The 72089-nt window shown below is 38.8% G+C and overlaps 1 long non-coding RNA gene across 3 annotated transcripts; it reads left to right on the forward strand.

The window, feature by feature from the left end:
- Window positions 1-4254: 4254 nt before the first annotated feature.
- Window positions 4255-33314, forward strand: LOC131382449 (uncharacterized). 3 transcript variants are annotated; one of them, XR_009211953.1, is made up of 5 exons: window positions 4255-4707; window positions 26200-26457; window positions 27236-27339; window positions 28920-29063; window positions 33167-33314. It is a non-coding gene; the product is annotated as an uncharacterized LOC131382449 (long non-coding RNA). The 3 variants fall into 3 exon arrangements; XR_009211951.1 differs by lacking the exon at window positions 28920-29063; XR_009211952.1 differs by lacking the exons at window positions 26200-26457; window positions 27236-27339; window positions 28920-29063; window positions 33167-33314 and adding an exon at window positions 7734-8281.
- Window positions 33315-72089: the final 38775 nt, after the last annotated feature.

Consider the following 72089-nt stretch of genomic DNA (forward strand, 5'->3'; position numbering starts at 1 on the left):
CGGGTGTATGTATATAGTAAACATTATATGACATATAGACTATATATTACATACATAGTATTATGTATTATAAAACAGAATTATATATAGAATTAGCTATATATGAAAAAGAAATAATAAAATAATTATAAGATCATAAGTTAATTTACATGTAAAACAAGAGAATTTACGTACAAATTATTAGAATTATTATTTTTTGGAAGCTCAGAAAGAGTCAAGTCAGCAAAATGGCAGAGGAGTCAGCTTCAAACTCGTGTTTCTCCAAAGAAGCACCAGAAAATGAGCAGAAACTGCGTGAACCAACTGTGTCAGAACTCTGGACAACAAGGAAGGTTTACAGAAGCAAGTGAAGGCTGAATCAAGAATAGGCAAGTCAGAAACTGTAGGACAGCACTGTGGTGTGTTACCCGCCTTTGTCCCACCCTCCCCACTGCTAGGTGCTGACCTTGAAGACTAAAACCAACATTCTCAGTGTAGGCCTAGGACCTTGCTTCCAGAGTGAGCAGAGTGGAGCTTATTCTCATCTGCTGTTTGTGTGCTCTGACCTGTCTGGGGGCTACCTGAGGACTAGCACGAGGAGCTTGTCTCTGTGTCACTCAGGATAACTTTAAATTCCATAACTCCTGACACTTCTTGGAATGGAAGAATTAACTTTCTCACATGCAACTTAATCAGTGGCCATCGTCTCTAAAGCCAGGAATAGGCTGAAGCCTATGGCAGGGCGGGAGGACCCTCAGTCTCAGACATGCTTATAAGAGATTAGTTTTGTTTAAAATAAATGAAACAAGACATTGCATCTTCATTCTAGAAACAGCCATTGATATTCATATTTGATTCAGGCTTGTTATGAATAGCCAGAGCTTTGCTTTTCCCATCCTGAGCAGCAGTGCCCTTACTGCAGATCCAAAAAGAAGAGACTCTATCAACATATTCCCATCAATACTCAAAGGAGTCACTTCAGCCCTTGTGGTGGCAACAATTAGCTGAGAATAACGAGGAGGAAATTTACAGAATAAGACTCCATCCACACACTGCCACTCTCCAGAGAGGGTGACGTGTACGCCAGAGAACTCTACTCATAACCAGGTTTTGTGTCCATTTTTACTTTCCCATCACCAGGGAACATCTCTCCGAGTGTCTGGTTTTTTACTGTGCTTCTCTTTAAGCACTGCACAAATGTTGCTGCTGCCTTTCTGTGTATCCTGCTTACTCTTGCTCCATATAATGTGATAAAAAGCTTAAATTTAATATAATGACATATCTGTGTTTAAAGTTACTTTACTACATGTTTTCTGTATTTGTTCTATATGTTCTATATGTTCTATAGAACATATTCCTTCTTTCTTATCTTCCTTTGAGTCAATCAAGAAATATTTTAATCATTCAATTTGCCTATTAGCTTATTGTAAATTATTTTATTCTTTTCTTTCTTTTTCTTTTTTTAAAACTTTAAGTTCTGGGATACCTGTGCAGAGTGTGCAGGTTTGTCATAGGTATACATGTGCCACGGTGGTTTGCTGCACCCATCAACCCACCATCTAGGTTTTAAGTCCCGCATGCATTAGGTATTTGTCCTAATGCTCTCCCTCCCCTTGCTCCCAAGCCCCCAACAGGCCATGGTGTGTGTTGTTCCCCTCGCTGTGTCCACGTGTTCTCATCGTACAGCTCCCACTTATGAATGAGAATATGCAGTGTTTGGTTTTCTGTTCCTGTGTTAGTTTGCTGAGAATGATTATTTTATTCTTTTTGGTGGTTACATGATTCTTTGACATATTAAAGCATAATATGAGTTCTTTGTACATGTTTTAGACAATGCAAATACCTTAAAACAATGTAACTCTTAAATCCCCTTCACACAAATGTGACAATATTATTTTGATGTGTTTTAATTTTCCATTGACATTAAAGCCTATGAGACTGATTTTTTATAGTCCATATAAATTTAGATTTACCTTTCTCATATACACTGTTCCAGTACTATTTATTCACTTCTGTGTTTCCATACTTCCATCTAAAGTTATTTTTCCTCTGCTCAAATAAATCCCTCTAAAATTTATTTTAATGAAGATCTCTGAGTTGTGAAATTGTTCCTTTTGTTTGTCTAAAGATGCACTTATTTTACCTTCATTTTTGGAAAATTTTTTAAATATAAAATTATATGTTGGCATTTATTTTATAATAATAGTTTTTAAATGGTGTTCCATGTCTCTGGATTCAATAATTTCTACTGAGAAGACTGTGGTTCTTTGGAAGCAATGTTTTATTTTATCTATCTCATTTAAAATCATCTCATTGACTTTGGTATGTGGCAGTTTTACTCTGATGTGCCTAGTTATATATCTAGTTGCATATTTCTCCTTGGGGCTTGTAAATCTTCCTGAACCTGTGATTTGATATTTTTAATTGGTTTTGGCAAGTTACTTGCCAGTATCTCCTCAAACACTGCTGTGCCCTAGTCTTACTCCCCTCTTCTCTTAGGACTTTAGTCACACACGTAAAGTCATTTTCACTCTTTCCCATGTGTCATTTATGTTCTTTTCTGTGTTTTTAATTTTTTCTCTCTATGCTTCAATTCAGATACATCTACTGACTATTTTATAGTTTTCATAACCTTTTTTTTTAATTTGCTGTTAAATCACGTATTGGACTTTTAATTTTATGTATTTTTCATTTCTATAATTGCTGCTTGTCTTATTTTTGGATTCCAAGTTTCTGTAAAAATTGTCCTACTTGTCACTTATTTTGTTGAAAATATTACTATTTTAAAGTCTGTTTCTGATAACTTTGATAACTAAGGATCCACATGGGCCCATTTTTATGGTCTTTTTCCCTTCCTTTTTAAATTTAATTTAATTTTTTTGAGACAGAGTCTCACTCTGTTGCCCAGGCTGTAGTGCAGTGGCACAGTCTCAGCTCACTACAACCTCTGCCTCCAGGTACAAGGATTTTCCTGCCTCAGCCTCCCAAGTAGCTGAGATTACAGGCGCCTGCCATCATGCCTGGCTAATTTTTGTATTTTTAGTAGAGATGGGGTTTCTCTGTGTTGGCCAGGCTGGTCTTGAACTCCTGACCTCAGGTGATCCCCCGGCCTTGGCCTCCCAAAGTGCTGGAATTACAGGCATAAGCTACTGTGCCTGGCCTTCCCCTTCTTTTTTAAAAAAAAAAAAAATTTAGAAATTTAGTCCAGACTCTTGGTATACCTAGTAGTTTGAACTGAATGCCACACAGTTTTGTATTAGAATTTACACAGATAACTTAAAGCTCTGTCTGATTCTATCTTCTTCCAAGAAAGCATTTATTTTGAGTAGACAGTCTTACTCTGGTTTGAGCTCAGAGTTTTCTGAGAGTGGATTTACATCCTTTCTCCTCCTATGAAGTTCATTCTTACTCCAACTAGTGGAAGTTGCAGTGTTTACCAAGCTCTTTTGGCAAGTTCAGAACTTCCCTCTGTCTTCTCAGCCAGGTGCAACTGCTGATATTTCTGCTCAACTCTCTATCCTCTTATTTACTGCTTTCCTCTTGCCTTCTGAACCCCTGTGCCTAAAGAGGAACAAATATCTTAAGAGGAAGGGTGAGACAGATGGCTGTGAATACCTAAAGGACTTCCTCCTCTCTGGCATCTTGGTCTATCCTCACCTGACTGCCTTGTAGTCTGGGAGTCCAGGTTCAATTTCCCTATCCCCATGAGCCTGCAGAAGGCTCTGCTTGGTTTCCCCAGTTTTAGTTACTGCTTTCTGCTTGGCTTCTGAGCTTCCAAACTCCATGCCACTTACGAACTGTCAAATGCCTCTATGGAGAAATCCTGGTGGAATACTGGCCCCATCTTAATATGCTTTCCTTTCTCTCAGATTCTGATCTTTTACGCTCTGGCTGGTTTAGTAGTCCTCAATGCCTTCAGAAAGATTTGGTTTTATATTTTGTTTCCACTTTGTAGTTGCTGTCAGTGGGAGCATCAGTCTATTAAAAGCAGGTTGCCCTTACCGAAGATGGGAATTCCAAAGGTCACTTATAGACTCTTATAATCAACATTCTGATACTAGTTGGATTCACTGAAAATATTCTCTGAAAAGTCAGTTGCCTGCCTTACTTAATATTTGGGAAAGACAAAAATACCTTTCTCCATCTCTTTCTGTTTGTTCTATTCCGTTCATCTCCTTGTCCATTTGCCCAAATGATCATTCCTCTGCCTTCTAGAATCTTCAGTCTGTGATGCAACAGAGGGTTATAATTTACACTTTCCTACAGGAAGAGCCATTATGTCTTTGGGATCTGGACTGGAAATTAAACACTCAACTTAAAGAAACACGGATATTATTACACCATTAATTCTTCCTTCATGACTGTAAAAGTTTAGCATAGGTGTTTAATCATTGTACTTCTAGTAGCATAAAGAGGACAGCTGTATACTCCCTAACCTTAAGCCTGCCTAACTTAGTTACAGCAATGGATTCTCCGGAGCTCCAACCAGATTCACTCTACAAAGCTAAATATGCATATTCCAGCTGGCCAGACTATTGGATGCTGACAGTACAAAGCTGAATCTATTTCTGGGCATTGCCCTCGGCTGTAGGAACTTCCAAGTTCAAGATTACACCTCCACAAAGGAAGCTAATACAGGGAAACAAAGGCCTTGTTCCTGTGAATGGCTGTCTCAGCTCAAGAGTGTATCGTGGATTGACTGGGGCCTCAGTTGAGACCACATTGCAGGTCAGCTTTCCCCTCCACCAAATTCCGACTTTTCATTTCTTTACAGGTTTTTCTTCTGTGATCACACCCCAAAAAGCCTTCTGCATGTCACTTCCCATCTTAGAGTTTATTTTCGGGGAACTTACTCAAAGGCATTCACCTAATGTTTGCTATAATTGTCCATTTCATTTCCTAGAGCCCACACTAGCTTAGCGTCCCTTGCTCTAATGTTAAATTCAACTTTAGGCAGATGGCATGCAACTGCAAGGGCAATTTGGGTCGAAGCAGGAAAAAAAGTTGGTAAGAAAATAATGACATGCCCACCTAAGCTAATTTTTAATCAGTTCAGCTCTGGAGTTTACAAGATAAACACAGTAGACTGAGCAACAGGGATTAATGGAAGCTAAATATCTATTTACCAGCTTTGATAATGAGCCTGTTATAAAAACAGGCACACAAGAGCATGTGGACTTAACAGATAGGTGTTGAGGATAGACTGGTGAAAGTTTCTATCTTGCTATTTCTAATGATTTCTAGGCTCGAAAGAGAACTAATTATACTTGGCTTGATTTACTCTTACCTTCTGTAGCTCACGAAGTCAAGGCACACCATTGGAGAAAAATACAGAGCAAGATTTTACTTCAGAGGAAATTTAAAATTAGGAAGTAACCAAAATACGAATAATTAACAAGTTGACTAAAGATAGCTATAACTCTCAGTTATTTTGGCATGTGTTATAATTCTGACAAAGAGCAATTGGTTTCCACTGAGTCTGTGCAAGTAATTTGAACAAAAGGAGAGTTAAATTCATTGCAAACTCCTTTGTGGAAATCTGTGGACATAATGATGGATGGTTGATTTAGGAAGCAGTCAATATTTCCATAGATACAGGATTTACCTTAAGCAGCTTGTAAAATTCCTTTTGGTGCTAAATCCCAAGTGGCCTGTAATACACAATCTGCTCCATTTTATTTCAGTGTTTCCTTGTTTTAAAAAAAAAGTCTTGCATTCAGTACAAACAATATGAAATCTATATTCTGATTCAAGCTTAGATTATGTTACCTCGAAGCCCCAACACATTCAATCTGTTTCTGAAAGCCACATTACACAGTCTTCAGCATTAGTAATAAAATATAACTAATCAAGAAAACCAGCATGCTATCAAATAAAACCCTCACAGATTAAAATTCAAAGAGAAAACAGTAAAATTGGAAGGTAGTAAAGGTGAGCAGTTTAAGAACTCTTACCATGGAGAGCTGCGAGAATTATGCAGGTTAATTTGAATCATCTCCATCTTTCTCTAGAATTAAGGTTCATGGAAATAAGGAGTTTCTGTCTACCACTTAGAACAGCACATAGTAAGAACTCAATAAATATTGAATAGATTAATAAAAAAGAAAGGCTGGATGAAAGCTATGTAACTAATTTTTCCAAGCAATTAAAGAGAAAAGATGCGCCAGATTTATTTAAAAAAAGAAGAAAATAAAACCTAAAAATTTTCATATGAAGAGCATAAAGCTCTTAAATGTTCCATTTTCTATCCGTGGCAGTGAAAGCCACTGCAGGAAAAAAGTTATAAGGATTCTGACACCTGGTAAAGCTCATGATAGTGTTGATAGCAAAAAATTATCTGCACAGTGACTCACGCCTGTAATCTCAGCACTTTGGGACACCAAGGCTGGCGGATTGCTTCAGGCCAGGAGTTCAAGACCAGCCTGGCCAATATGGCAAAACCCCATCTCTACTAAAGACACAAAAATTAGCCAGGCATGATGTCGCATGCCTGTAATCCCATATTCTTGGGAGGCTGAGGCACGAGAATTGCTTGAACCTGGGAAGCAGATGTTGCAGACAGCCAAGACTGCACCACTGCACTTCAGCCTGGGCACCTGGGTGACAGAGCAAGACACTGTCTCAAAAGACAAAAAAAAAAAAAAAAAAAAAAGATTATCTGTAAAACATACTCTCATTATCCTGATTTAAGATGGTAGACTAAAGATATCTTCTTAGAAATGAACTTGAGGGAAAAAAACACAATTAAAGATAATATCAAAAGAAAATAGAAAATACCTATATCCACAAAATACAATTTATGACAAAAACATGCTAAATACTATAAATATTGATCCAGGATGGTAAAGACTATCTAGTGAATATATTGGTCTCTGCAGGTTTATGAAAGAGTCAGAAGTCTTCAAAATAGATTTTATAACCCAAGGAACCACATAATAATTCCTTATTTCAATTGAAACAAAAAGATTAGGTTATCCAACAGTCTAGAAAGGTAGCCCTGAAACCTGTTGGACATTCGTGGAATGGTAAATAATATGGTGCTAGACAAAAAGGTACCAGAGATTTAAAGAGAAATTCACATTTTGCATGGAGTGATGAAGTGAAAATTGTGAATGCTAAAAGGCTCTGCAGCTATTGGAGGTGTAAGTAAAATTATAAACACACACACACACATGCACACAATCACACAGGCACACAATCACACAATCACTTTATTAAGGATTTTACAGTAATCCAGGAAGGCATTCTGTTAATCAACAGGATAGTCATGCCTGGGAGGTCAGTGAAATTTTATGAACAAGAAAGTGTCACTTATGTTGCTGAATTTCTATAATTTATACTTCTAGTATATTCTTAAGGATGTCATTTTTTGGTTACAGCAGTAAAGCTTACTCTTCACCTTTCCTCTATCCCCTTTTAGATATGAGTGAGAATTCAAAAGGAAATATTAGCATTCCAATTAAAAATATGCAAAGTAAAAACTGAGAAAGGGGAAAAAACACCTATACAATTGATAAATATGCACTAGACATATTACACAAACTACATGATGAAATTTTGATCAACATTTCAACTTGAAATTAAAGAAATAAAATATGGTCTTTATAAATAAAAATATATATACAAGATCTCAGATAAAAAATATAAACAAGAAAATAACATAAAAAGTGAGTCAGGAAAATATAATTATAAGGATTCCAGGAAGATATTGGGAATATAATAATAGTTTTTTAATTTTTCTCATTCCCCTAAAGCACACACAGATGGCAACTAGAATAAACTAAACAAAAACATGCAGACAACGAATATTATGATAATTGGTGAGCAAGTACCCTACAGACTCCAACATGGGAAAACAGAAATACCAACAACATGTATTAGATCTGCAGAGAAAAAGACAACAGGGCTTATCGTGGCAATGGAAACACACAAACACTAAAGTTAACAGCAAGTATTCACTGCAAAGTATGAATGGACAGCTAAGAAGAGCAATCAAAACTTGGAGGGAGCTCTAAAGTGTCCAATTCAGATCGCTACAGAGAACTTTATACTGGAGCAATACACGTTCTGTGGAATCCCAAAATTTACTAACGAAAACTTCATTCCAGGAGGAAGAGAAACTGAGGAGAAGCTTTTGGAAATAGAACTCACATTGAAAAAGAAGTAAATAAAAAGCAAGATCCAAATATAACCAAAAACGGAAGCAGAAAGAGCAGATGTCAGAAAACATGAAGCCATATTTTTATCTCTTTGGGAAAACAACAGAAATGAGATCTCCAGAGAAATAAAGCTGTAAAAGTTATCCTGAATGCAACTCTCTCTTTAAAGTCACAGAATACTTTCATATAATTAAAAAAAAAACCCAGAAAGGCAAGTTTTCAAAATGAAGCAAAAGAAATTAAGAGATGACAGACTCTAAGAAAAGATAACAATAAAGCATAATTAGAAAATACTCAAAAATCAGCGTGATTAAGTAAAGAATGACTGGAAAATAGAAGTGATAAAATTCAGCAAAGTTATTTTTCAACTATCATTTCAGAAATGAGTATTTAACAGAAAGAATGCAAGATAACATAACAGATCATGACTTGTGTCAAAATTATTTAAAAGAAAAAATTAAATTGGAAACAAAAGGATTCATGAGAAAAGTAGTAGATATTTTCAGTGAAAAGAGTCAAACTGTAAAATATTTGAAGAAACCAAATATGAGGACTGTGACCTATAACACAGTACCGAGGGATCCTGTGACCAGGTGCTCAAGGTGGTCAGGCTACAGGTTGGTTTTATACATTTTAGGAAGACACAAGACATCAATCAATACATGTAAGAGGTACCTTAGTTCCGTACAGAAAAGTGGGACAACTTAAAGTGAGGGTTGGCAGGGAGCTTCTGGGTCATACGTGGATTCCAACATTGGCAATTGGTTAAAGAGTTAAGTTATTATCTAAAGACCTGAAATCATTAGAAAGGAGTATGTGGGTTAAGATAAGGAGTTTTGGAGACCAAGGTTCTTACTAGGAGATGAAGCATCTTGGTAGCAGGCTTCAGAGAGAATAGATATTAAATGTTTCTTTTTTTTAATTTCTTCTAAAAAAAAAAAAGAAATGGGAGACCAGGAGCTGTGGCTCACGCCTGTAACCCCAGCACTTTGGGGAGGCCGAGGCAGGTGGATCATGAGGTCAGGAGGTCGAGACCAAGACCATCCTGGCTAACACAGTGAAACTCTGTCTCTACTGAAAATACAAAAAAAAATTAGCCGGGCATGGTGGCGGGCGCCTGTAGTCCCAGCTACTTGGAGCTACTTGGGAGGCTGAGGCAGGAGAATGGCGTGGACCCGAGAGACAGAGCTTGCAGTGAGCCGATATCACACCACTGCACTCCAGCCTGGGTGACAGAGTGAGACTCTGTCTCCAAAAAAAAAAAAAAAAAGAAAAAGAAAAAGAAAAGAAACAGGATACATGCTCAGAACATGCAGGTTTGTTACATACATGTACGTGTGCCATGGTGGTTTGCTGCATCTTTTGACCCATCCTCTAAGTTCTCTCCTCTCACCTCCCACCCCCAAACAGACCCTGGTGTGTGTTGTTCCCCTCTCTGTGTCCATGTGTTCTCATTGTTCAATTCCCACTTTTGAGTGAGAACATGAGGTGTTTGGTTTTCTGTTCCTGTGTTATTTCGCTGAGGATGATGGCTTTCAGCTTCATCCAAGTCCCTGCAAAGAACATAATCTCATTCCTTTTTATGGCTGCATAATATTCCATGGTGTATATGTACCACATTTTTTAAATCCAGTCTATCATTGATGGGCATTTGGATTGGTTCCATGTATTTGCTATTGTAAATAGTGTAAATGTTTCTTATCAGACTTAACAAAGTGCAAGACTCTTAGTTAATTCTCTTCTGGATCAGGAAAAAGACCCGGAAAGGGAAGGAGATTCTCTACAGAATGTAGATTTTCCCCATAAGAGACAGCTTTGCAGGGTCATTTCAAAATATGTCAAATAAATATATCCTGGGTAAAATACTTTGATTTCTTTCAGGACTTGCTGTCTGTCATGTTGGTATCTCATTGCTACAAAGAGTTGGTTTTGTCAGTCTTAAGGTCTCTGTTTTAATATTAATGCTAATCAGCTGTGCCTAAATTGTAAAGGGAGGAGAGTATAATAAGGCATGTCTGATGCTTTTTCCAATTATGGCCTGAATTAGTTTTTTAGGTTAATTTTTTAATGCCTTTGGCCAAGAGGAGGGGAGCTTAGAATTTTATTTTTGGTTCCTGATATAGAAAAGAGGCAAATAAAATTCAATATACATATATTTAGATCTCCTGAAGAAGGTAAAAGCAATGAATGATACAAATAATGAAAATATATTTCAAGAAAACTTTTCCAAATTAAAATATTATATTAATCTATATATTAAAATAGCCACATACCTGTGAACAGCTAGTATACAACACTAAAATTATTGTATCAGAAAAAAAGAAACAAGCAGAAAGAAGAAGAAGAAAGAAAAAAAAGGAAGGGAAGGGAAGGGAAGGGGAAGGGGAAGGGAAGGGAAGGGGAAGGGGAAGGGGAAAAGAATACTTTTGAACTTCTGGCAAATAACTAATAAAAGTCAAATAACTTATGAAGAAAAAAAAAAACCCGTGTGGTCATTAGATTTTTCAAGAGCAACGTTTTATATCACAGTATATTTAAAATATTCAATAAAGTAAAATTTAAGTCAAGGACTTCATATCCAGTCCATATAATATTCAAGTATAAAACGCACAGGCACAGTTTTATTTCCATGCAAAAATAGAAGGAATATTGCTTTCATGATTCTTTCCTGAAAATCTAAAGAATAAGCTTCAGACAACATAAGTGACTGAAATTACATAAATATAAGGCAGGTGATGAACATAAAATTATGTATTTTCCATGGGGGTAAATAGTGAGTACAATAGAGTATGTACTGACTTTCTGCTGTGACAATAAAGATTTAGCTAAACCATCAAAAATAGGTATAATGATTGACTAAAATGATGGTGTGGTGACTTCTGTGAACTGCTGTCCCACAATAGCAATGAAAATACTAGCAAAGCAAAATTAACCATTAACCATTTCAGAACTCTAGAAATTAACCACAGCTATGGAAAACCAAAAATAATTTATCCAAAAGCAACCACTGAATATCAGTAAAGCAGGGCAGGGTGTGTAACATTTTAACTTGGGATTATTCCCATTCCTACTTCATTGGCAGCTCAGTAGTCTTACAGCCATGAAAAGCCAGTATTCTTGCAACCAATCAAAATCATTTACCTCAACTAAAACTCCATTAAAAATACAATCTTCAGGCCAGGCGCGGTGGCTCACGCTTGTAATCCCAGCACTTTGGGAGGCCGAGGCGGGTGGATCACGAGGTCAGGAGATTGAGACCATGGTGAAACCCTGTCTCTACTAAAAATACAAAAAAAAATTAGCCGGGCATGGTGGCGGGCGCCTGTAGTCCCAGCTACTTGGAGAGGCTGAGGCAGGAGAATGGTGTGAACCCAGGAGGCGGAGCTTGCAGTGAGCCGAGATCATGCCACTGCACTCCAGCCTGGGTGACAGAGCGAGACTCCGTCTCAAAAAAAAAAAAAAAATACAATCTTCAGAGCACAGTCAATATTTTGTCTAGACTTTCAGCTCCCAGAAAAAACTCTATTCCCAGGTACTATGGCTATTCAATTTAACTCAGAGCTCAGCTCATCAGGAAGAAAATTTTAAAAGCCCTACCCCTTTGGCATTTCTTGAACAATAGTAATTTCTTGACAACACCGCGGCTTCCTGAAGCTAAGACTTGATTTGCTTGTGGCAAACAAGAGCCTAGCCTGAAATATAAAAGGAAATAATTGAGAACAAGATGATATAAGGAACTTGAATGTTCTGACATATTTCTGAAGATTGCAAAGGCTGTACTCATGCACAAAGCTGTACCGATGCCCAAGATAAAAGATAAGACCCAGTCACCACTGGCTGATCTGGCAGCCCTGCACAAGCAGGAGGTCAAAGCTTGTAAACTACCTGAAATATGAAGTTATGCCTTCTCACACAGATCCCCTTTGCAAAGGGAGGAAGACAAACAAGTAAAACATGTAAGGAAATCTTCTGACCTTTATATTGGCTGATCACATTACAATGACATAAGGATGAACCCTAGAAAGCTAAACATAAAAATTAAAACAGGCCAGGCATGATGGTTCACGCCTGTAATCCCAGCACTTTGGGAGGCCGAGGTGGGTGGATCATGAGGTCAGGAGCTCAAGATCAGCCTGGCCAACATAGTGAAACCCCGTCTCTACTAAAAATACAAAAAATTAACTGGGCGTGGTGGGGGGTGCCTGTAATTCCAGCTACTCAGGAGGTGAGGCAGGAGAATCGCTTGAACCTGAGAGGCAGAGGTTGTGGTGACCCAAGATTGCACCATTGCACTGCAGCCTGGGCAACAGGGTGAGACTCTGTCTCAAAAAAAAAAAAAAAAAAAATTTGAACAGATTTTTTTAAAAGTAGCAGAGAACTCAGTGGCTTCAATTCCAGAGAATGTAGAATCTACAGGATTAGTTCAGATAATTCCCTAAACAAGTAAATAGCAAGAGGAAAGTAATTAGCAACAAAATAAAAACATTAAAAGCCAAAAAGATAGAAAACTAGAAGGGGAAACAGCATCTGATTAAAGTTGTTACAGTATATTATCTAAAATATTTAGTTTTCAACAAAAAGATAATTATGAGAAATGCAAAGAAATGGGAAACTATTCCACATACACAGGGGAAAAAATCCAATAGAAAATTTCCCTGAGAGGGTCCAGATTTTAGACTTAGCAGACAAAGACTTAAAAGTAGCTATTATAAACGTTTAAATAACTAATAAAAGAAATCATGAGTAAAGAATTAAAGAAAAATACGAGAACTATGTCTTGTCCAATAGAGAATATCAATAATAATGTTGAGTAGAATATCTTGATACTGATATTGAAATAGAAAATGTAAAAAGAACTAAATATAAATTCTGAAATTGAAAAGTATAGTAACTAAAATGTTAAAACCCACTAAAGGGAAATAAATAGCATATTTGAGCAAGCAAGAGAAAGAATAAGTGAACTTGAATAGAAGTCAAGAAAGATTACTCAGGTCAGAAAGGAAGAAAAACGAGCAGAACTTCAGAAACTTGTCAAGAATACAAAAATACACATAATAGGCATCTGAGAAGAACACAAATGACGTGGCACTGTTTGCCTGGGGAAATACCCAAGGTTCATTTTCTCACACTAAGGAAAATGAAAACGTAGATGCACAAGGTGTGGGTTTAAGAGTGGAAAGTTTAGGCCAGGCATGGTGGCTCACGCCTCTGATCCCAGCACTATGGGCAGCTGAGGCAGGCAAATCATGAGGTCAGGAGTTTGAGACCAGCCTGGCCTATCAGGGGAACCCACCCCCAATATTTCAGTATAGGTTCTTTCTGTTTTCCATAAGTGTGAGCCGGCTGAGAAATAAACAGAAAGAGTACAAAGAGAGGAATTTTACGGCTGGGCCGCTGGGGGTGACATCACATATCGGTAGGACTGTGATGCCCACCTGAGCTGCAAAACCAGCAAGATTTTATTAAGGATTTCAAAAGGGGAGGGGGTGTAAGAACAGGGAGTAGGTACAAATATCACATGCTTCAAAGGGCAAAAGGCAGAACAAAGATCACATTCTTCTGAGGAAACAGGACAAGGGCAAAATCAGAACTCCTGATAAGGGTCTATGTTCAGCAGTGCATATATTGTCTTGATAAACATCTTGACAGAAAACAGGGTTTGAGAGCAGAAAACCGGTCTGACCAAAAATTTACCAGGATGGAGTTTCCCAATCCTAGTAAGCCTGAGGGTTCTGCAGGAGACCAGGGCGTATCTCAGTCCTTATCTGAACTGCATAGGACAGACATTCCCAGAGCAGCTGTTTATAGACCTCCCCCAAGGAATGAGTTCCTTTCCCAGAGTATTAATATCAATATTCCTTGCTAGGAAAAGAATTTAGCGATATCGCTCCTACTTGCACGTCCGTTTATAGGCTGTCTGCAAGAAGAAAAATATGGCTGTTTTTGCCTGACCCCTGCAGGCAGTCAGACCTTATGGTTGTCTTCCCTTGTTCCATAAAAATCTCTGTTATTCTGTTCTTTTTCAAGGTGCACTGATTTCGTATTTTTCAGACACACATGTTTTAAAATCAATTTGTACATTTAACACAATTATCATAGTGGTCCTCAGATGACATACATCCTCAGCTTATGAAGATAACAGGATTAAGAGATTAAAGTAAAGACAGGCATAAGAAATTATAAAAGTATTATTTGGGAACTGATAAATGTCCATGAAATTTTCACAATTCATGTTCCTTTGCAGCAGCTCCAGCCTGTCCCTCCGTTCAGGGTCCCTGACTTCCTGCAACACTGGCCAACATAGTGAAACCCCGTCTGTACTAAAAATACAAAAATTAGCCAGGCACGGTGGCACATGCCTGTAGTCTCAGTTACACAGGAGACTGAGGCAGGAGAATCACCTGAACCCGAGCAACGGAGGTTGCAGTGAGCAGAGGTCGTGCCACTGCACTCCAGCCTGGGCAACAGAGCAAGACCATCTCAAAAAAAAGAAAAAAGAGTGGAAAGTTTCACAGGTGAAAGAAACAAGACAAAAGCTCCCTCATGTAGAGTAAGGAGTATTGGGAACAGATCTCCCTCTGCAGCAGAATGCAGTTGGTTTTATAGAGCGGCTTGAGGAGGCAGTGTCTGATTTACATAGGGCCCAGGGGATTGGTTGAACCAGATATTCCATTTACATAGCCCATGAAGAGGCTGGCCATCCCACCTTAATCTTTTATTATGCAGATGGGGTCTCTACCTGGACCACGCCATGACACCCACACACTTAGCAACAAAGAAAAGGGAAGAGAAAAACCTCCATGCTGGATATACCTGGCATCTGGCACAGCTGCCGGCAACCACCTATGCAGGCTTCCAGCTTGCTTATCTGGGCTTGTAGCTTGATTTTTCAGGCTGCTTTGTGTTGAAAAGAAATGATTTGGGGGCTGCTTTTTTATTTTATTTATTTATTTATTTATTTGAAACAGAGTTTCATTCTTGTCTCCCAGGCTGGAGTGAAATGTCACGATCTTGGCTCACTGCAACCTCCGCCTCACAGGTTCAAGTGATTCTCCTGCCTCAGCCTCCAAGTAGCTGGGATTACAGGCACCCGCCACCACGCTCAGCTAATTTTTTGTATTTTTAGTACAGATGGGGTTTCACCATGTTGGCTAAGGTGGTCTCAAACTCCTAACCTCAGGTGATCCACCACCTCGGCCTCCCAAAGTGTTGGAATTACAGGCATGAGCCACCACACCTGACCAAATTTTTTATTTTTTATTAAATGATAAATCTTACCAAGGACTTCCAAACCCTCACTAACTGCTTAAGTAATTTATTTTTAACTCCTATATTACAAAGAGAATGGGGTATAAAAAATATGGGAAAGAATTATGGCTAAAAACTTCCCAAATTTGATTTATAACATTAATCTATACTTCCAAGAATTTCAACAAACTCCAAGTAAAGCAAAATAAAATTTGAAAATCCATACCTAGAAAAATTATGGCCAAAATGACATCACATAAAAATGACTCTCATTAACAGCTTACGCTTCTCATCAGAAATCAAGCAGATAGCATCTTCAAAGTGTTTAAACAAAGAGATTGTCAACCAGGAATTCCTTATGCAGCAAAACTACCCTTCAAAAATAAAGATGAACTGAAGACATTCCCACATAAACAAAAATTAAAAGAATGTGCTACTAACAGCTCTACTCTGTAATAAATACTAAGGGAGCTTTTTGGTCTGCAATGAAAGGATATTTGAATATACTCACAAAAAATAAAAAGCACCAGTAAAGATAACTAGATAACATGAACGTATTTTTGTTTGGAACTGTCTTTCTTATAGTTGACCCAAAAGACTGTGACAAAATGCAGTATTATAAAGCAGTACCGAAGGGCTTATAATGTAAGAAGTGATTGCAAGACATTAATAATACAAAGGAGAGGGGTTAGAAAAGAAAGTATATTAGAGCAAAGTTAACGTATACTATTGAAATTAAGTTAATATCAACATGAACAAGATTATTTTAATGTAAGAGGCTAATTATAATCTCCAGAAAAACAAATAAGAAAATAATTCAGAAAATAGTAAAGGAAACAGCAAGAGAATTAAAATGCTATACAAAAAATTATCTATTTAACAGAAAAGGCAGGAATCAAGGACTAGAAAACAAAATAAAGCAAAACAAAAAGACGTATAAAAATAGCAAATACGACAAATTGAAAGCTTATCTAATCTGTAATTATAATAAATATGAATGGATTAAATATTCCAATCATAAAGATAAGCAGGAAATATTTCTGTCATGACCCAGCTATATACTATCTACAAAACACATACTTTATATTCAAAAACAAACAAGTTGAAAGTAAAATGATCAAAAAGACACACCATTCAAGTACTAAACAAAAGAAGGCCATAGTGGTTGTACTTATGTAAATAAAATGATTGTATGAGAAAAAAACTTTTAGTAGAGACAAAGAAATTGTATTTATTATGTAGGTATATAAGTAAATATGCATCTAATACATGAAGCAAAATACATTAAGCAAAAACTTCTAGAATTGAAGAGAGAAACTGACAGTTAGAATAGTAGTTGGGTTTTCAATACCTGCCTTGTAGTAATGAATAAAATAACTAGGTATGAAATAAGCGAGTCTGTAGAATAGCTAAAAAATACCATAAACCAACTAGAGCTAACAGGCATTTACACAACACACTTCTCAACAATGTAGAATACATGTACTTCTCAAGCATGCAGGAAACACTTTCCAAGATACATCAAATGCTAAGGCTAAATAAATTTAAATTGCTTAGAGTCATACAATACATATTCTCTGACAAAAATAGACTTAAATTAGAAATCCATAACAAAATGAAATTTGAGAAATTCACAAATATGTGGAAATTATACAACACATTCACAAAGAACTTAGGAGTCAAAAATAAATCATAATAGAACTCAAAAATATTTTCAAACTTACAATATACTAAAACTTATGGATTGCAACTATAGCAATGCTTACATGGAAATGTATAGCTGTAATATAGAGCAATAAAAAATCTCAAGTTAATAATAAGCAGTAGGAGTAAAACAATAAAAATTGAGTGAAAATAAATGAAATACAGAATAGAAAAGCAATAGAGAATACTAACAAAACCAAAAGTTGATTCTTTGAAATGTTTAACAAATTAATAAATCTTTAGCTTATGCTGACCAAGAAAAGCAGACTGAAAATACAAATTAATATATTTATAAACAAAAGAGGCTGTATCACTACCAAGTTTGCAGAAATAAAACAGATTGTAAGAAAATGCCATAAACAACTGTATGTCAACAAAAGAGTTCACTTAAAATGGACAAATTCTTAGAAAGATACAACCAACTGAAACTGGCTCAAAAGAAATAGAAAATATATAGATACACTTATAACTATAGAGATCGATTATGTGATTTTAAAACTTTCTAAAAGAAAAGTACAAGCCCACAGAGCATCGCTAATGAACTCTACTAAATATATTAAATATCAATACTAATACTTCATAAAATCCTCCATAAAATGAGAGGAAGAAACACATCCCAACTTATCCTATGAAGTATTTCCTGATACCAAAGCCAGAAAAAGACATTACAATAAAAGAAAACTACAGACTAATGTCTTTTCTGACTATATACACAAAAATATTCAACCAAATACTAAAAAACTGAGCCCAGCATCGTAAGAGAATTTCATGCTAAGACTGCACGGAATTTATCGCAGCAATTCAACATTGGATTAACACCCAAAAATGAATCAATATAATATACCATATTAATAGGATAAAGGACAAAAACAATATAATCTTCTCAACTGATGCAAAAAAAAGGCATTTTTTAAAATCCAAAATACTTTAATGATAAAAAACATGTAAAAAATTATGAATAAAAGGGAACTTCTTCATCCTGATAAAGGGTATGTGATCAAAATCCACATATAACATCACATTAGGTGGAGAAAGATTGAATAATTTCCCACTCAGATCAGGAAAAATGCAATAATAACCACCTTTGCCCCTTCTATTGAACATTGCACTGAAGGATCTAGCCAAGGTGATTACGCAAGAAAATAATTTTAAAAATTCTGTGAGAAAAGGAAGAAGTAAAGCTATTTTTCTTTAAAGATGCCAGGATCTTTATATAGAAAATCCTAAGACATCTACTAAAAAACTACTGGAACTAATAAGAGCAAGGTTGAGGTTATAAGATCAATATACAAAAATCAATTGTACTTCTATATACTAGCAATGAACAATTCAAAAATGAAATTAATAAAACTTGTATTTGTAATGGTATTCAAAAGAGCAAAATATCTAGGAATAATTTTTTAAAATAAGTTCAAAACTTGTATACTGAATATCACCAACATTGTTGAAAGAAATGTCAAAGATCAAAATAAATAGAAATGTAAAAGATTGAAATAAATACTACTTTGGTCACTACTTGTTATTTTATGTTTTTAAATCAAAAAATTAATAATATTGTTAAAATGCTAGTATATCCCAATTTCATCTACAGATTCAATGCAATCCCTATTAAAATTCTAACTCGTCAGTTATCAGAAATTGACAAGCTGATCCTAAAATACACATGCAAATGCAAGGAACCAAAAGTAACCAAACAATCTTGAAAAAGAATAACAAATGGACTCCCACGTTGCCCATTTTTAAAATTACTACAAAGCTATGGGAATCAAGACAGTGTGGTACTGGCATAAAGACATACAGAGAGATCAATGAGCTAGAATTGAGAGTATAGAAATAAACCCTCTCCATTTATGGCCAATTGACATTTTACACAGATACCAAGACAATTCGGTTTGAAAATGTTGTCTTTTTAATCTATGGTGGTAGGACAACTAGATACCCACATGCAAAAGAATAAAGGTGGATTCCTTACTTATATCATAATTAGTTTACAAACAATTCCTCACAAATAATTAACTTTAAATGAGTCATAAATGTGAATGTAAGAGTTAAAATTTTAAAAACCCACAGGATTATCATGATGTTAGATTAGTCAGTGGTTTCTTTGATGTGACACCAAAAGCATAAGCAATAAAAGAAATAATAGATAAATTGGATTTCATCAAAACTACAAACTTTTATTATTCATAGGACACAATCGAGAAAGTGAAAATACAATCCACAGAATGGGAGGAAATACATGTAAGTCACATACATATATGTATACAAAGCGACTTCTATCAAAATCTTTAAAGAACTCTTATAATTCAATAATAAGACAAAAACTGAATTAAAATATAGACATATTATTTCAATTGCTGTTTTTCCAAAGAAGATGATTTAAATAGCCAAGAAGCACAGGAAAATATGTTCTACATCATTAATCATTAGGGAGATGGAAATTATAACACGAAATTAAATTTAAAAGCCATTCCTACAAATAAAAAATAAATTAAGCAAATGATGCTAATTGAGTATTTATTTGGTAGCATAATGACGCAGGAAGACACTATTCTGGTTGACTTTAAAACAGTGATTTTTGAATGTACATACTCATTGGGGATATACCCTAAGGATAGAAGTAATTACCACATACACACACTTCAACCTCTTTGCTAGTAATATTAACATTATCATTAGGAAATTGTGTGTTTGTGTGATATAAAATAAAGAAAAATCATTATGACGTTTAATTAGTGGAATCTGAAGTATCAGTATGAACTCACAAAGTGAGTTTTGGAAAATTTCTTTATCCACCAAAAAAGCCTAAAAGCAACAAGTAACCAGAAGCAGTGAACACTCGGCATGCTCAGAGTACTTTCTCTAAATATTATTTCCAACTAAGATAAACCAGGGTTCCTTGGAAAAATTATTCCATATTCTAGATCTGGGGCAAGTAAAAACGGTACAAAATGGGGCTATAACTTTATTTTTTACCATTAGAAAACAAGAAAAATATCAAATACCACAAGGTTCATGTCCTAAGTGAGGAAAGTAAAGATCACCTGGTGGCCATCATGCAGGCCATCCAGAGGCAACACTCCTTATCTGAGGAATTCAGAAGTAATTACACTTCCCTATTCTATTATCTAAAGCTGGCACCTGGTTCCAGGCACCTTTCCCAAAAAGGTATAAGTAACTAGCTTTTCTGTACATCTCTGGAATGCATGTAGATTGTAACTCATTGTGCAACCCTTGCTGACATTAAGGCACCAAAATGTCTACTAATGTAATCATTTATTATGATCTATGTGGCTAATATGGTTCAAATTGCCCTTACGCTCCCACTTTGAGGTCTATAAATACCCCTAAGGAAAAATCTACAGCAGAACCCTCAGTCCTTTCCTTCTTAGGCAGCACACTGCACTCTGCTGCAACATTCTTTCTATCTAATATAACTTTATTTTCCAAACCTCTACTGTTGTCAATAGATTCTTCTTACCAACCCATGAGTTGACCACTTTCCAATGGCAAGGCTCTGACATCTCCCCGCAAAAAGCACTCATGGCCAGAGTTTAACAAGATACTCCTGTCCAGATTAGAAAATGTGAGCATTAATGAGGTTAATAACTGCAATGGGTTGTGGCACATCAAACAAGTCTAAATCCAGGAGTTGATAAAGATACAAAAGGAATAACAACAAAGCAAATTGAACTACTTCTCGTTGCTGTTCTTTGAAGGATGCTGAGAAAACAACTCATTATTTTGAAAAAAGAAAGCAATAATTAAGCATTTATCCTGCCTCTCCTATATGAACTATGCCACAATAATTAAATATTGATAAGAGAAAGTTTCTTCTAATAAAAGTCTTCCATCAAATAAACAAGAAAGAAATTATAGAAAGGTGTTAAAGTGAACTAAATACGGCCTGAGAAGGACTCTGTAATTCTATATTTGAGTTCTTGTGGACTGACTGTAACCTAACTTAATAAGTAGACAACATTGAAAACCTAGCTTAAGAGTATGCACCGGGAAAAATCACTGAGTCTTGGCCAATCCTGGCAGCTGTACTTCAACCACTCATACACTGTTGAGTGTTCAAACTGTGTTCAAATAAGGCAACTGCCAACGTGTCACCAATCCAGCTGTTTCTTTAGCTCACTTCCGATTTCTGTACACTACTTTACTTTTTTTGTCTATAAATTCGTTCTGACCACAAGGCACCCCTGGAGTCTCTCTGACTCTGCTGTGCTTCCAGGGGCTGCCTGATTCGCAAATTGTTCATTGCTCAATTAAACTCCTTTAAATTTAATTCAGCTGAAGTTTTTCTTTTAACAAAGGAATATCTGACATTAGCAATTCCCAGTGAATTACTGGATCTAGACAATGATTATCAATGGCTTCTAATATCATTGGAAAAGAAAAATCAGACATTCCTGATGAAAGTCTCCTACAACTATTAAAAAATACTCTTACAAAACTAAATCAGACATAAATTTGATACAAAGTCTCTAGATTTAATCCTAAATTTAGAGAAAATATAATGTGCCTAAGAACATGATAAATGATACCAGGTTCCAAATGGATTCCATCCATCTTTCAGTTAACAGATTGCTCAAGTGCTTTCAAAACATTTCCAGAACATAAAGACCAAAAGTTTCCAATTTATATTTATAAAACCATCCTACTCTGGATATCAAATTATGACAAACAGAGCACAATGACATGAGACATAATGAAATATACTAACAATTGTCATTGTAAATGTCCTAAATGATATATTAACAAGCAGTCTTGAAGGACATTAATATGGAAATATGTGGCCACCAAATGCCTTACACGATGATCTTCATCATTAGCAGAAAAGGAGCAGATATCACTGTAGCTACTGGACAACCAACATTTAATAAAATTCAATACCCATTCTTGACTTTAAAAAAAGTAGCATTCTTAATAAAGTAGCCAAAGATTAAGCCAAAAGCCAGCATTATGCTTGATGGCAAAACACTGAAAGGACCCTTAATAAAATCAAGAGTAAACAAAGTTAGCTCTTCTCCTCACTACTTTTATCATTATTCTGGAGGCCCTAGCCAGTACAAGAAGACAAGGAAAAGAAATACGAGGCATAAAATTTGAAAGGATTGAAAATTATTGTCATTTGCCAAAGACAATAGAACATATCTAGAAAGCCCAAGAAAGTCAACTGAACACAATTAAGAACTAAAAGAGAACCCAGTAAAGTGGTTGATTATAAAATCAACATATAAAATTCAATAGCTTCCCACTATAAAAAGATCAACCACTTAGAAAACATGAGAAAAAGATTGTAATTATAATTGCAACAACGAATAAAAATACAATCGTTAACAAGAACGTGTTAGCACTCTATGAAAAAATTTTTAATTGCTAAAGAATGATAAAAAAGTCATAATGAATGGAAAGATATGCTATATTTTGGGGTGAAAAAGTCAATATTATAAAGCTATCAAGAGTCTATAAACCTATTTGGTGTCAAAACTATAAATTTATAAATTTAAATTTATGAGATATTGATATTTTAGAGAGGAAGGATAGGTAATAGGGACAGACAAGCTGATTCAACAGTAATAAAAAGGTAAACATGAAAGTATATCCAGAATAATTCTGAAGACTTTTTGAAGTATTACAAGGTATAGCAATTCTGAACTTAATATTTGCACATGAATGGAGGACAGACATCAATGAAATGAAAAAGAGAGTACAAAAATAAGTTAAATGTAGTATAAGATCCAATGCTAGGAAAAAGCAATTAGAAAAAGATGGATTAATCAATACATGGTGTTTGGACAAATGGCTAATCCTCTGGAAAGTAATGCAGAAGGGATTCCTGCTCCAGTCTTCACATCAAAATTATTTCTATATGGATCAAAGCTTTTTAAAAACCTGGAAAATACTAGAATAAACATGAAAGGATTTCAAAAATGACACCACCCAAATTAATTTGTAAATTAAATCTGAGATTCATCAGAAACTGAACAAGATTTTTCCATGAAATTTGACAATCTACTCCTAAAATTCTTACAAAGTAAAACATGTTTGTCTTACAAAGTAAAACAAATTCTTACAAAGTAAACGGTATGCAACATTTTAATGAAGAAAAAAAGACCCATTTGTCCCACCTCACAATAAAAATAAAATGCATGCCCTCTATTCATTTCTTTAAAAGCAAATATTTATCAAGTGTAACCAAGTACCTGCATTTTTCTAAGAGAGAGTTTAACTATTTTTATGAATATTTTCTCTTTTCTTCCCCTCTCCCTTTTCCCCCTGTTCTCTGCTTCCTACTTAGCCCTTTAGAAATGTAAATACAACCTTTCACCTCCCACTCATCAGACATTCCTTACAGGGCAAGTTCATCCATGTGCTCAAAGAGGGATCTCTCCTCCAGAATTGACAGTTGATTTGCAAACCAAAGCCTGCCACCATGAACCCTCACCTCCAGGGGGTCACCTCAATAGAGCATGTCAAAAGTATGCCCATTTGGCCACTTTTACAATTTACTTCTGCCCAGGAAGATGCCAACTCAACTGCCTGGTAAATGAGGCACCCAGATAGCAGGGAGCATCCTGCCCTTGCTCATTTCCTCCTCTACCTTATAAAAATGCCCACTCTCTACTCCAAAAATGAAGCCATACTGCTTCTTCCCCAAGCTAGCTTTGGAATAAATTCACTTGCTTTGTAAATAGCCTTGCTCTTGTTAACTGGACTCTGCATGCAGTGAGCAACTAACCTTCTTTTTGGTTACGTAAGTACTGTCTTTATCCTCTCTGACCTTAATTAAACCTTTTGTAAATTAAGGTCAATAAATGTCCCAGTGTAGTTCACTGTTGTTTTATTTAGTTTTTCAGCTCTGTGTGAGACAAGGATGTAAAACCCTTTCGAAGCACATGTTTTCTGTGCTTGCTGTGGCCTCTGTTGAGGAGTAATTGAAGAGTAACTGCTCACTGTTCCTAGAAAGAGCACACTGATTAGTTGTCAGTGGCCTGTTATCTGAGGCAGGGTCCGAGCACATGACCTATTGAATTCCCACTGACTGACAGGAAGTGAAGGACACACCCATTGCCAAAACAGAGTCTTCCTTGTGTAAACACATTCTCCCCTGGTTAGGAAGAGCCTGCTCCACAGTGGCGGCCTGGTAGTATTTTTCCCCCAGTGCTTTGCTGACAAATGAAACAAGATTTGACACTAACTAGCGGTGAAATATGGCTCCCACTACTGAGGTGACTGTTTGGCCCTCTCTGTTTCGATGACACATATTATTGAAGGCCCCTTCAGGACATTTTACCTCCAAATGAATTTTTTTTGTTGTTAGAGAAAGAGAGAATGCACTGAGCAGATTTATGAGCCCTGCCTGTCTGCCTAGGAAACTAGCTGTTTTGACATAATCTCCAGAAGATGCCTAGGGTATTGAATTAACTCAACTGCAAGAGGCCGTCACATTGGACAGCCAAGCTTTATTCATTTTCCAGCCCCTAACAACACCTGATCCAAGCTGCTTTAGCATCCAAAGGAACTGCTAGGATTGGCTGAACACCGTAGAGGCCTCATTCATTTGTTTATTCATTCATATAGTCTGTATTTATTGAATGCGTAATATAAACCAGATATTGTCCTAGGTTCTAAAGACACAGAGGTAAGCCAGTCAGGTGAAAACTGCTACCTTCAAGGAGCTCACATTCTGATATGATATACAGTATCACATTTATCATATTGTGTTATTAATATTAATGTTAGCAGGATTCAAATAAAAAGTAAGTCTACACTTCGGGAGGCCGGGGCCAGTGTATCACTTGAAGTCAGGAGTTCAAGACCAGCCTGACTAACATGGTGAAACCCCTTCTCCACTAAAATTACAAAAATTAGCCAGGTATCATGGCAGGCACCTGTAACCTCAGCTGCTTGTGAGGCTGAGGCATGAGAATCACTTCAACCTGGGAGGCAGAGGTTGCAGTGAGCCGAGATTGCACCACTGAACTCCAGCCTGGGTGACAGAGAGAGACCATGCCTCAAAAATAAATAAATAAATAATAAATAAAAAAATAAAAATAAGCCTATAGCTCCACAGACAAGTTGCAACAGGAAGTGGAAACAGAGCAAGCATATAGAAGCAGTGTAGACAATTAACCTATGTGACCTCGTCTTTAATGGGGATCTTTTCAGGTCTCCATCTATTGAGTATATAATATTGTGGTATACCAGTGGAGAAACCACAATTCTGATTAACTTACAAGCAGAAAGTAGCAGGCTCAAAATAGGGCGTCAGCCTGTGTGCTTATCCAGTCCCTATTTCCTGTCTGTTTCAGCTCCCTCAAAGTGTTTCACATCTTTCCTAATGATACTTCAAATACTAAATGATAGTACTAGGAAATCACCACTTTAGATTTAACGTGGCTTTCTATCTTTGATGCATTGTTAAGCTCCCCATAGTAACTTACTGACTTCTTGCTATGCCGTTGAATCTTAACAGTAATGTTCTGTTGCAACTATTTTGTATACTCACTTATTGGATAAGGAAACCGAGATTCAGAAAGGTTTGGTCAATCTCATGGGGTTACACAGCCAGAAGGGAATAAACGCATAGGCAGTCCCAGGTCTTCCTGCTTCACATCTTGCATTCTGGACAGTGCTATTAGATGTCGTGCTCTATATAATGCTCTCAGGTGCTACTACGGGGAGCAAAGATGGTAAGTCATGGTCCTTGTCCTCTAGCAATTTATCATCTAGTGTGGAAATAAAGCATCGACAAATAATTGCAAGGCAGGACTATATTTTTTTTAATGAATAAAACTCTTAAATCTAGGTAACAAGAAGAAGGAAAATCTACAAAGCTCATATTACAAGAGAAGGCATGCAAGAGCGTATGCTGTCTCCAGCAATTGGGATTGGCTAGAAAGGCTACAGATTACAGTTCACTGCAAAGGCTAATCACTGAGAATTCTTGCTGGTGGAGAGACTATACCTAGATTATTTTTCCAGAGTTGAAGTTGTGTATATAACCCAACCAGAAATCAGAAGCTCTGGTTCCCCTCCTTTTCTCATACCACATGTTCTTCCAGAAAAGCCCTATATTCTCTTCCCCATTCTCTTACAGCCATTTCAATCAAGACTTCATGCAAAATCAGCCTCCTCCAGGGAACTGTGCTGTCCAGGCCTGTGCCCTGCTGAAGTGGGAAAGGCCGTTCTCCCCATCCGAGGCTCACCTCTGGTGGAATCAAATGACCCAGCACCAGGCACTGCTCCTGGGCAGGAGGGGCAGTGATAAATGTTTGCTTTCGTGAGAGGAAAATAAAGTCTTGGGACCCCAACTCACCATGCAAAAAGGAAAAAATTAAGCTGAAAGCTGAGTCATGTAAGAAACTGCCTTTCTGTTTGTTCCTTAGCAAATAGTAACAGATTAAAGGCCAGATATCTCCACACGTTCTATGTTCACTTTATTTAATGTAAAGTGCCAATTTACTGAGCACAAAATGAATACATAATTGATGATTTCCCTACCTGCTCCTTTTCTCCAGCAAAACGTGGATTCAGTAATGTGATCGTATCTTCCTTCTTTTCCCTCCAGCCTGCTTTTCTCCTTTAAATATTGAGGCCCTCAAAATTATCTTTGGAGAAAGACACAGACTGCAGGCCGTTTCCGTGATTTCTGTGTTTCTTTCTTACGGGCATGTCCTTAACCTTGACAAAATAAACTTCTAAATTGATTAAGACCTGTCACAGATGCTTTTTGGTTTACACTGAGATGCATCAACTTACTGCAAATTGCTAGGGAAGCAGGCGCCTGGACCCGTAAGAGAAATTTTCATTGTGCTTTCTCATCCTGAGAATAGTAATTAATTTTATTTTTGACTGTCTCAAAAGAAGTTTTGTTATATTCTCTATCCTTTCCCAGAGTGTTACAGAATGTCTTGGCTGGGGCAATGTGGGGGACGGGAGTGTCTTTCTAGAGGAAGAAATAATTCATGGAATTCTTTTTTCAAATTCCTATGAAATCCTCAGTGCCTCAGGGGCCAAGTTAACAATTTGGTTTTTGTTAGGTTTCTGCTGGGTCCGTTTTCATCATGAAGTTGTAGAAAGTAAAGTCTCCACATTGTTATGAACCTTTAATCTGCTTGTCATCTGTATTTCAGGTCAAACAGTTGATAATGTGTGGAGGAGGCACTGCATCCCAAGATTACCGTGAGCAAGGGATTTGGAATCCAATAGAAGAAGTTTGCGTCACTGAGATATCAAGGTGCAATCCTGTGGTCACACTTGACTCTTCCTTCCCTTCCCTTCCTCTTTCCTCAGACACAGGGTTCCGCTGGTCTTCATGAGGAATCACCTCCCATAGCCACACCCACCACCAACCCCCACCCAGCCTATGTTTCGGCATGAATGGGTGGTGTCAGCAGCATCCTCACTGGCCCCTACCTCCCCTTTCAAATGCACCAGTCATGTCTCTACTTGATCGCTGCATTATTTGGTTCTCATTATTTGCCTTCTAAAGCTTAACATTAACCTTAAGGGGGGAAAAGAGGAAAGCCTTGGTGGAACTTGACCTGTAATCGCTTCCCTGCCGCAGCACCCTGCACCCCTTACTCTCGCCCTGCTCTGGTGCAGGGCCCAGCTGCCAGGCTGACTCCTCGAGTCTAGTGGTGGGTAAAGCCGAGTGCCTGTCGGCTCTTTGGATTTAAAGTGAGTTCTTCCAAGGCGCTCCCTGATTCACTGTTGAGGACAGGGCCCTCCATCTCTCCCTCTCTTTCCTCACCACCCTCCTCCTCAGCTTAGAGCTTCCCTGTTTTTGGTGGAGGTGGACATGTGGCATAAATAAGACAAATCCTCTGTCTTATGTTTTACATCTTGGACATGCCTCCTAAAATAATAACCTGACTACTTTTTTTTTTAATGGGTTCATCTGCTTTGGACACGACCCTGCTGGGGAAAATGATTCATGGAAGAGAGCATTACTATTCTAATTTCCCAAATTATTTCTCTGCCTTGTCCCAGTGTGTGGTCCTTATAGCTGCCATCCTTCCCAGAGGTGTTTGGGAAGCTTTCACTGCAATCTTACAGTAAGGCAGCGTTTGGCAGGAAACCAAGCAGGCGCATTTCAGGCTTGACCCTGAACCTGGCTGTCCCAGAGCGCCCCACTAGACCATGAGGTCTGTGTGGGCCATCCTGTCCCATCGCCTATCCCTTCTTGTAACAGAGATAATGAAGCCACGAAATTTTGTTAAATGAACTAATGGAAGATCCATCTTCACCCTGTACCACGCTACTTCCCACAGGAAGGCTCCTGCTAACTGCAAAGAGCCCTTAAGTACCCATGTGAATAATACAGGAGGTTTAGGAAACGTTTTCCTCTTAATATGGGAAAAGGGAGTATTCTTAATGTAAGTTCCTTTGGACCAGAATGTGTCACTGGCCAAGAAAAAGAAAAATGTGATTGTACAAGCAGGTATGAATATGTGAAGTCATTAATATCAGCCTCCATGCAGCAAATTGGTTGTCACGCTTCATTTATACTCATTTATGAAGAAACAGGAGTATTTGCAGAGAGAGGCCATAAATATATTTTACATCGCTCTCTGGAAGCTTTCATCTCCTGGCTCAGAAGAGTCTGACAGGGTTTCCCAGCCCAGGCGGACTGTGAAGGCAGAGCAGAGTCTGAGAGGAAGCGAGAGGGGCGAGAGAAGGAAAGAAAAGGGAAAAAAAGCATTGTCTACTAAGCAGGAGCTATAAAAATTTATGAGTCTGAAGCAGGCCTGGATTTATGCATTGAGACAATTTCGTTAAACTAAATGAAAGTTAATCTGTTGTAAATCTTCACAGTTCTTGGTGATTCTGCAGAAATTCATTTACAGTAATTGAGAATAAGAGGAAACATAATGAACTCACTGATCCTGATGTATCCGAGGTCACTGTGGACATGAGAAAATGCCATGCCTGCATTTAGAAGGATACATAGCCATGGAGGTACCTGTCACCTGTGTGTTCTGACCGCGAGGGGGACAGAGCCAGTGTGCTGGTCCCAACCCAACCCCCAAGTGCAGCATGACCTGCCTCGTGCTGCTTTTCCATGTCATCTGTAGTCATGTGCCCAAGCCTTCAAAAGACCCACCAGGATGAGGTTGCCCGCCCTGCCTCTGGCCTGTACCGTGAGCTCCCTTGCTGGATACTGGCTGATGGGCAGATGCCTTGTGTTGCAGCCACCTGCTGGAGTGACACAACCCATGCCTCTGGCAGTTGTCCCTGACTCCTCCCACTCCCAGAATCATCTCTGTCTGACTCTGGACCCCAAAATCATCCACTCAGACAAGTCTTTCAGATTCCGTTGAATCTTGTTCAATCCTCTGTCATCGACTTATTAAGTGATCTATAGCCAGTGGATTCCAAACATGGAATCATTTTATTCACTTTTTCTGTAATCACTGCTTTCACCATGCTGTGCAACTTTCATCTCATCTTTAATGACATGCTATGTGAATTTTACACATCTCGGTCACTTCTGGTTTTTGAAAGTTAGCGTTGTTTGAACCTCTCTTTTACCTTGGATGACTTTTCCCTTCCCCTCTTAAGTCAGGCCTCGGGCTCCAGGAAGGCAGAATGGGGAGGAGGGGAGATGGCTGGCTTTTTCACTCTTGCTCCTCTCCTTCTGCTGGAGGCTAAGAGGGCTGTCAGGAGTCAGTCTGAGTCACCCCTGAGGATGGATGAGGAAATGCCACGTCTCTCTCTGGCTTATCCAGCTGTATCCATTGGCAGTCTCTGCCCTGTGCTAGACTCTAAGGATGACATGCCTGGTCTTCTTGGGTCTCTGCTCATCTATACCCTGGCTTTTTCTACTGCCATGACCCTCTTTGGTCCCTGCCAGTGGTCCATGTCACACTCAGAGGATAAAGGAACCAGTGGACTTCCTGAGATATAACTGGGTGGTGAGAACACAGAATGTAGCCTGGGAAAGAGAGATTTGCAGCTGTTAGACTCAGTAAAGTCTAACAACTATAAACCTGCACTGTGCCAAAGGGGCATATGTCGCTGCTTCTGTGTGGTTGGAGGAGGAACACAAGTTCATCTTTATCAAATTCCAGCAATAAGCTACACTTCATATATGTTTTCTTATTCCATCCTTAACACCTCTGCAAAATAGTTATCACACTTCTGGTGTCTATATGGGAATAAAAATAAGCAGAAATTTCATGGGCATGCATTGTATGATGTGCCATGGGAAAAGACTTTAGGGTTTAGGTGGAGAGCAAAGGAGTCCAGAGGGCACAGAATGGATGTTTTGGCAGTGCAAGGAGGCAGGGAGTGGCAGTGATTTGGGAAGAGAAGTAAAAACTGATTGCAATATACAGGAATGGAAAGTAGTTCTAATTCCCTACAAAAACAACCGAGGGTTTGGTACCTGTGAGCATTGCGCTTGTGAACAAGCAGTTCCCTTCTGAGCCCTATTCCTTAAGCCTGTATATAATCACAGAAGCCTCTAAGAAACCCATATGGTGAGACTCCCCTAGTCTATCTCAAACCAAAGAAGCCTCTTACAGGAAAGGGGAGTTTCTGGGATCATTAGGCCCTGCCTGAATTAATGTTAATTCAATACTCTGGTGTATCTTTTGTGATTAGAACACTGACCCATATACTGACTGGAACCAAAAGTTCTTACAAAGGGGTGAATGGATATGCTAACCTGGACACATTTCTTAAAACTATATTAGGAAGTTTATTTTATTTTTGCCATCGTTCATGTATTCAGGAGAGAAAACTGAAGCCCAGACAGGTTAGAACGGTAGCCCAGTTTACAGTGCTCCTAAATGGAAAATTCAGAGCACTGGCTCAATTGTTTGCATTCCTCAGCACCTGGCAAGACCTTCCTTTCCCAAATAATGATTTGTTGACAGACTGATGTCTGGCATACCATGCTACACATGAAAACATTTTTTTTTTTTTTTGAGATAGTTTCGCTCTGTCGTCCAGGCTAGAGTGAGATGGAGCGATCTCGGCTCACTGCAACCTCCACTTCCCAGATTCAAGTGATTCTCCTGCCTCAGCCTCCTGAATAGCTGGGACTACAGGCTCCCGCTACCACTCCCGGCTAATTTTTTGTATTTCTAGTAGAGACAGGGTTTCACCATATTGGCCAGGCTGGTCTGGAACTCCTGACCTTGTGATCCACCCGCCTCGGCCTCCCAAAGTGCTGGGATTACAGGTGTGAGCCACCGCGTCCAGCCTGAAAACATGAATTTTAAAGGACAAATTTTTTTGTGGTACTTGTAGTTTTCACAATTTAAGTCTCATTAATCTTTAGTTCTTCTTTTCAAACAAGCTTATCAGGTGGGAGTAAGTGCTGAGGCTGAGAAGGCAGTGAAGCACAAAGATTCCTACTAGTAGGTTCCAGAATTGTTCTGACAAGTCTCTGATACCATGTGGGTGTCCCGCAATTCAATTCAGCCCTGACACCAACTACCCAGCGTTAGTGTAGACCCCACACATTAAAAATAAAGTCTCTCAGGTGACTATCCTCACTTCAGACACCAGCAGCAAGTGTGGATGTCCCAAACCATCCCTACCTTTTCTCCACCAGCTACAAATTCCAAAATACGATGTTTCCACCAAACTAAACAGACCACAATTCACCTATGATGCTGACCACCCAGGATTAGTGTCAGATCCCACACCGGGTTTGGCCCTTGACGAGACAGACCTCAGTCAGATGTCAGCTGCAAGTCGTAGGACCACCCGCACTTCTGACTGACTGGCTATAAATCTAAGGGTTTCCATAACCCTCTGAGTTTTGATAATTTATTACACTGACTCCTAGAACTTCCTGAAAGTGCTATACTTGTAATTCTAGTTTTATCTTAATGGACCTAGATGCAGAATAGCCAAATGAGGAGACACAAAGGGCACTATCTGGGGGTAGGGAATGGATCATTCGTGCCCTCACCTCATGGAATCAGAGTGTGTCACTGTCTCAGCATATGAATCCATTCACCAACCAGGAAGATCCACTAAGCCTCTGTGTCCAGAAGTTTTTAGTAGGGTTTCAACACATAGGAATGATTTATTAAATCACTGGCCATGTGATAGAACTTAACTTCCAGCCCTTGTCCCCTCTCTAAGGTCAGATGGCTGAAAGTTTCAATGCTCTAATCACATGGCTGGTCTTTGTGATGACTAACCCTCATCCAGAAGTTATCTAGGGACCCACCAAGAGTCAGTTCATATGTGCCAGTCACTCAGGAAATTCCAAGGGTTTTTGAAGCTCTATGACAAGAACTGGAGAAAAAGAGCAGATATATTCTTTATTATACCACACAGTGAGATGGAGGAATAGCATCATTACAAGGGAGAAGGAACCCAGGAGGGGAGCCAGAGGTTCTCAAACTTGGGGATACAACAATGAGTGAAAACAGATATGGTTCCTGCCTGAATCCAGTGGCTCTAGGGAATCAATATGGTGTAGTATTTAAGAACACAGCTCTGGTCCTTCCTGCCTCTTACTTGCTGTGAAACTTCAAATAGCTTTGTAATCTCTCTGAGCTTGTTTTCCATATCTGTTTAAAGGTGCTAGAAATAGGCCTACCCTCAAAGTCTTGTTATGGAGATTTAATGAGATAATCCATGAAATGTGCTTAAAACAGTGTCTGGCATAAAATAAGATTACTATAACCATCATCACCTTTATTGCAGTGAAGAAGACAGACGTGAAAAGTCTGTGAAATAATAATTACATAATTCTCTAAGCAATCAAGGAAAGTAAATAAGTTTTATTATAGTCATGTTTTTAAAATTGGGAGTCATACCTCATTGATGAGTCATAAAATTAATTTAGTAAGTAACAGAATTTCTGAAAGCTGAAATAGAATAAATAGAATACATAGTATTCCTAAAAAATTATTTTCATCGCATGTGTGTGAGTGTGTGTGTGTGTGTGTGTGTGTGTTGTACTGAGTCACAATGGAAAATGTATTTCTTCACCTGGGCTGTAATTTCAGCTTACTAGACTGTGAGATCTTTTATAGGGCTGTAAGCTATTTGAAGGCAGGATAACATTATAATCATCTTTCAATTTCTAAAAGTCAAACAGGTCCATGTACAAAATACACATCAGTAAATGAGTGTTCATTAAAAGAGATTGATTGGCGGATACAATTGGATTCTAGATGTCTTCACTGAATATGGGATATAAACAAATGCTTTTGAGATGTACTGAAGTAGAGACAGAAAACAGGTAAGTTCTGGACCCTGTTCTATAAGACTATATGTAAACAAAGAAAACCTCAGAAATGCTGGGCACAGTGGCTCATGCCTGTAATGCCAGCACTTTGGAAGGCCGAGGCTGGAGAATTGCTTCAGGCTAGGAGTTTAAGACAAGCCTGGACAACACAGTGAGACTTTGTCACTACAAAAAATAAAAAATAAATTATCTGAGCATGGGGGCTAGCACCTGTAGTCTCAACTACTCGAGAAACTGAGGTGAGAGGATCGCTTGAACCTAGGAGCTCAAGGCTGCAGTGAGCTATGATTGTACCACTGCACTCCAGCCTGGGTGACAAAGTGAGACCCTGTCTCTAATAAAATAAAATAAAACCACTAGAATATAATCAAGAGAGTATTCTTTCACTTATTCAAGAAATATTAAATAAGTATCTACTATGTAACTAGCACTATTCTAGGAACAGAGGATAAAGTACTGAGCAAAGAACCTGTGCTAGTGGAACCTGAATTCTAATAAAAGAGATAGAAAATTAGCACCCAGATATATATAATCTGATAAAACAGCAGATAAATGCTATGCGGAAAAGCAAAGCAGAAGGAGGAGAGAGTGCCTCAAGCTGCTTGCCTAGATGTGGAGATCAGAGAAGGACTTGGAAAAGCTGATGTCAGAGCACAGACCCAGATGTAGAGTTGAGCCATCAGCTGTCTTGGGAAAGAGCACTGCAAGAAAAGAAAATGCAAGAGCAGATGTCTGAAGACGGGGTGTGTTTGATGCATTTAAGGAAGAGCAAGAAGGTTGCAGTGGCTGAAGATGAGTCAAGAGATTGTGTGTGTGTGCACGTGTGTGCATGCATAATCAGGCAACCAAATGCTATTCATGATGAGCTAGGAAAAGAGGACAATGACACCTTGAAGATAAAAGAAATAGCATACAATGGGCAACCATTATGTACCAATGACAATGGATTCCTTCATTTAACCTTCACAACAGCCACCGTTACAATAACAATAGCTAATAATGTATCAGTTAATATCTTAATCACTTGTGTGTATGACCTCATTTATGAGAAACCTGTGAAGCTTTATAAAAGAGAAAACAGGGGCAGAGATTTGAAGAAATTTGCCCAAGTGATTTGGTCTAAGAACAAGCCAACTTGGATTTTGAATGATTGCCACACAGCCCCACATTCTGATTGCCCTCACACTGTCTCTTTATGGAGGGATATTTGAGATTGTGTCAGACTCAGGTAGATCTGGGAAGGCAGAACAAGCATGAGAAGGAAGGGACATTTCAGGTATATCAGCTTAGATTGAAGCCAGGTAAGAGGGTGGGGGCCCTGCAGGGCTGTAGAAGGAAGCACAACCCATGTGAGGGGTCTGCAGGCAATTCTGCTCCCGTGCTCCCTTTGCCAAGGGCCAGCTGCCATCACAGCAGGAAAAGGGCAGCTACTTGAATTGTCATGGCCCAGTGAGGACTCACAAGCAATGAAACTGCCCTCAAACAAAGCTGACAACTTTCTGGTGAGGAGAAGGGCTAAGGCTCAGGAAGGGATGTCCTTGAAGGATGCAGGATGCTGGACTGGAGCTGTTGCCATGGTGATAGTCCAAGAGTGCCAGTGTGCTGCCTTCCTTCCACTCTGCCCTTTCTGAACAGGTGCTGTGAGTGGGTGGCCTGGCAAGGATGCTTTCCATTATGCCCCAGACTGACTCCCAGATAACCTCCCATCAGTGTCAGCTCTGGAGCCTGAAAGCCTGGTTAGGAGAGGAATTTTCTCACTTGCAGTGGGTAGAAGGTGCAGGTGTGCCTGCAAATGCAGGGAAACACTACCCTGTTAATCAAAGATGCCCCAGATCCACTGCCATCTAAAAGGACCTACAAGAAAAAGAGAGGAGCAGTGGGCATGCCAGAAACCTGTGCGTCTCATAAGTGATAGGGACAGGAGGCAGAAAAATTCTAGGCAGAAAAAGGCAGGGTTCCTAGTGAAGCCCCGCCCTCAGACCTAAAGCCACAGCCCAAAGTGAGAACTTTACATCCTCATTTTCCCACTGGAATGTTGCCTTTTCCAAAATCACCCTGGTCTGCCAACCTCCCATCCTGTACCCATAAAAACCCCAGGCTCCAACTGGCAAAGGCATGGCAGAGAAGGAGAGAAGAGAAGAAGCAGCCGGACATCGGAAAGGAGCATTTCTACTTCAGAGGGACAGCTTGACGGCAGGACCTCAGAGAAGAGCTCAGCCGGGGACCACCAAACTCCAGGGGAAGACCACCTTCCCACTTCATCCCCTTTCCAGCTCTTCATCCCACTGACAGCCACATTTATTGGCAATAAAATCCCCCACATTTACCATCTTCAATATGTTCATGCCACCTGATTCTTCCTGGATGCCAAACAAGAGCTCAGGATACAGAGGGCTGTCACACTGAGCTCTTAAACACTTAAGCCATCCACAGGCGGGAAAACTAAAAGAGCACACTGTAACACATGCCCTCTGGGACTCTGGGGGTTGTGGGTAATCCCTAGATGCTGCCCCAAGGCCGCAGAGAGTTTAGCTCCTGCTAGCACCCAGAAGCACTCATCCCAGCCCCTGCACCCACTCACCTGTGTGCTCCTCCTCCCATGAGGGGTTGAGAGCTGCAGGCTGAGTAAGTCCTGTGAAGGAGTCATGGAAAATTTCCTGTTTCATAAGCAACGTCCTGCATAAAATGTATAGCTTAGTGCCCAGTGCAGAATTTAACCTTGCTTAAAAAGAGGCCTGACCTTTGCCCTTGGCTACTGGGAACTGATCTCTAGGCTCCTGGAATGTCATACCTGATGGAGTGACTTGGCCTGGGGGTCTTGAGTCCCCCTGGATAGCTAACAGTGTGATTTAGAATGGGGGCTGTCCACATTGGATACTAACAAAGTGACCTGGGGTGGGAGCTTTTGGTCACACAATATCAGTCAGCTAAAGGAGGGCTGAAGACTGAGGTCAATCATGTGGATGACTAATCAGTCACACCTACGTGATGGATCCCTACTACAAACTCTGCACACGGAGGCTCAGGTGAGCTTCCCTGGTTGGCAGTACTCCGTGTGAATGGTCACACATGAATGCAAGGAGGGAAACATTGCCCTCACTCCACAAAGGGAAGACTACTAGAAACTCTGCACTTCATCCCCTCCTGGACTCTCCTCTAGATATCTCTTCCCTTGGTCAACTTTTATCTGTATCTTTTCCCTGTAACAAATTGTAACCACAAGTACCACTGTTTTCATGAGTTTTGTGAGTGCTTTTAGTGAATTATCAAAAACAGAAGGTGGCTTGGGTGCCCTCCCAAAATTTCAATTGTTGTCAGATGTAAGGGTGGTCTTGTGTGAGCTGATCCCTGGCTCTCACACTCACCAACTGGTGGATGATGCCTGGGGTCCATCCTCCTGCTGGTCTTGGCTGGCTATGACATCCCAGGTCTCTGGGTGTCAGCATGTGCATCTCAGCATGTGCGTCTCTAAATTTGACATGATATGTACGAAATATGGCTGCTGTGAGGATTAAATCATGTGCTAACTCAGGAGTGGCCTGCAGAATAAACTATAGGAATCTAGAAATTATCTACTACTCTTCCTTACTCCCTCAGGTCTTACCAAACAAGCCAAACTCACTCCTAACCTCTGGACTTTTACTTTGCTTCCCCCTGTCCTGGGAAGGAGTGCCCAGCATCTCCCATCACATAGGTCTCAGCTCACATGTCCTTTCCTTCCAGGGGGACTTCCTTGGCTCTCTCCAACTTCGCTTTCATCCTGGGCAGCTCCAACCATTTCTTCCTGTCTTACTTTCTTCATAGCAATTGTCACCAGCTTAAGTTCTCTTCATCATATCTTGATTCATGAGTTTAATGTCCATCTTTCTCTACAGAATTAAGCTCCAGAAGAGTAGTTCCAGATAGCTCTTGTTCATAGCTGAATTTATGGAGCCTACAGCTACACTTGGCCCATAGTAGAAAGAGTATTTGTTGAGTTAATGAATCTCTTTCTTAATTCGGGTGAAAAATCAAAGACCAGCCAACACAGAGAAAGAGACTGGTGGACAGCACACAGCTCCACTGAGACAGGGACCAGCATGAGAATATTTCAACTAAACCCTTTCCGCACTTTGTCCAACTTTCCTCACCTTTTAAACAGATGTGAATTTTGTTTTAATAAAGTGAATTGAATGTGAAATTTTTCCAGATGAAGTCAAAGCTTTGAACTCATATTGGGTTCCGTTATTGTGAAGCCAATAGTTATTGTTGATGGTAGTAGTCATGTTTGGTTTTTCTGTTGTTTGCTTTTTTGGAAAGGGAGGAGAAATATTTTTGGTGCTTCATTTTTGTTTTTTAGCTTGTGGTTTTGTAATGAAATAAAAAAGAAATGGCACAGTCAGAAGAGAAAAGTGTCAAAGAAAACCTCAGCTTATGTGTGGATGGAGGAGGCAAATGAAAAGGAAATGTTAATTATGTGTCTGTGATATGCCTGGATTATAGGGCAGCATGTCTTCCCTATGAAGCCCCTCTCAGATCTCTCCCTAGTGTGGCTGCTGAGAGGATTGCGGGAGGAAGCATGAATAAATCCCTGGCACGTGGTGGGCTCCACAAATGCCAGACCACCCCAGATCTGGTCACAGCAAATAACTCCAGAATTCAAATTCTAAGGCTTTCCTTGATTGGACAGGATTTTTGAACCTGTAATGTTTCACAGAGTGGAGAGTAATGCATTTGATAATGGGAAGATGTCCCCTGAAAGGGGATAAATTATGCAAATTGGCTTCTCTAAAGAGTAGGCTCCTTGATGCTGACCTTCAGGCTGACAGAGACACAGGCAGAGCTGGTGCTGCCACCTTTACCCTGAGGGGTATCATGAACAAGGCAGACATGACCTTGGAGATGTGTGCACATGAAACACACATATCTGTGTGTGTGTGTGTGTGTGTAGTCTCTCTCTCACTATATATATATATATATGTAATAAACTGACTTTATATTAATGCTGTCAATAGTTTTATATATTATATTAATATATATTGTCAGTTTATTTTGATAAAGGAAAGGAAAGTGAGAGAGAACTCCAAATCCAGCCACAACCAGGAATAGAAATCCCGAGTGAACACAGACAACATGAATGGCTTTTGGGTGTGCCCTTTTCATCCCTTTGTAGTCACTGTGGTTACCTCCCAAATCTAGCTCTCCTCTCTTTAAAATAGCCCTATTTAGCTGCATGTCCACATCTCTCCCTGTGTTTTCTTCAAAATAATCTTCACGCAGCTCTAAGGCAGAGCACATCATTTGTTAGCAAATCTCATAGGATGTGTGTGTAGGTGTGTATATAGAAAGAGATTTATTATAAGGAATTGGCTCACATGATTACAGAGGCTGATAAATCCCAAGATCTGCAGTCAGCAAGCTGGAAATTCAGAACAGCGGATGGTGTAAATTTCAGTCCAAATTCCAGTAGGCTCCAGACTCAAGAAGAATCAATGTTTCTGTTAAAGTCCAAAGGCAAGAAGAGACAGATCTCCCAGCAGTCAGAAAGGAGGAGTTTCCTCTTATTCATGAAAGGGTTGGCATTTTTATTCCATTCAGGACTTCAACAGATTTAGTACGGCCCATACACATAAGGAAGAGCAACTCACTGCACTCAGTTTACCAGTCCAAATGTCAAACTTATCTAGAAACGCCTGCACAGACATGCCCAGAATAATGTTTGACCAAATGTCTAGGCACTCTGTGGTCCAGTCAAGTTGACTCATAACATGAACCATCACAAGTCCACATCGACATACATCTCCTTAAACCATACTTAACTGTAAAATAAAGACAATAACAAGGCCATGACTCTGCTGCACATGATACAACTATCCTTTGTATAATATAAATTGTACTAACTCCTCCAGAAGAGAAGGTAAAGTCCTTCAGTGCTGTTCACTCTCCTCCTTGATATCCATTGTTTAAATACCATGATATAAAATTAGCACTATTTAATACTATGATATAAAGTAAATAGATCTTACATTACATGATAAGAGAATAGGAGAGGAGAAACAAAGTTATTTTTATATGTACATATATAAAGACACACAACACATGGTGATTCATCAAAGATCTAGAAGCAGAAACACCATTTGACTCAGCAATTTCATTACTGGGTATATACCCAAAAGAATATAAATCATTCTTTGATAAAGATACATACACACATGTTCATTGCCGCACTATTCACAATAGCAAAGACATGGAATCAACCCAAATGCCCACCAATGATAGACTGGATAAAGAAAATGTGGTACATATACACCATGGAATACTATGCAGCCATAAAAAGGAATGAGATCATGTCTTCTGTGGGAACATGGATGGAGATGGAGGCTATTACCCTTAGCAAACTAACACAGGAAAAAAAAAAAAGGAACAGAAAACCAAATACCACATGTTCTCGCTTGTAAGTGGGAGCTGATGATGAGAACACATGTACACATGGGGGAACAACACACCCTGGGGCCTGTTGGAGTGGGTGGGGAGAAGGAGAGCATCAGGAAGACCAGCTAATGGATGCTGGGCTTAATACCTAGGTGATGGGATGATCCCTGCAGAAAACTACCATGGCACACCTATGTTACCTATGTAACAAACCTGCACATCCTGCACAGGTACCCCTGAGTTTGAAATAAAAGTTGAAGAAAAAATATTTAAAAATAAACACACACACGTGTTCATAACAAAATAAGGAGAAAATACCCATGACAATTTCAGTCCTCATTTCTCTAATTGATCATATATTTGTAGCTGGTGTTAAAATTTCAATAATGCTGTAAAGCATGACATGAACAATTTTATTCAGGGCCATTGTAGTAGACATAGGGGCAACTATAATGGGATTTTGCAATAGAGGACAGAAATTGGGCTCAACCCTGAATACAGCACAGACAGGTGGGAATTTATAGCCAAAAGGCAGGGTGGGAGTCAGTGGATAGAAAATTACTAATAGAAAACTTCATGGTAAGAGGGATTCTGGCTAAATAGACCGAACAGAATTCTTGCTTAAGACAGGCAAGGGTAATCAGACATCACCCAGGGGACAGTGGAGGATGAGGAATCTGATCAGGTATCAAGAGTGATCAGAAACTATGATCGTGCCACTGCACTCCAGTCTGGATGACAGAATAAGATCCCATCTGGACCAAAAAAAAAAAGTGAGTGATCAGATATTGAGGATGATGGGTGTGATTCTTACTAAACTGACTTAGCAGGGTTCTTTGCTAAAACTGGGCTTTATGAGGAAGCACACAAATGAACCTAGGAGAAGTTTCAGGAGTTTGAATAAAAATGGGATCAAGCCAAGAATCTCTGTCACTGGTATTCATAACTTACTTTCTTCCATTACTCATTCTGCATTTGCTTCGCTATTAGCAAGCACTTCAGCTGGTCATAGTTCTTAATCTGGTGGGATGTCTTAGTCAGTTTGGGCTGCTGTCACAGAATGCCACAGACTGGATGACTTAAACAATGAAAAAATGTATTTCTCACCATTCTGGAGGCTGGAAGTTCAAGATGAAGGATCTAGAAGATCAGGTGATGGCCCTCTTCCTGGTTTGCAATCTACGTTCTCGCTGTGTCCCACACGGTGGAGAGCAGGCAGAGAGGGCTAGCATGCATGTGTCTTCTTAGAAGTGCACTCAACTCATTCATGAGGGCTCTGCTTTTATGACCTAATTACTTCTCAAAGGTCTCACCCCCTAGTATCATCACATTAGGGGTTAGGCTTTTGCCATATAAATTTTGAGGGGACACAAGCATTCAATCCATAACAAGAAGTAACCCAAACCTTTACTCCTGAAGGATCTGGACCATTCATAGTCCTGTCTGGACTGCGTTATTTTAGTTTCTTATTGACTTTAATCATAGAACATGGTAACAATAAGACACATCCTAAGGGATCTCCTGTATTCCAGCACTTACCTTTACCTCCACTGTGGCATAGTAGTTCAATATCTCCTTGGTAGTCAGCATCTATCACCCTGGCCAGCACAGTTACTCTCTTCTTCGTCTGTTAACTAAGAGGCATGAGGAGTCCAAAGTGGCTGGGTAGCAGTCTTAAATTCCAGTTCAATGGAATTACTCTCTTGGTGAAAACATTCCTGCCCCTGGAACGAAGACCTCTAGGCCAGCAGAGCATAATAGAAAGCAAAAATTCTGCTGTAGGTTACTACGAGTAATAGTGAGTGGTGCCACTCCTATTTCTATCCTTTAATCCCTAGACCCATAAATCTTGGCCATGAGAGAAACAGTATTATATATTGAATGTATATTGAATACTTATTCAGAGTATTCACATCCTTGTGGAAAACCTTGTCCAAGCCCTACAAGATAATGTCACCTAACTGGCACTGTAACTGGGTCTTAAAAAGGCCATTCTACCTTTACATAAAACTAGCTGCAGGGTGTGAAATATGGTAAGACCAGTGAATTCCATGGACATGGGTCAGTTGCCACACTCTTTTTCTGTAAAGTGAATTCTGTAATCAGAAACCATGCTGTGTGGAATACCATGACTAGGGACCACTCAGGTAGCTGGCTGATCACCAGGGAATGGGGCCACATTGGAGGATTAGTGTTGGTCTTTGCTGCTGGCAGATTGGGCACTCAGAATAAAGCATTTTGTAAATACATGAATGATAGTTTTGGCAGAAGCATTGTGTGTAAGGAAGGAAAATCTGTGTCTGAAGCAAATGTCCATTCCACTAAGAACAAAGCACTGCCCTTTCCGTGATGAAAGTTGTCTTAGTCCATTTGTGCTGCTATAAAAGAATACCCAAGGCTAGGTAATTTATAAAGGAAAGAGGTTTATTTGGCTCATAGTTCTGCAGATTGTACAAGAAGCATGGTGCCAGCATCTACTTCTGGTGAGTAGCTCAGACTGCTACTCATGGCAGAAGGCAAAGAGAAGCTCTGTATGCAGGTCACATGAAGAGAGGGGAATCAAGAAAGAAAGGGAGGAGGTGCCAGGCTCTTTTTAACAATCAGCTTTTGCAGGAACTAATAGAGTGAGAAATCACTCATTTAGGATGGCACCAAGCCATTTATGAGGGATCTGCCCCCATGACCAAAACACATCAAATTTCAACATGAGATTTGGAGAGGCCAAACAAACCAAACTACAGCATTCCACCTTTGGCTCCCCAAATTTCTTGTCCTTCTCACATGGAAAATACAATCATCCCTTTCCAGTAGTCCCCAAAAGTCTTACCTTGTTCCAGCATCAATTCACAAATACAAAATTCAAAGTCTTATCTGGGACTCAAGGCAAGTTTTTTCCAGCTATGAGCCTGTAAATCAAAAACAAGTTACGTACTTCCAAGTTGCAGTGGTTGTACAAGCATTTGGTAAACATTTCTATTCCAAAAGTGTGAAATCGACCAAAAGAAAGGGGGTAATAGGCCCCATGCAAGTCTGAAATCAGCAAAGCAAGCATTAAACCTTAATGTTTCAAAATAATTCTTGACTTCATGTTCTCATCCTAGGCACACTGGTGTGAGGTGGGCTCTCAAGGCACTGGGAAGCCTCATCCCCATGGTTTTGCTAAGCATGGCCCACATGGCTGTTCTCGTGGTTTGAAGTCTAGTGCCTACAGATTTTTCAGTCTGTGGTTGCATATGGCTGATGGCTCCACAATTCTGGGGTTAGGAGGGCAGCAGCTCTGCTCTCACAGCTCCACTAGGCACTGCCCTAGTAGAAGTTTTCTGTGGTGGCTCCAACCCTGCAGAGGCTTCTGCCTCGGAATCCAAGCTTTCCAACACATTTTCTTAAATCTAGGTGGAAGCTGCTGAGCCTCCCCATCTCTTTCATTCTGCAGACTTAGCACCACATGGCAGCTGCCAAGGCTTAATGCTGTGCTCTCTGGAGCAGTAACCCAAGCAGTACCTGAGGCCCTTTGAACCGTCTTAAACCAGAGTGGCCAGGGTGTGAGGAGCAGCCTCCTGAGGTGGGCATAGGGAAGAAGTGCTCCATGTGGGTTCCCAAAACCATTGCATTCTCCTAGGCCTCTGGGCCTGTGATGTGAGCAATAGTTTTGAAAATTTCTGAAATGCCTTCAGGGCAATTTTCCCGTTGTCTTGACTATTAGCAACTGTCTCCCTTTAATCCATGCTAACTTCTCCAGCAAGTAAGTGTTTCTCAACACCCTTGGATTACTGAAAATGATCTTTCCTTTTCTAGCACATGGCCAGGCTGTGAATTTTCCAAATTTTTACACTCTGCCTCCCTTTTACTTGTTCATTCCAGCTCTAGGTCATTCTTTTGCTGCCATATCTGGTTGTAAGCTGTTAAAAGCAGCTATGATGCTAAGAAATTTCTTTTGCCAGATACCTGAGGTCTTCAGTCTTAAGTTTACCCTCACATAAAGCCCTAAGGCATAAATACAATGCAGCCAACTTCTTTATTACACCATAGCAAGAGTGATCGTTCCTCATTTCTGTCTGAGACCTGGTCAGCATGGCCTTAACTGTGTGTATTTTTGTCAGTATTTTGGTTACAACCACTAAACCACTCTCTAAAAAGTTCCAAACCTTCTTTCATCTTCCTGCCTTCTTCTGAGCCCTCCAAACTCTTCCAACCTCTGTGCCTTACCCAGTTCCAAAGCTGCTTCCACATTTCCAGGTATGTGTATAGCAACACCCCACTCCTCAGTGCCAATTTTCTGTCTTAGCCCATTTGTGTTGTTATAAAGTAGTACCTGAGACTGGGTAGTATATAAAGAAAATAGATTTATTTGACTAGTCATTCTGTAGTCTTTATAAAAAGCATGGCACCAGCATTAGCTTCTGGTGAGGACCCCAGTCTGCTTCCACTTATAGTAGAAGGCAAAATGGAGCTGATATGTGTAAAGATCAGACAGTGAGAGAGGAAGCAAGAGAGATTGGGGAGGTGCCAGGCTCTTTTTAAAAGCCAGCTCTCCCGGAAACTAACATAGCGAGAACTCACTCACTATCACGAGGATGGCATGAAGCCATTCATGAGGGATTCACCCCCGTGACTCGAGCACCTTCCATTAAGCCCCGCCTCCAACACAGGGGATCAAATTTCATCATGAGGTTTGGAGGGGTCAAACAAGCCAAACCATAGCAGAAGCAGACCAATGTAATCAACCTGTCTCCAGGTGCTGGCTGATTACCAGGGAATGGGGCCACATTGGAGGCTTAGTATTGATCTTTGTGCTGGCAGATGGCGCACTCAGCAATGTCCACAGCCAGGTCAGCCATAGTGAGTGGAAGTCCATATTGCTGAGCTCATGCAAAACCTCCATCTCTGCCACCGTGGCCACTTGGTTCATGAGCCCATTAGGCAATGATGGCCAATGGAACTGGAAAAAAAATGCTACCTAGTGGTTTCTGAGGAAAATAGCTCCTCTTTCTTGAGAGAGAGAGTTTTCAGAGGAGGACTTTTTCTTTCTTAATGTGGACCTGAAGTCTGCAGTTCTAGGAGCTTGCAACCACAAGGGGGAGACAGGTACAGGCAAAGCAGAAAGGCACCTAGCCCTCCTCACTTTACTGAGCTGCTGAATGTCCAACCCTGGGCCTAGAACTCCATGGGTACTTCATATGAACCAATTACCACTTAAGCTAGCTGAGTTGGTTTGCAAACATACTTGCATCCTACTTAATGCAACTGCACGTGTCCTGTCCTCACCAAACTATTAGCTCTACATCATTTGTTCATTTATTTATCCATGCATTCATTCAACAAATAGATGACCTACTTTGCATCAGCTACTTAGTAAGCACTTGGAGTAGAGTCCTCAGTATTACGTGGAATACATGAGCCTTCTCTTTATGCTCGGAATCTAGAAATAAGTACAAATAATTTTTATTAAAATAAAAAAGGATGGGCTGTGCATGATGGTTCATGCCTGTAATCCAAACACTTTGGGAAGTTGAGGCGGGTGGTTTGCTAGAGCCCAGGAGTTTGAGATCATGCCAGGCAACATAGCAAAGCCTCATCTTTACAAAAAAAAAATACAAAAATTAGCCAGGCATGGTGGTACACACTTGTAGCTCCAGCTACTCATGAAGCTGAAGTGGGAGGATTGCTTGGGCTTGGGGAGGTCGAAGCTGCAGTGAGCCATGATCACAACACTGCACTCCAACCTGGGCAACAGGCTGTCTCAAATTTTTTTAAATAAGTAAATAAATAAGGATGTGGAATAGTAAGACAGGTGCCATTATTAAGCTGGTATAAGATACGGAATGAAACAAGGAGAGCATTAATCAAATCTACCTTAACTGGAGAAAAGAATAGTCTTTTTTTTTTCATCAACTTTTATTTTCAGTTCCAGAGTACATGTACAGGATGTGAAGGTTTGTTATAAAGGTAAACGTGTGCTGTGGTGGTTTGTTGTGGAGATCAACCCATCACCTAGCTATTAAGCCCAGCATCCATTAGCTATTCTTCCTGATGCTTTCCCTCCCCCATCTCCCACAATAGGCCCTAAGGTGTGTTGTCCTCACCATGTGTCCATATGTTCTCATTGTACAGCTCCCACTTTTATGTGAGAATATGCAGTGTTTAGTTTTTTGTTCCTGCATTAATTTGCAGAGGATAATAGCCTCCATCCATGTCCCTGCAAAGGACATGATCTCATTTCTTTTTATGGCTGCATAGTATTCCATGGTGTATATGTACCACATTTTCTTTATCCAAGCTATCACTGATGGGCATTTGGGTTGATTCCATGTCTTTGCTATTGTCAATAGTGCTGCAATGGACATAAGTGTGCATGTATCTTTATAACAGAATGATTTCTATTCCTTTGGTATATACCCAGTAATGGGATTGCTGGGTCAAATGGTATTTCTGCTTCTACATCTTTGAGGAACCGCCACACTGTCTTCCACAATGGTTGAACTAATTCACATTCCTACCAACAGTGTAAAAGTCTTCTTTTTTCTTTGCAACATCACCGGCATCCGTTGTTTCTCTACTTTTTAATAATCACCATTCTGACTGCTGTGAGGTGATATCTCATTGTGATTTTGATATACATTTCTCTAATGATCAGTGATGGTGAACTTTTTTCACATGTTTGTTGGCTGCATGAGTAGCTTCTTTTGAGAAGTTGTCTGTTTATGTCCTTTGCCCCACTTTTTAAATAGGGTTGTTTGTTTGTTTTTTTCTTGTAAATTTGTTTAAGTTCGAGAAAGGAATTGCCTTAAAAGCCTCCACAGAAAATATCTTTTACAACAAGGAGACATTCTTTTCAGGCAGGAAGGTGGTCAAGGATACCTCAGGCAGAAAAATAAGCATATTCAAGACTCAGAGGTATGAAATAGCAGGAAACAGCTCAAGGGATTAGATTAGTATGATTAGAATGTGTGGATATGAAAAAAAGAAATGTTGGGAGACAAAGCTGAATAACTAAGGAGGAAAGGATATGGAGGGCTTTGCATGCCACCATTAGGGAGACCCTGCAGGGTTTTAAGCAGTAATTTTCCATTAGGAAGCTGCTCACAGAGTCACCTTACCCCCAGAAAGCCTTCTGTAATATTTTTCAACGAGCCCTGAAATGTACTCTATCAAATTTGGTAGCCTGCAATTCTCTGGCATAATACCGGAGTCCAACACCCAGAAAGGTCCAGATCTAGTGTACTGGTGACTCAGTTCGCTCTCTGGAATAAGTAGGTAGTGTGTTAAGCCTGGTCAATCAAAATTGAGGATCCTTGGTGACTTCAAATTTATCCAGTGGCATTTGCCTTTGAAATAAATTAAAGAGACTGCTTTGATCTACTATCATAATGAGGGTTCTTTGTGATGTAATTACAAGGAAACACGGGCAAGAAGGAAATATTTGTTTTATTTGATGTGTTAAGTTTTAAATTCACTTTATATGAACATAGCATCACCCTCCCTAGAGTCTGGCATTTGGATAACTTGTTAAATGATTAAAAGATTTTTGTTATTTCCTTTGACAGCTTCTTGATTATTTTTCTCAGGCCTGGAGGAAAGGTTAGCAAGCACCATAAAAGTGTGTGCACCCTCCACTGCAGCCAGACTGGTCTGCAAAAGGCTCCCTGGATCCTCAACTTCCATTCCTGTTCCAGTGCCTTTGCTTAAGCTGTTCTCCCAAGAGTAATGCTCTTTTATCTGTTTGTCCCTAAGCTTTTGTTTATCAAAGCCAAGTTCAAGTCCTCTTTCATGAGATCAGGTTGGAAAAAAGCCCTGGGATGGCAGTGGGAAGACCTAGTTGTGAGAAGTTTGCAGAGTTTGCACTTGAAGATAGCTGAGCCTCAGTTTCTTTAATTGTAAAATGTGCTATTTCAACAGTGCAATTCAAGACACAAGTATAGAGAAATTAATAGAGATAATTAATATAGTGTCACTTTTGTGAGAAATTTACAAACTGAATGGGGAAAGATATACAGACTCACACACACACGTGAGTAATTACAGCAGGTAAATATTATTGCACAATATGGGAAATTATGTCAGTAATTTCCAAAACTGCACCAAACTAATACTCTATATAATTTTTTGCTCTCATAGTTTATTCAGCATTTTATACTTAATTGGTCATACTGTTTATATGGGTTTAACTTCCTTTTCAAACTCAAAGTATAAATACGTATTTAAAGAAACATTTGCAATATGCTTTAGAGTTGACAGAGATGTCATTGGTGATAGCTAATTAAGTCATCACATTAAATCAGTGACTAAGTTATTGTTCTTCTTTCACAGAATAAGGAACTCTGAGGTGAGAACACCTGTCCAATATCAGAGAGGTAAGTGGTAAAGCCACAGTGTAAGCCTCACTAGTTTTCTTTCTGTGCCACGATGCTTGGTCTGCATGCCCTTAAGTAAGGGTTCAGATGTTAAGCCATTGTCTTTTTCCCTACCTATCCTGCACCCAAATCAACTCTCTGTTCTATACTACTTTAATCCTAAAATATCCTTCTTCTTCCAACTTGCTTGCCTCTTTAGAACAGACACCCCTCTCTCTCTCTGCCTATAATTCTCATCACACACTGAACTACTCACCTCATCCCTCCCATCCACATCCAGACTTTTCTCTCCTGACTCTTTCTTCTCAGTGGCTCTGACCCTCTGCTCACTGAAAAATGTTAAAATGCCCATTCATTCAAAGCCAACATTATTAAGTGGCTGCTCTATACCAATCCTTGAGTTGGATGTAGGGGTTACAATGATGAATAAGGCCAGTCATGGTGGCTGCCTATAATCCCAGCACTTGAAGCCAAGGTAGGCAGATCACTTGAGCCTAGAGTTCAAAACTAGCTTGGCCAACATGGCCAAATCCCATCTCTGCAAATAAATTTACAAAATACTAAAATTACTGGGGCATGATGGCGTGTGCCTGCAGTCCCAGCTCTTCAGGAGGCTGAGATGTGAGAATCACTTGAGCCCAGGAGCTCAAGACTTCAGTGAGCCACAATCACACCACTGCACTCCAGTCTTGGTGACAGAGTAAGACCTTGTCTAAAAAAAAAAAAAAAGACGAATAAGCCATAGGCTTTTTCCTCAATGAGGTCATAATCTAGCCTTGGGAGTCAGACAAGGCCGTAAAACTACTTCTCTGCAAGAAATTCTTGCTCTTACTAAATTTTGGGTGGAGATCAAGAGAAGATTGTGATTTTAAAAATGTGGAACCATGAAAATCCTGGCCAAATTCCCAACCACACATTCAAAATTGATCAACTTGCCACTCCCCATAAATGTTTCAGTGATAATTTATCCCCAAACCCAACTGCAAGGTATTCTCTGTACCCTCAGTTGCCTTCCCTACAATAGGCAGCCTCTTCTTCAAATACCTTAGGCTAGAAACTCCATCTCATTCCTAAAAGTATTCTGCCTCCCTTCTTTTTTTTTTTCTTTTGACAGAGTCTTGCACTGTCTCCCAGGCTAGAGTTCAATGGCACGATCTCGGCTCACTGCAACCTTCGTTTCCCGGGTTCAAGCAATTCTCCTGCCTCAGTCTAGTGAGTAGCTGGGATTACAGGCACCTGCCACCATGCCTGGCTAGTTTTTGGTATTTTTAGTAGAGACAGGGTTTCACTATGTTGGCCAGGCTGGCCTCAAACTCTTGACCTTGTGATCTGCCCTCATCAGCCTCCCAAAGTGCTGGGATTACAGACATGAGCCACCGCGACCGGCCTTTGCCTCCCTTTCAAGGTGATGTCTTCTCCTTATACCATCTACATTTTGCAAAGTGGGCAGGGTTTGTCCCATGTTCCCTGACATTCTTCTGGTTAGTCTCACATGCTTTTGAAGAGGAAGGGCTTGATGCCCTAAACCAGAAAGAATACAGTGCTCCATTTCTGATTTAGTGTCTTGTCATCATACCCCAACCCCTCGAAGAAAAATTTTAGATGGGTTTGTTTCCTTTATAGTGTAATTTATGATGTAACAACATCAAAGTATACATGGTAATTGTCCTTACAGACACCAGAATATAATCCCATTTGGGAAAAGGAATAATTCTCCTATGAGTAGTACTGGCCTGTCCTTTGAAGAACAGTAAGCCCACCACCATTGTGGTTTGGTGCATTGAGTGGTTGGGCAGGTGTCCAACCAAAGTACTCATGGGCAGAAGCTCAGATACACCAGTACCAACTATTTTAATTAGAGGTTTTTTTCTGACCAAAGAAGACCAGTGAACAGTCAACAAACCAATTCACCCTACATACAAAAATTACAGTTATGCTAAGGGCTGAAAGTAAAAACACTGGGTACTATAAAGGCATATAATGGGTGGGAGGGCTGAACTAGTCTAGAGAACAGAAAGGAGATATAAAAAAGGTTTTAAGCTGAAAACTATCAAAGATCAAGAATTAGCCTAGAAAAGGGAAAGGGGCTTTCAGAGGGCAAGCATTGTCAAAGGCTCTGGGGCAGGAAAGAACTGGGCACATTTAAGGAACTCATGGATGAAGAACTGGTGGGACTGAAGCAGGGTGAGCCAGAGCGCAGTGGTGAGCTCAGAGGCCGAGGCATTTGGCAGAAGCCACATCAGTGTAGGGCCTTAGAAGCAAAGCCATGTCAGATTTTGGCCTTGATCTTAAATAAATAAAAAGTGATTTAAGGATTTGGGTAAGGAGGTAAGGAGGAAATCGATTTATTTTCTAAAAAGACAGTGTCAGGGAGGAAAGCCTACTCCATCCTCCTAGGGTTCCTGATTAGGTCTAAAAATAAAACCGACAAAGACAGATGGATAGGAGAAAGCAGACAAATTTATTGAATAAAAGTTTTACATGACATGGGAGCCTTCAGAAATGAAGATCCAAAGACTCAGGAACAACTGTCTATTTTTGTGCTTAGGTTTGATGGAGAACAGATGGCCATGTAGAAATGTGGTTGGACCAAATACTGTGATCTAATGGTGAGAGACTGAAGCAGGGGAAACCTAGCTAGACCTGTCTTTCAGATCCTTCTTGGCCTCTCTGTGTGGCATTCCTTTCCCCTGGTGTAGGGCAGGACCTCTGGAATGAGGGTCTTATGATCTACTTTCAAACAAAGTAGGTCAAAGAATTTCTTTATAGCCAGCTCCCACACAGAAAGGCAGAGGAAGGTTAGAGTAATATTTCCAGGTTTTACGGCTTGCTTTAGGGAAGGAGAGTTCTAGTTTCTATGGTCTGCCTTGGGGGAGAAACAGGAGAGAAAGGAGGGTGGGAGAAGGCTGAAAGACCTTGCTTCTAACGCCCTTTCAATCGACTTCCATTGAAAGCACTCAGCATGCCAAGGTGCCATAGTTTGGGGTATCATGTTCTGAGCCCAACAGTGGCTCAGACTATTGCACAGGAAACAGGTAGAGAGAGGGAAGTGGATTGCAGGGGTTTCAGTTGGAAACACATGACAGTGGTTAAGGAGAGGAAAAGGGGGGCCCGGACTCTTCCCTGAAAGGGCTGTGAATTGGGTGTAGCTCAATGTCACTTACAGACAGAACCCTCATGGTAGCATTCTGTGTGACGTCAAGCCCTGCACCCTGTAGACCAGTGAGTGGGTCCACAGGAAGTCCCTGAGGTGTTCTGAGAGCAATACTTCTACAAAATCATGGGGCAAAGCCAGAAGGACAGTCTGGGGCTATAGGAATGGATAAGACTTGTGGACATGCTTAGGCACAACAGCTTTTTTGAGGATTAAATGAGAAGAAGCATATTAACTCTTTGGTCTAAGACGTAGAATATTTTTAAAAGCTCTTCAAATACTGGTTAGCAGTGCTTAATTCCACCCCTCTTCTATGACCTGCATCGTGGCTCTCAGCTCCATGAAAGGAAAGGTGAGCCTCGTATGTAGCTTTTTCTCCAGCATTAAGCACAGTTTCTGGTATACATACATCAGGTTATCTGTGAGTCCTTGTTGATTAAGTTAAATAGTAGATTAAAAACTTTCCCAAGATTGGAATTCTGGCTTCAGAACCTCCTCTTTCCCTTATGACACACTAAGGTGCTTGGAAAAATCAAATCCAACAAATGTTTAAGATTGATCCGGGAATTTCTAAAGAACGGGTCTTACTCCAACTCAAAGTCTGAGAAAACCCAAGGAAAGCCCTCCCACAGGAGTGTAGACCCAAAGAAGTGGCTTCTTGACCAGGTCACAGTAGGACAAGGCTGTCCAATGTGGCTGCTGAGGAAAGAGCCACAAACGACCACAAAGGCAGGGCACAGCATCTAGTGTGAAAGTCCAGCCAAGGACAAAGCAGGGAGGACAGAAAACCAGGCTGGAAGCTTAATGAGCTAACAGCAGTGTGGAATGCGAGTGAAGAATGGGGCAGGCAAGTGGTTCCGAACTAAGACCATGAGCACACAGCAAGCCTGGCCCTGCCACAGTTGAATCATGACCATCGTCACGGGCAGAGCAGGCTTGCAGTCAGAAGAAACCATGCAGAGAAGATCTCCAGAGAAACATCCTGGGTGCAGTGCTGAAAGGGGACAGCACTGCAGGAAAACATCCAGGAGAATGTCCAGAAGATGGTACAATAGAGGAGGAGAAGGAGAGAGAAAGCTTCAGGGAGTCAGTACTCAGAAGCAGCACCCTGTGGTGGGAAAAACACAGGCCCTGGGTTAAACCAGAGACCAATTCCCTGGAGCCACATGGAGTCTCCAAAGTGTGGGGGACCATGAATGCTTTCTCACCAAGATGATCCGACTATGAAATGAGATGAAGTATGTAAAGTACCTGGCGCAGTGCATGGCCCACTTGAGATGTTCCCTGAATTCATGCATTTAATACATATTTAATGAGCACCTACTATGTACCAGGCAGTGTCCTGAGAACTAAGGGTGCAGTAGTGAATGAAACAAAATCTCTTTCTTCAGGAAGCTTATATTTGAGAAGAGATGGCAAAAGATAGATAAATATATTTACTAGTTAGAGGCAGGGAACAAAAAGAGCTATAAAAATATAAGACAATGTAAGTGTGCTTAGATAGAATGGTCTGCAAGGGGTATTTGAACAGATATCTAAATGAGGTGAGTGAGGGGGCCATGCACAAATCTGGGGGAAGAATGTTTTAGGCAAAGAGAATAGCAAGAGCAGAGATCCTGAGATGAGCTGTGCTTGGTGGGTTCAGGAGGTAGTAGATTCTTTTTCTTCTCATTCTGTTCCATCAGGACAGCTTGACGCATGACATCTGTGGACATTCCAATCCTCAGTCCTGAAGCTTTATTAGTCATTCTTTGAGAGATGTATTCCATATTCATTCCTTCATCTGCACAGCTCCCAATCTGTAAGCAGAGTGTTCACATCCTTTAGAGAGATAAGATTCAGTCACAGAACTAATGTGTCCCTAGGCCCAATGGTGGCCCCCAGCCCCTGGATCCCTAGATTTCTATATCTCACACACTACTCAGAGTACCTTTCAATGCATGTGACAGCAGGGCACATGCTCAGGAGGGAGTGAGACTACTCACAAAGAGTGAGTGATGGAAGATAGAAAGAAGGTGGAGAAAGGGGCAGAGAGGTCCATGAACACACCCCCTTCTCATTTCTGAATAGAAAATAGAGGCTTGGGTTGTACCTCCTAGACAGGCTCTCCCCAGGGCTGCTTAATGGAGAAGGCAGGTGGGAGTGGAAAGGCAGGGGGAGGTCTGGAACATTTTCTTTTGCTTTGTTGGCTTTGTAAGCTAAAAAAATCCACCAACTGTGATTCTAGTCCTGATTGCAAAACATTCTGTTATTTAGCTCTGGGGCTGCAGTTAGCAGATTGTCAGTTTGGCCTCACAGTGAAGCAGCAGCCAAAAAAGATGAGACATTTTAATTTCCTGAGCAGGTGCAGATATCAGGATTGGTTTCAGAATACCTGTGAAAAATGAAATAGAGGTGGGGAAGGAAAGCGAAGACTGACGTGATGTGGGCTGGGGGTTGGGGGGACACAGAGAAGGAAGAGAGAGATGAAGCAAAAATGAGGAGAATACAAGCATATGAGAGGAAACACAATGAGAAACAGAAGCAGGGAGACAGGGAGATGTTGGTCAAAGGGCAGAAGGTATCGGTTAGATGGAAAAATAAGCTTTTGAGTTATATTGGGCAGTGTGGTAACTGTCATGAATAATAATGTATTGTGTATTTCAAAATTGCTAGGACAGTAAATTTCAAATGTTCTCACCACAAAAAAATGATAAGCATGAGAGGGGATAGATATGTTAATTTACTTGATTTAATTATTCTATGATGTATACATATATCAAAATGTCACATTGTACCTCTAAAACAATTATAATTTGTCAATTAAAAATAAAAATACATTTTAAAAATACAGTAATTTTTAAAAAGAAACAGATAAAAAGGAGGCAGCTAGAAGAAGCCTAATGACCTTAGAAAAATTACTAAAAATTTTGGGCTCAAAGTGGGAAGGGTTGTTCCATGCATTTGCTCCCTGGCCTATGTATTGTCAAGGTCAGCACCAACTCGCAAAGTGCCTTTCTGAAAATGTGAAGGACACCACTCCCTGTAGGCAAGGCCCCTGCCCTAACTGTCCTCAGCAAGCCCAGCCTGGGCTGCCTTTCACCCATGCACACGCCTTTGTGCAAATCACCCCCCACTCGGTGATCCTGTTCCTATGATAAAATTGATTTTCAGTAAGGCAGCAAGACTTTGAAGTGTTGGGAAACAGACATTCTGTCTTGAGAAAGAAGGGGGCAGAGAGTGTGAGAAGTAGCAGGTAGAATAATACAGCCCAAAAAGCATGGCTACAAAGATGTCAAACAGCCTAAGGCAGGCAACAAGGCCACATCTCAAAGGGAACAGTCAATCTCCTAAAATAGAGCCATGAATAAGGTAGAAAGAGGCAGGGCACCTGCCCAGATCCCATGCTCTGTGATTGCCTTCCCAACACTGGCTCAGCCTCACACATTCAATAAATGAATGCATGCATTTACTAGCATGTAAATCCTATCCTAGTCCATCCCAGTCTATCAGTGATGATGGTAATAAGAAGGAATAGGAGAGAATGTAATGACTATGTTATATGTGCCTGAGGTCTGTGTTTGCATTAATTCACTCGACAAGCATTTATATAGTGTGCAATAGGTGCTAAATAGTCCTCTAGGTACTGGCCATGTAACAGCATCAAGATAATCGGATCCCTTTCCTCAGGGGACTGATATGATGATATAGGAGATAACGAAAAGGCACTAAATAAAATGGTTAAGAGCATGGGTAGGCATGGTGATAATAACAATGGCGGTTCATGCCTCAAGATTGTGTAATGATTAAATTAAAGGATATGTGTAATGTGGTGCAGTGTGTGGCTCTGAGTGGGTGCTCCGCGACACTAATTATCTTTCGGTATTTCTTTCTCTCCAACCCCAAACTCTAGTAATGGGAAGAAACTAGCAGTTTCCAATGTACAAATCTAGAAGAGTGTTGCTTGCACTGTTACAACAAGAAAAATGTTCATAAGACTTCAAATTCATGACTATCCTCGAGCTCATTAAAGAACTGAGATGATAAGACAAAACTAACGGGGAATTTGGAGGTAAGTCACTGACAGAGAGAAACAAGACCCAACAAGATACTTCTAAATGCCAGTAAGACAATTTAGCAAGAACATTTTAATAAATTACTAAAATCTGAGCATGGCCTAGTGTGAGAGTGTGAAACCCCCACAGGCCACAGACAGAGAGAGGTGCACACCCTCTGGCAGGCTTTTCCTCCGGGATCTCAGGACGTGCTCCCAGAGAAAGTCAGGGAGAATCCTGAGAATGCTTCCATTTGGAGATTGCTGGTGGATGCAGGATACAGGAGTCACTACTGAGATCTGCCCACACCCATCTTCCTATTTTCTCTACAGAACAGAAATCTTAATAAATCTTGATTAATTAAAAGGTAACAAAAATAGTTGCCTGTAGACACTGGAGAAAACCCTTGTCAGCTGGGAGAAGGGACCGGGAAAAAAAAAAAATCTACTTATGGAAGAGGGACAGGAATATATGCTATAGCCACCAGCTTCTGGAAATGGGTGGAAAAACTTGAAAAAGCCACACCCTCAGGAACCAGATTCACAGTGACTGCCTAGAGCAAAGGCTTAGTCATAACATCAGACAAGGTATCACCTTTGCCTCTCACATCGAGCACTGAGCGCACACGAAGGAAAATAGTACTGAGCGCCATGAGAGAAAAATATCCTCTCTGCTATGCAGTGCATAGTGAAAATACAAAGCTAAACATGTAGACCTAGAGCCAAAATTGGAGTCAGCATTGAGAAAAAATGCTGTGGTTTATTAGCTCACACACCAACTGCATTTTACTGGTGGAACGTGAAGCCCCTGGTGCACTGAGGGCAACAATAGAAACAACAAATATCAAACCAAGCCCAACTCCCAACTAGATTAACACAACCCACTCCACATTGAAAACCTAGCAGACAAAGTTGTACCCACCTTCCAACATTCAAACATTGTCTTAGGTATACAATACGTCTGACTTTCAAAAACAACAGAAACAATAGGTTAAGGTACATGCCAGAAGGCAAGAAAAAGCAAGAGGTAAAGCGATAGTCAGAACCAGACTCCCCTGATAAGACACAAACTTTTGCAGACTTTTCCTCTATTAATCTCTTCAGACTCTATAGGAAAAGGAAGATCAAGCTCTGTCAGTAAAAACAACATAAAAGTCAAATAGAGAATTTCAGTAAAGAGATAAAAGCTATAAGAAAGAATCAAATGAAAATGCTAAAAATCTAAAACACAGTAATGGAGATGAAAAATGACTTAAACAGGCCCCTCAGTGTACTCAACATAGCCAAGGAAACTGTCAACAAACTGAAAAAGTTGAATGGAAACTATTCAACTAAAAAAAGTGAAAAATGAGAAAAAGAAAACAACAATAGCAATGACAAAACAACAGAACATCAAGGGCTATGGAAGAACATTAAAGGATCTACTCATGAGAACCTCATAAAGAGAAGCGAGATTGTGAAAGAAGAAATATTGAATAAATATTTCCCAAGGTTTTTCCAAAGTTAGTGACAGACGCCAAACCGCAGACCCTAAGAGCTCAGAGAGAGCAAACAGCATAAAAATCAAATAAGCCATAACTTGGCAAATGATATTCAAACTGCTGCAAACTGAAGACAAAAGAAAATCTTGAAGACAGATAGAGAAAAAAGGCACATTACTTACAGAGGAAAATAAAATTAACTACCTCAGACTTATCATTAGTAACCATCCAAGCAAGAAGCCAATGGCACATCTTCAAAGTCTGGGAGAAATAAACTGCCAAACCATAATTCTATACTCAATGAAAATAAACTTCAAAAGTGAAGAAGAAATAATTATTTCTCAGATAAATAGAAACTGAGGTAATTCATTGCCAACTGACATACTTTATAAGCAACATTAAAAAAAAGAAAACTTCGAGCAAAAACATGAAAATACACAAGGAAATAAATAGTATAAGGAATGGAATAAATGGAGATGAAATAATTTTTTTTCTTACTTTAAATTTCCTTGAAAGATAACTAACGTTTAAAGTAAATAGTGGAAGTGAATTATGTATTTATAGTATATATTATATAAAAGTTAAATATACAAGAACAAAGCTATAAGAACTAGATGAGAGGAATTGGGAATATAGTGATGTAAGATTTTCTAATTATATGGTAAATTGCATAATATTATTTGGGGGGTAGAATAGCATTATTTTAAATACATAATGCAATTTTTAGAAGGAAACATAAGTCAATAAAAGACATAAAATTTTAAAAATGCTCAAATGAGTCCAAGGAAGGAAGAAATAAAAGAAAAATAAACAAAGAACAAATGGAACCAATAGAAAACATATGCAAAGATGATAGGTTTAATTAGGCATATCAATAATCACTTTAAAATTAATGATTTCAATATGCTATTTAAAAGACAGATTATTAGATTAGATTATTTTTAAAAAGAAATCTCATCTATCTATATCTATATCTATCTGCTATCTATCTGTCTACATAGTCTACAAGAAACACACTTTAAATATAGAAAGTAAGAGACAAAAATAAACAGAATTGGCAGGAGTTATAGAGAGAAAACTGCAAGTAAAGATTAGAAATAAAAGACAGCAAGACAAGCTAGACCCTAGAATAGCATGCAACTATCACTTGTATCACTTCTCTGCTAAAATTATTTAACAGATTGCTAAATTCCATATAAAATGTAGAAAATTAGAAAAAGCATCATTCTTATCATCATTTTTTGCCAAAGAAAAACCTGAAAAATGTGAAAATTTGCAATTTATTTTTAATCCATCAGACAGCCAAGGTCACAGGGCAACGAGTTAACTTGAAAGCTAAAGAAAGACAGGAATCTTCAAATAGAAACAGGATGTAATCACTTGCTTACCTGAGGTGGACACTGCTAGACACCAGAAATAATAATTCAGCTAATTATTTTAATGAATTGTTTGATATGGTGCATGGGCTAGTGAGAGAATATAGAATCCCTAGGTTCCGTAAATACAAGAGGTATTTATACCCACTTGAAGGCTCTCCTTCATGATTCTAACTGAATGCTCACCAAAAAAAAAAAAAGAATAAATAAATAAATAAAATAAATGGGAGAAGGAAGAGTGCAGAAAAAACATCCCTCATGGCACAGGCCTTGGGTAGGGGAATAGAAGTAGTCATGAGGAAGGCACAAATACCTGTCTGCATCCCCTATCCCTCTTACAGTACAAAGATTGAACTATACTGGAAGGGAAAAAATAAATAAACAAAACTCTTGACATTATCAAATTATAAAAAGCCTAGTACAGGTGAGAGTAGAGAGTGAAAAACAATCTTCTATCATAAAAGAAGTAAAGAAATAAGTGCTGGACCCAGATATAAAGCTGAGAGTACAGAAGGATCATTGACAAGGCACAAACCCCAAGAACCATGGAGACAGCATGTTCCTAATACTAAGGCAATAGTTTCCACCACACCACCACATCAAACTAACAAAAATGAAGCAACAAGTAATATTGATCTATTGCTGGCATAAAGCAAAAAGGATGTACACTTGCTTTTTTTTTCTGAGATGCAGCATAAAAGAAATAGCTAAAAGTGAAAGTTCAGCAGACTTAGAGAAAAATCATCTGGCAAACCAGGGCCTGCCCCACTGAAGAATGTGTGAAAAGAGTTTCCAGGCTGTAGCACAGTGTAAGTAACCATAGCAACAACAAATTTCAACCCAGTTCAGCTCATGAATAGACTTGGCCCCTTACATAAAAGGTCTAGCATAAGGAGAGACATGCCAGTTTTTAGGTATAAAAATGATTTATCTTATTCTCTACTGAACTATACAAGATGTCCAACTTTCAGCAAAAAAGTATGAGGCATAAAAACAACCAAGGGGAAAAAAATACAGTATTAGGAGATTAAGAAACCAACACACCAAAAGAGATATGACACTAATGTTAGAAATATCATAAAGGAAATTTAAATAACTAAGATTTATATGTTAAGAGCCCTAAGGAAAAAGTATTACACAACAAATAACAGGTGGGTTACATAAGCTGAGAGATAAAACTCTAAAGGATGAACCAAAGGAAATTCTAGAAGTTAAAGAAAGTATTTTATAGTGTCATTAGTAGATTTGGAACAGATGAGGAAAGAATCAGTAAAACTGAGTATCCAGCAATAGAAATGATACATATAGAAACACAAAAAAATAGAAAAATAAAATAAAAGTACAGACCATCCAAAAGTGGTGGGACAGTATATCAAATGATGTAACATATGTGTAATTGGAATCTAAGTAGGAGAAGATAGTGAAGAAATATTTGAAGAAATAATCAAACATTTTCCAAAATTATGACCAAACCATAGATCTAAAATGCTCAGAGAATAATAAGCGAATAAAGAACAAAATAAAAACAGGCTTAAACAGAAAACATCTACACATATTATTTTCAAACTACTGAAAACTTAATACAGATAAAATCTAGAAAGCAGTCATAGAAAATAAAAACATTATCTACAGAGAAACAAGGGAAAGAATTACAGCTGACTTACCTTCAGGAACTATGCAAGCCAGAGGAAAATGGAGTGACATCTCATCTCCAAAGTGTCAAAAGGGTGAAAATGTTAATTCAGAATTCTATATCTAGCCAAGATGTCTTTTAAGTCAGAGAGAAAAGTAAACATTTCCATAGTAAAACAAAAGTGAAAGACTTCATTGCTCTTAGACCTGTGGCTACAAGAAATATGCAAGGAAGTTCTTCAATCAACAACAATTACAATAACACAGATAATTTAGATCTGTACAAATTGATGTATGATGCTATAAATAAAATAAATGAAGATAAATATAAAATTTATTTTGTTCTTAACAACTCTAAAAAGCAAATTACAGCCTAAAGCCAAAATAGTAGCAATGTATTTTGTGATTATAACATCTGGAAAATGTTATAACAAATTATAATTTATAATAAATTATAAATATAATAAATATAATTTTAAAAGCCAAAATAGTAGCAATATATTTTGTGGTTATAACATCTGTAAAAGTAAAAAATATGACGAAAATAGCATAAAGGATGAGATTTAAGAATTGAGAGTATATTATTAAAAGATATGTTACACAGCAAATAAGGTAGCATAATGTTTTTGAAGGTATACTCTAATTACCAAAATTTTAAGCCCTAGATAAATTTTTAAAACAAATTCAAAAGGATATATAAACATTAAGCCAATAATGGATATAAAATTGAGTCATAAAAATAAGCAATCTAAACAAAGTCAAAAAGGGGAAAAAGAAAACAAAGTACAATAAAAAAATCAGAAAAAGATGTTAACAAGATATTAATTTAACATATATCTTATTAAGATATAACAAGGTAGAAAATTTTAATCCAAATTTATCAATAATTTGGTTAAATAGAAATGGTATAAACAATTTATTTAAAAAGAGACTGGTAGAATGAATTGACAAAAGACCAACTGTCTGTAGCAAACACATTTTAAATATAAATATAAAAATAGGTTAAAAATATAAGTATAGAAAGATAGATGCCATGTAAACAGTAACCAGAAGAAAGCTGGAGAAGCTATATTAATATTTAAGAATATTAACAAAGGTAAAGAGGACCACTATGTAATCATAGAGAGGTTAATTATCAAAGAAATATAAATGTCCTAAATGTCTGTATAACTAAAAAGAAGATTTTAATATGGATTAAGCAAAAACTGATAGATCTGAAAGGAGAAGCAAACAAATCCACACATATTAGTGGAGATTCTGATACTTATATCCCAGAATATAAGTATACTTATATATACTTATTCTGATACTTATAAAATCAAGTAGACAGAAAATCAGTAAGGATATAGATAGAGGAAGATAGATCAGATGGCCAGAACAGCACTGGCAATCAACTTGAACTAACTGATATATACAGAACATTACATCCTCCAAAAAGCAGGACACAATTTTTTTTCAAGGTCACAGGGAACATTCCCCAACTTACACCATAATCTTGGCACCAAAAAAAAGCAAATATTAACAAATTGGAAGAAATTTAAATTGTACAAAATATGTTCATATATTATAGAATTAAGAAGAAATCGAGGTATCTTCAAATATTTGAAAATTAAATAGCACATTTCTAGCCAATGACTCAAAGAACAAATTACAAGAAAAATTAGAAAATGGTTTAAAATGAATGGAAATGAAAATAAAATATAACAAAATGCATGCTGTGTGGAATGCTGCTGAAACAGTGGTTGGAGAAAATTTTATAGCATTGAGTCTTCATATTATAAAAGAAAAGATCTCAAATCAATGATTAGGGTACCTTAAGAAACTTTAAAAAATCAAATTAAATTGAAAATAAGCAGAAGAAAGTAAATAATAATAATATTACCACAAATGGATGAAATTGAGAACTTACTTTCTTCCCTAAAATGGAGATAATCAATAAAACCAAAAACTGGACCTTTGAAAAAAATTAATTACATTGATAAACCTCTACCTAGACTAACCAAAAATAAAGAAAACACGAATTTAAAGTATCAGAAATGAAAGAAGCACATCATGGCAAATTCTACAGACCAACTAAAAAGGATAATGAACTACTGCAAACTCTATGCTCATGAATTTGACATGTTAAATGAACTGGAAAAGTGCTTTGAAATACTAAACTCATTCAAGAAGACACAAACATCTTGGATAGTAAAATATTTATTAAAGAAATTAAACAGGCTGGGAGTGACGGTTTGCACCTGAAACCCCAGCAATTTTGGATGCCAACGTGGGAGGATCACTTGAGCCCAGGGGTTTGAGATCATCCTGGTCCACATAGCAAGACCCCATTGCTACATATAATAAAAATATTAGCTGAGTGTGGTGGCATGTGCCTGTGGTCCCAGTCACTCCAGAGGCTGAGGTGGGAGGATGCTTGGGCCTTGGAGGTTGAGGCTACAGTGAGCCATGTTTGCATCACTGCACTCCAGCCTGGGTGACAGCAAGACTGTCTTTAAAAAAAAAAAAAAAGATAGGAAAGAAAAGAAAAAAAAATTAAATTTATAGGAAAGACATTCAGCAAAGAAAATTTCACAGACTGTTAGTTTTACTGTTGAATTCTACCACACATTTAAGAAGTAAAAAGTACAAATCCTATGAAAATATTTCAGAATATATAAAGTAAGGGCCGTTTCTCAACTATTTTATTAGCTCATTTGGTATTATGTTACCAGATACCAAATGAGACAATGACAGTACAAGAAAAAGAAAACTAAAGAACAGTATCCCACATGAACATTAATGCAAAAATTCTCGACAACATACTAGCAAACCGATTTCAACAATTCATAAAAGGGATAATACATCATCACCAAGTGTGACTTGAATGTAAGTCTGGATCAACATGGAAAATTTGATCAATGTAATTCACCCTGTTAACAGAAAAATAAACCAATAGATCTATAGAGATAGAAAAAGTCTTTGACACCATACACATCCATTTGTGATAAAAACTCTAAGCATACTGGGAATAAAAGGGAACTTCCTCAACTTCCTAAAGAACATCTACAAAATAACCTACACTTAATGTAATACACAATGATGAAGTATTAAATGCCTTTCTCTGAAAATAATAACACCCAAGGATATCTGTTCTCACCATTTTAATTCAGTTTTTTTTTTAAAACAGGGTCTCACTCTGTTGCCCAGGCTGGAGTGCAGTAGTGTGATTATGGCTCACTGCAGCCTTGACCTCCCAGGCTCAAGGGATCCTCCCACCTCAGCCTCCCATGTAGCTGGGACCAAAAGTTTGTAGCACTACATCCAGCTAATATTTTTATTTTTTGTAGAAACAGGGTCTCACTTTGTTGCCCAACCCAGTGTCAATCTCCTGGGCTCAAATGACGCTCCCACCCTCAGCCTCCCAAAGTGCTCAGATTATAGATGTGAGCTACCATGTACAGCCCTTTTTTTTTTTAAACTGAAGATCTTGGTCAGTAAAATAAAGCAAGAAAAAGAAATAAAATGCATATAGGTTCACAAAAGAAGAACTAAAACTGTTTCTGTATGTAGAACTAACAAGTGGCTTCACCAAGGTCCCAGGAAACAATAAATATCAATGTGCCAATATTCTATATATGATTTCACACATGGTTGACAACCTGAATCTAGAATTTATATGGAAAAGAAACTAGAATTGTCAAAAGCTATTCAGAAAAAGAAGAGTTAGTGTACTCCTGCTACCTGATATTATAAAGTTGTGGTGATAAAGATGTTGTTATTGAAGAAAAGATCGAACGGATCAGAGTACCCAGAATTATACCACACATCTATTGTGAGTTTATCTTTAACAAAGGTAGAAAGACAATTTACTGAGGAAAGAATTGTGCTTTCAACAAATTATGCTGGAATAATTGAATATCTATGCCAAAGTAATTGAAAAGAAACTCTGAACCATGTGTTTACACCCCATTGAAAAATTATATTAAAATTGTCATAGACCTAAATGTAAAGTCTATGAAACTTCTAGAAGAAGACATAGTAGACAATCGACATAACCTTGAATTCTGCAAAGCGTTGTTAGATACTATGCCAAAAACGCAATTGAGTAAACAATATATAAATTGAATTTCATCAAAATTAAAAACTTCTGATCTTCAAAAGACACTTTTTTAAAAACAGGCTCTTGCTCTGTCACCCAGGCTGGAGTACAGTGGTGCAACCATAGCTCACTGCCGCCTCAACCCCCTGGGCTCAAGTGATGCTTCCACTTCAGAAAAAGACACTCTTAAAAGGATGAAAATAATAAGATACCAATTTGAAAAAATAAATTTTTAGTTCACACGTCTGATGAAGGATTTGTTACCAGACTATATAAAGAACTCGCCAAACTCAATAGACATATAAACTCAATATGTAACAGACAAATGTTTTGAACAGGGGCTTCACCAAAGAGAATGTATAGATTACAGGTAGCACATGCAAAAATGGGCAACATAGCTAATCATTAGGTAAAGCAAATTAAAAGCAAAATGAAATACCACTGAAAAGCTGTTTAATTGCAAAAAAGAAGAGAGAGAAAGATGGAGAGAGGGAAGGAGGCAAGGGAGGAGGCAGGGAAAGATGAAAGGAGGGAAGGAAGGAGGGACTGAGGGAAGGAAGGAATAAAGGAAAAAAGGAAGAAGAGGAAGGAAGGAAGGAGGAAGGAAAAAGGAAGAAAGGAAAAAGGAAGGAAGGGAAGGAAGGAAGGAAAAGGAAGAGGAAAGGAAGGAAAGAAGGAAGGAGTGAGGAAAGGAAGAAGAGAAGGAAGGAGGGAGGGAAGGAGGGAGGGAAGGAAGGAAGTTGGGAAGTAAGAAGGGAAGCAAGGAAGGAAGAAGAGAGGGTGGGAGGGAGAGAGGGATAGAAGGAGGGAAGGAGGGAGGGAGGGAAGGAAGGAAGGAATGGGGGAGTAAGGGAAGGAAGAAAAAAGGAGGAAAGGAGGAAGGAGGGAAGGAAGGAGGGAGGGAAAGAGCAATGGAAGGAAGAGAGGAAGGAAGGGAGCAAGGAAGGAAGGAAGGAGAAGGAGAGAGGGAGAAAGGGAGACATCATGGGAGGGAGGGAGAAAGAGAAGGAAGGAAGGATGGAGGGAAGGGAAGAGGGAGGGAAGGAGAGGGGGAAGCAAGAAAGGAAAGAGAGGGGGAAAGGGAGGGAAGGAAGGAGGGAGAGAAGAAGGGAAGGAAGGAAGGAAGGAAGGAAGGGATGAAGGGAGGAAGGAGGGAATGAAGGCAGAAAGAAAGGAAGGATATGACAACACTATTACTTTGATAATAACCCCAAAGATGTCCACATCCTAATCCAAAAACCTGTGTTTTGCATTTAATGGTATGTGATTTTTGTAATTCTGTTTTACTACAGAAGCCGAGTATAATTCCATCTCGTAACTTGTGTTTAGTCATATGACTTGCTTCAGCCAATGAAAAGATAGTGGGTCTAAAGTGATCAAAGGTTTGAGAAGCAGCTTCTTGATTCCCTTGCCCTCTTGGGCCTCTGCAGTCACCATGAGAAGAGCTTGCTCCAACTAACCTACTGGCCTCCAAAAGGGGATAATAGATGCACAGAGCAGAGTTTAAACCAGATTAGCCAATCCACAGACCCATGAGAAAAACTACCTGTTTTAAACAATTTTGTTTGGGTATATTTTATTGCACAGCATATTTGTTGTTAATCAGTAAAGGCAGGGAAATGACACTTTCTGGGAAGTAAGATTTAGGGTGGAACACTCCACTGTGTTTGAGTTAGAAATACCTACCTTAGAATTCTGGCTCCACTTGCTATTTGATCGTAAGCAAGTTTTTAAAATTATTTTATCCTTTGTTTCTTTGTCTGTTAAAATTGGACACTATCATAGAATTATGTATTATATGTTACATATCTTATGTGTAAGAGCCCACTCTGCTATAGATGAGATTTATGTTTAAGATTTCACCTAGAATAGAGTGGGATCTTATACATAAGATATATTGCTTTATATTGGCAGGATTTAAAAGGACAAGAGAGTCCTTTGGATTTTATCAATACTATCGATAAATAAGGAAAAGAAGGAGAACCAGGAGTTTGTTGGCTTAACTTCAAATTGGATTTCTGATTAGCTCCCAGTAGAAGGTCAGAACAAATCTTTTTCAACGCAGGGTAATGTGAAATCATTTATGTGTCAGTTATTTTAAAAAAACAAGTTATCCAAGTAAGTATAAATCAAGAGTGGCAGCTCCTCCCATGGAGCTGAATGTATTGACTTGTGGTAGCCACTGGTAGCCACCACCCCACAGCACAACACTTGGCTTTCTTACTCTCGTGCTGCCATTAAGCACATTGAAAACGCTGGCAACCTAATGAGGCATTTCCCAAAATGTGATCTATGGAATAATACTTTCTTCGAACGTTACTAGATGAATCATGGGGAAAAATGTGTTCCATATTCAAAGTTGTTTTAAAACTTTGGGACTAAACAAATTTCCATCTTTACTACATTAACATGTTTGTGCATCTCCAGAAAAGCAAGATAAACAAAGACACTGTATGCAGTGTACAGTATTACCCACACTCGCTGACCACAAACATGTATTCACTAAGAGGCATCTTGTGGCACTGCATCTTAGAGAACATATCTAGGTAAATGCTGAGTTTCTAAAAGTATCAGGGTGGGACATTCGATAGTGCCCGAGATTAATAGTGACTGATTTTCTCAGTAGCCATAAAACACAAAAGCATTCCGAAGAAGAGATAAATTTGGCCTGATGCCACCATTATGGAAATAAACAATAGCCTATGCCATTATTATGTCATGAGAAATCAGAATAAATCTGATGAAGATTAAGCAAGGTCTTTAAGAATTTTGAGTATAATAATAGGTATAATGTCTTGGGCATCCCTTAGTATCAAAACACATACAAGAAACTTTACCTACATGATCTCTTCTATTTTTCCTTTGACAATCCTGAGAAGTAGAAGCTGTTGTTTCCATTTTACAGACAAGGAAGCTCAACTAGAAAGTTTATAAAATTTTCCTGAGGCTATACTTAGTAAATGACAAAGGGTGGGCAGTAGCAATTTCATTAACAATGTCTTCACTCATTGGGTCCCAAGCCAATGTGTTTAAAACCATTTAAATGCAGTTGTGCAGAAGCTTCTCACACTTCCCCATTAGCTAATTGTGATGCCTCTAAACAAATACACATATGCCACACACTCACACAAAACAAATTGTGCCTAACAAAGCTCAAAAGTGAGCCTCGAAATGATCAGCTTACTTTCAGGTTACTTACCTGCATCTCAGAACAAGTCACAGTAATATTTATATGAATACAAAATATCCAGCACCCAATTGGATAAAATTTACAATATCTTTCATATAGCCAAAATTAGCAGGCATGCAAAGAAGCATGAAAATATAACCCATAACTAGAAAAATTAACAAAGATGCAGAAATGACACAGATGATAGAATTAGTATGCAGGACATCAAAAAAGTTACATAATTATATTTTATATGTCCAAGGAGGAAGAGGAATGTTTCTATATGTAAAATAAGTACCTAAAATATTAAAATAATTCAAATCAAACTTCTAGGAATAAAAAAATGCAATGCCTAAAATGAAAAATAACACTGGATGAAATTGAAATGTACTAAACACTTTAGAACAAGACACAATTATGCCTAAAGATATAGAAATAGAAACTATCCAAAGTGAAGCACTGAGAGCAAAAAGATTGAAAAAGAGAACAGAAAACAATCAACTGTGGGACAACTTTAAGTAGCATAAACGTGTATATTTAGAGTCTATGAAAAAAAGGAAAAATAAGAAAAACTATTTAAATAAATAATGGTTGGAATTTTTTCAAATTGATGAAAATAATAAATCCACAGGTCCAAGAATCTCAATAACTCCAAATCCAAGAACATGAAGAAAACTATACCAAAACACATCATGAAATCAGTGGCAAGGATAAAACCTTATAAAAGCAGTAATATGGTTTGGATTTCTGCCCCCACCCGAATCTCATGTGGAACTGTAATCATCCCCAAAGTTGGAGGTGGGGCCTGGTGAGAGGTGATTGGATCATGGAGGCAGATTTTCCCCTTGCTGTTCTCATGAGAGTGAGTGAGTTCTCATGAGATCTGGTTTTTTAAAAGTGTATGGTACCTCCCTCCTCTCTCTCTTTCTCCTGCTCCAGCCATATAAGATGTGCCTCCTTCTGCCATGATTGTAAGTTTCCTGAGGCCTCCCCAGCCATGCTTCTTGTATAGCCTGTGGAACTGTGAGTCAATTAAACCTCTTTTCTTCATAAATTAACCAGTCTTATGTAGTTCATTATAGCAATGCAAGAATGTGTTAATAATACAAGCAGCCAGAGAAAATAGACACATTATGAACAGAACAAGTGTGAGAATGATAGACGGTTTCTCATTGGAAATAAGGCATGGCAGAAGACAGTGGAGCACCATCTTCAAAGTATTAGATTAAAAAGTCAACCTAGAATACAATACTTAGTAAAAAAAATTTGTTTAAATAAAGAGGTTTTGCAGATGGAAAACCTGAGAAAATGTATCACTCTTAGACCTGCACCCAAGAAATATTAAATGAAGACCTTGAGATTGAAAGGAAAATAGAAACAGATCTCCAAGAAATAATAAAGAGCAATAGAAATGTTCAATGCATACATAAATGCAAAAAGCTGTTTTTCTTATATATTGTTAATAAATCTTATTGAGTGAGAATTAGCTATTTAAAGCAAATATAACAAAAAAAGAAATATACTATCGATACAAGCAACATGTTTAAGACTCAAAATTGTGCTAAGTATAAGAAGCCAGATCTCCCTCTAAATTGCCTGTTTCCATTTATATGAAATTCTCATGAACATACATACAAAATTGCTGCTGAACATAAAAACAAAATATTAGCACACTGGATCCAACAATGTATAGAAAGAATTATTCACCACAATCAAGTGGGATTTGTCCCAGGTGTTCAAGGCTGGCTTAACATTAAAAAATCTATTAATATAACCAGTTAAGTTCAAAGGCTAAAGAAGAGCAATTATATGATCAGTAAAAGAAAGCATTTGACAGGATTCAACATGCATTCATGATATGAACTCTCAGCAAGCTAGAATACGGGAAACTTTGTTCCTTTGATAAAGAACATCTGCAGAAAAGCCACAGCTAAGACTATACTTAATAGTGAGAAACTGAATGCTTTCTGCCTAAGTTTGGGAACAAAACAAGGATGTTGCCTCTCACCACTTCAATCAACATTGTCCTGGAAGTCTTAGCTAATGCAATAAGATAATAGAAGAAAATAAAAGGTATACAGATTAAGAAAGAAGAAATAAAACTCTTTGTTTATGGATGACATGATTGTTTATATAGTAAATCTCAAAGAAATGACCCAAAAAAAACCCACCTGGAACTAATAAGCAATTATCGCAAGGTTGCAAGATACAAAGTTAATATTAAAACACCTATTTCTTGTATGCCAGTAATGAAGAACTGCATTAGAAATTTAAAATACAATATCTTTTACATTAGCATCAAAAAATGAAATACTTAGGTATAAACCTAACAAAATATATACAATGATCTGTTTAAGGAAGTCTACAAAATTCTGATGAAAGAAATTAAAGATATAAATAAATTAAGAGATAGTTGATATTCACATAAAGGGAGACTCAATTTGCTTAAGATGTCAGTTCTTCCCAACCTGATGTATAGACTCAAAGCAGTCACAATCAAAACCACAGGAAGTTATTTTGTGGGTATCAAAAACCTAATCTTAAAGTTTATATGGAAAGATAAAAGACAATACAATATAGAAAATATCTTTATATATGGAAAGATAGAAGCCAACACAATACTGAAGAGCAAAGCTAGATAACTAATACTACCTGACTTCAAACCTTCTTATAAAGCTGCAGTAGTCAGGACACTGTGATATTGGTGTCTCATTTACTTACACACAAACACATATATGTCAAAATTCATCATTTTATCCACTTAAAATATGTGTACTTTAGTGTAAGTCAATTATACTTTAGCAAAACTGGAAAAAAGAATATCATAAAGCATGTTACCCAAGTATGTGAAATGGAGACAAGCAGCAGGAAGGCCACTGAAATTAAACATATATTGTCCCTCTGGCCTTGAGCAGGAAGAATATTTACATAAAAGAAAATAAAATATTTTACCCCAAAGGGTCTTTCAGTAAAGCAATAATTTTAGACATGATATGTGAAAAAAATGAAATGAAAAGAAACCGGAACCCAAAATAATGAAGGACAGTAGAGCTGCAATAGAAATAACACCACCGATAAGCCACATCTCATCTGTGACCCAGCCACTAGACTGGAGAAAAATATTGGATACCATTGAGATGAGGTAGAAAAGAATAGAGTCATGGAAATGCCTGTGACTTAAAGGAATTTCTTATGAGACGAATGGTCCGTGAGAATGCCAAAGATGAGAGGAAAGATACTCCTGGGACAGGGAAGTAAGCTATTTTCTGAAAGTATGTTTGCAACACGGTATCTAAAACGAAAGTCATTCAAATACCACTTCAATGTGGTTTAATCATTCATGTTTCTTTCTTGTTTAATTAATGGTATCCTTGCATCCCCAATTTGATTTTTCAGCTCCGCTTGGTTAAATATTGGGTTTACTTCTTAGGTTGACTCATATTTGTGTCTGGCACCACTATTTGCAAGGCTATGTCAGGCTAAGCTCAGTGGCCTCAGCATGTTCCTTCAGAAAGAGGCTCCTAAAATCACTTCACTTAAAATGAAATAATGAGACAATGTAGGCCAGTGGAGAGAACACAATATTAAAAGATAGAAAGACTTAGGATAGAAAGACTTAGGAAATAGAAAGAAAGAGGAGATACAATTCCAATTCCAACATAGTATTTATCAACTATGATATTTGGAGTATCAGTTAGGGCTTCAGCAGAAAACAGATTCCACCTCAGATATCTCAGACACTTTAATAAAATGTAACTTACAGAATATGGGCTAAGATATGGAAAACCGGGAATGTTGAGGCATCCAGAGACTATGAAAATGTGGAAGTCGTTATCAACCCTAGGCCTAAAGGACCAGGGAAGGAATTGCTATTATCAGGGCCTATCAAGACCTGGAGTCACCAAGAGTGACAGTTGCTGAAGTCATGGGAAGAGGCAGCAACTGGCAGAAACTTGGCCAAAAGTAGGAAAGGAGGTTGAATAATACCAAATACTCCTTCCACCCTCTAACCTCCTGCCAGATCTCCCACCGACCAAGCCAACTGGAAACTAGCTGGTGTGGAAGCCCAGGTGTCTCAGCCCATAGCAACTAGCCTCCTGGGGTACAGAGCAAGACAGAGAAGGGCAGAAATAGATATAGTGGTGATAAGAGGGTTCTCTAGAGGGACAGAACTAATTATATATATATGTGTGTGTGTATATATGTATAAAGGGAAGTTTTTAAAGTGTTAACTTACACAATCACAAGGTCCCACAATAGGCTGTCTGCAAGCTTGAGGAGCAAGGAGAGCCAGTCCAAGTCTCAAAACTGAAGAACTTGGAGTCCGACATTCGAGATCAGGAAGCATCCAGTACAGGAGAAAGAGGTAGGCTGGGAGGCTGGGCCAGTCTCTCCTTTTCACGTTTTTCTGCCTGCTTTACATTCTCTGGCAGCTGATTAGATGGTACCCACCAAATTGAGGGTGGGTCTGCCTTCCCCAGCCCACTGACTCAAATGTTAATCTCCTTTGGCAACATCCTCACAGACACACCCAGGATCAATCCTTGGCATCCTTCAGTCCAATCAAGTTGACATTCAGTATTAACCATCACAGGAGAGTATAAAAAATAACAAACACATTTGTTAGTTATTTGGAGTTAGTGTCCTAAATTATCTGAACCTCAATTCTTTCATGTGTAGAAAATGGATCAGAGCGCCTATCTCACAGGCTTTTTAAAAAAGAATAAATGAGCTTTGCAGTATAAAGCATTTAGCACATTGTGGGGCTCATAGAAATGATTCAGCAAATGTTGGTTTCCTTCTTCTACAGCATCAGGTAGACAGGGACACAAAGTAGATCCTCAGACTATGCCTGAAGAATCTATCAAAACAGAAGTTCCTGAGGTTCCAGAATCCATGGCATCTGAGAGGACCTTCCTCCAGGTGTGAGATCACAGAAGAGGGGTACAGCCTAAGCATTGGGGCATAGCATCCAGTGGGGGTCAGACCATACCAATAGCAATCTAATGTGCAGTTTGAAACTTAGAGCAACCAGATTTTATCAATGATTTCCTCATTCCAAAATAGCAGTGTGAAA

Source organism: Hylobates moloch, unplaced genomic scaffold, assembly GCF_009828535.3.
Source record: "Hylobates moloch isolate HMO894 unplaced genomic scaffold, HMol_V3 SCAFFOLD_24, whole genome shotgun sequence".
NCBI lineage: Eukaryota > Metazoa > Chordata > Mammalia > Primates > Hylobatidae > Hylobates > Hylobates moloch.